We start from the raw sequence: 58,549 nt of genomic DNA on the forward strand, positions 1-58,549 counted from the left end.
CCAAGAAGTGTTGCCTGCAGTCATTTGATTGTATTTTAGGATCCCATCAGGCTAACATTTGTGTATAGGTTTCTAGCAAGACATCCAAGGAGCAGATGGTTTTGGGACAATTCTTCTACAAGTGACACACATCCTTCCACCACAACTTGATGGCCAGCACTGCCAGGAGTGTTAGAAAGGCTGCACCTTCAGGGGCTGTGAAGTGAGGTCGACAATCCTTCAGAAAGAAGGGAGTGCTTCTTGTCAGCAAGTTAAAGTAGTATGGGCTGGATGAATGCACTCTAAGGTGGGTAGAAAGTTGGCTAGATTGTCGGGCTCAACGGGTAGTGATCAATGGCTCCATATCTAGTTGGCAGCCGGTGTCAAGTGGAGTGCCCCAGGGGTCAGTCCTGGGGCCGGTTTTGTTCAATATCTTCATAAATGATCTGGAGGATGGTGTGGATTGCACTCTCAGCAAATTTGCGGATGATACTAAACTGGGAGGAGTGGTAGATACGCTGGAGGGCAGGATAGGATACAGAGGGACCTAGACAAATTGGAGGATTGGGCCAAAAGAAATCAGATGAGGTTCAATAAGGATAAGTGCAGGGTCCTGCACTTAGGACGGAAGAATCCAATGCACTGCTACAGACTAGGGACCGAATGGCTAGGCAGCAGTTCTGCGGAAAAGGACCTAGGGGTGAGAGTGGACGAGAAGCTGGATATGAGTCAGCAGTGTGCCCTTGTTGCCAAGAAGGCCAATGGCATTTTGGGATGTATAAGTAGGGGCATAGCGAGCAGATGGAGGGACGTGATCGTCCCCCTCTATTCAACTTTGGTGAGGCCTCATCTGGAGTACTGTGTCCAGTTTTGGGCCCCACACTACAAGAAGGATGTGGATAAATTGGAGAGAGTCCAGCGAAGGGCAACAAAAATTATTAGGGGTCTGGAACACGTGAGTTATATGAGGAGAGGCTGAGGGAACTGGGATTGTTTAGTCTGCAGAAGAGAAGAATGAGGGGGGATTTGATAGCTGCTTTCAACTACCTGAGAGGTGGTTCCAGAGAGGATGCTTCTAGACTATTCTCAGTGGTAGAAGAGGACAGGACAAGGAGTACTGGTCTCAAGTTGCAGTGGGGGAGGTTTAGGTTGGATATTAGGAAAAAAATTTTCACTAGGAGGGTGGTGAAACACTGGAATGCGTTACCTAGGGAGGTGGTAGAATCTCCTTCCTTAGAAGTTTTTAAGGTCAGGCTTGACAAAGCCCTGGCTGGGATGATTTAATTGGGGATTGGTCCTGCTTTGAGCAGGGGGTTGGACTAGATGACCTCCTGAGGTCCCTTCCAACCCTGATACTCTATGATGGAGTAAATTGGCACCATTGTGAAGGCATTGTAGAATTCTCATTTATCTTTGTTGTAATTTACTAGATTGTCCAACACCAACCAAAAAACCTTCAAAAGTTCTATTTGCTGTACTTTAAACTGCATCCAATCTTGTTAAATTTTGAAGAAACCACATAACCCAATATACATGCCTGTTTTAGAGTTTTTGTAGCTTGAAGGGTTGTCTCTTTCACCAACAAAAGTTGGTCCAATAAAAGATATTACCTCACATACCTTGTCTCAGTTAAACAAAGACTTTCTCCAGGCTCAAAACACCTGCTACTCCAGAAAAAAAAATAGACAAGCTACATTGATGTTCCAGGTGTTTCCCTATCTGAATTTATTGCCTATTGCATGAAACAATCATGGCAGAATTCCCTTATGCCTAGTGCATGTTATTTTTAGACTTCACTTGATTCCTTGATTTGTCTGAAAAAAAATTCTAGGAGCTTTAACCAATCAGTTTCATGCTTTTGCTACTAGGTAAGTAACTAGGGACGCAAAACAATCCACTGCGCAACTGATCATTTTCAGGTGAAACTGAAATAGTTAAGATGCTATTTAGTTACCCTTCTTAAGTTGTCTTATATATATTTGAAAACATTTTCGTTCATATCAGCTTAATACATATGGAACTGAAGGTCACAATCCATAACAAAACCAAGTTTCTGAAAAATACAATCAATGAAGTTTGGAAACTGACATGCAACTCAACAAGTGACCTAGTGTGCTTTGTGGGGTATTAATTAGGATGAGATCTTATACCACCACCACTTTTGTGTGTGTTTTTTTTAAAAAAAAAACACAAGACTTGCTAGACAAAGTGTTCTCTTTCAAAGACAGACATTCCAGCATGAAAGGGGACCAATATACTTTCAGGTTCATCTTCATTAAAAGCTGGAGCATATATTTGTGCTAAGTACAGCATGCAATTCTTGTTGTATCTTTTCAGATTAAATAGCTGGCATGATTTATGGAGTGAGTACATGTAAACACCATTTCTTAAAGAAGAAAGAGGAGTTTCATTTAATATATACACAACTTATTTTAATCATGTACTGAAAATAAATTACAGGAAATAACTTTAAAATGCAACAGAGGACAATAAGTTTCACAACCAACATTCCCATTGATTTCCCGGGGTGAGAGATCGCAGTGCTCAAGGCAGGTAAATATCACAACTATATCAAAAACGTCGAACTGTTGATGCATTCACACGTTTACATGAGCCACAAGCATTCCATCACAGGGACTGTACTTAGCCTACCGAAGAACCAGGTTTTGCCATAAACTACAAAACTTTGATACAAAATTGTATTTATATATTTATATTTCATGTACACGCCCTATCTGACTTCTTAAAAATAAAAACTCAACACGCTGTACAAACCACCCTCACTCACTGCTTCCTAGCTGTAGGCAACTTTTTTTGGATGGAATTGCCCTCCAGGAACGTCAATGGTGTATTATTATACGCACGAAGGCTAAACTGCAGAAAAAGACAGCTCAGTTTCCTGATGTGCCTCTCCGACAAAGTGTGTGAATCAAAAAGGCAAGACAAATGTACACTTGGAATCACTTCCTTAGTTACAATAGTTAGTTCTAATGTCATTTTTTGTAAGGAACCAACATGCATTCGGATAACACTGGTGTAAAAAGCAGTCAAGCAAGATCCTCTTTATACAGTGGCTCAATAATGGCTTCACTGACGTTTCAATTTGACTCTTGATACAGTGATTTTATAAATCCTCCAGAAGTTAAAAGTTCCAATGGGATACTGGGGGGCTAAACACACTGTTACATGATTTCCTTGTACACATTTGACAATTACTTCCCTGAAATATCCTTGTAGAGAGGATACGTTTCCATTGCACGCCAGACTGCACCATCTCAGGAAAGGCGGAACGTCACTCACCCTGGGACACGTGCACAACACACTAAAACTGCATGTAGAGTCCCCGCACTTACCAGTCTCCATGGCACTGGTCTGTCTTAGAAGCAGATTAAAGAGAATGCTTAATGTTGACAAACTTATTTTTCACACTTGATGGCACCAATCAGTGAAGCCAGTCACACTAAACTACTTCTATAGTTGATTGTAAACTTTGGTTTATTTTTATTGAGTTCTCATTGTACAGCATGTCTAGGATGAGAGGGCAGAGTTGAAGAGGAGATGAATGGTCAGTCTGTCTTTAATCGGGCACGATGAGACACCTGTTCGGTCAGGCCTGCTTTGATAGAGTTTGTTACAGACTGCCTCATGTTATCCTCCATCAAATTATCACTCAGGGGCTTCAATACCTGTGGTATGAGAAATGTGCAAAATAAAGAGGAGGTAAATAAATAACCCTTTAAAAATATAAAATACAAGAATTCAAGTAATGAAAAAATTAAGATCTTGGAATCTGAAAAATAAACAAGAACATGATGCACTAAAGGAAATGGTGAAAAGCTGTGCTGCTATAGTAATGAGGTGAATCATGAACAAAACCGATCTCCTCCTACACAGCAGCATTTCACGGAATTCAAACCACTTTACAGTTCCTAGAAGATGGCTGTGCAGTTCCATACCCTATATGCAGCATCAATCTGGTATGTTTACAGCATTTATGCAGACCGGCCCAGACGGTCCTGCTTATTGTCCTATATGTGTAAGTGTGAACACTTCAGATACAGAAAGAAATGTAAAAATACTGTCTAATTTTTCTTCTTGTTATTGTTGGACGAGAGTCGCTGTCGCTGCGCTGATGTAAGAACACGGCGAATCATTCGACGTCTAACAACTTCAAAGAGTTTGGAACACACCTAAAATATGAATTCAGTGGTTAGGAAAAGGACTCGCAGCAAGCAGCAGGAAAATAAAGGCAACTAATTAATAAGACTAATTGCTGCTAATTTCTCACCTTCCTGGGATTCCTCTGAAGCAAAGAGAAAAAAGAAAAGCAGAGAGATTTAGAAGTGGTCAGTAGCAACAACATGCATGAGACATGGGACAAAGGAATCCACCTTCAGTTTCAGAATGATGATGGGCACATCTACACTACAGCTGCTGCAACTGTACCCCTAGAGGGCTATAGTGTGGACGTTTCTTACATTGGGAAGAACCCATCCATCACAGATGTAGCTAATCCATCTCTCAGAGGTAGGAGCTAGGTCAACAGAAGAATTCTTCCATCAGAGGAGCCACGGCTACACTGAGGGCTAGGTTGAACTAACTACAGCTCTGAGCAACACAAATAGGTCAATCTCATTTTTAAGTAAGCCAGGCCTTAGGCTAGCAATCGGAGAGGAACTGGTTCTTATCTCACAGTATAATGCATAGTCCAATGGCAATGACAGGTGTTGTCCATGACGTTGCACTCCGTATGTTTATGGAAATATGCTTACGAGTGTGGATATGATGTAATTGGAATATGCTTCATGCAAAAGATCCCTTGTAAGGTATCATTACAAAGCTTATAATCTACTGAGTGTGTTCATCTGATTTGTATGCATGTATCAGTCTTATACTTTATATTTCTAGCTTCAGATACAACTCTGAGGTCCTATTTCAGAGTAACAGCCGTGTTAGTCTGTATTCGCAAAAAGAAAAGGAGTACTTGTGGCACCTTAGAGACTAACCAATTTATTTGAGCATGAGCTTTCGTGAGCTACAGCTCACTTCATCGGCTACATCCGATGAAGTGAGCTGTAGCTCACGAAAGCTCATGCTCAAATAAATTGGTTAGTCTCTAAGGTGCCACAAGTACTCCTTTTCTTTCTGAGGTCCTATTGTAATTATGCAAAGTGTGGGCCATTGATGATGGCTTACAATCTTGATGGCTCCCATTGACTAGGACAATTGGTTGTAAATGGCTCTGTTTACTTGCAAGCCCTCCTGTGTTCATGTAAGCCAATCCAGAGAGAATGATGGAATCCATCTTAAACCTGGTGCTTTTCCATTTAGGAGGGGTGGGGATCCAGAGACACAAAAGATTCCTGCTTTGTGCAAAGCTATAAGAGGGGGGTGGGAGAGAACAAACAGGTGGTCCCAATCATGAGAAAGCCACTGCTTTTCACTTAAGATGCCTGCTGGAACTAACAAGGAATGTACTGAGGAAAGGATTGGGCCCAGACTAGGAAGGAGTCTAGTCTGTGAAAGAAGCTTATGGGAACATCTCTAAGGGTGAGATTTACCTGTAAAGAGTTTCTTAATGTATTAGGCTTAGACTTGTGTGTTTTGCTTTATTTTGCTTGGTGACTTACTTTGTTCTCTGTGTTATTACTTGAAACCACTGAAATCCTACTTTTTATACTTCATAAACTCACTTTTGTTTATTAATGAACCAGAGTAAGTGATTAATACCTGAGGGAGCAAACAGCTGTGCATCTCTCTGATTTAGTTGGGGATTGGTCCTGCTTTGAGCAGGGGGTTGGACTAGAGGACCTCCTGAGGTCCCTTCCAACCCTGATATTCTATGATTCTATGTTCAGTGTTATAGAGGGTGGACAAGTTATGAGTTTACCCTATGTAAGCTTTATACAGAGTAAAATGGATTTATTTGGGGTTTGGATCCCATTGGGAACTGGGTTTCTGGGTGCTGGAGATAGGTGACCTGCTGAGCAGTATTTGGTTAAAGTCTGCAGCTTTGGGGGTGTGGACCAGACCTGGGTCTGTACTGCAGCAGGCTAGCATGTCTGGCTCAACAAGGCAGGGTTCTGGAGTCCCAAGCTGGCAGGGAAAACGGGCTCAGAGATAATTTCAGCCCATCAGGTGACAGTCCCAAGGGGGTCTCTGTGACGGGTTCGGTCACAGAGTCTACACTAGAAAGGGTTAGTCAGTACAGCTGTACTGGCAAACCCTCGTAGTAGGAATGGAGCTTTCACCAGCAAAAGAGTTCCCAAGCAAAGTAAGTGACACCAGGAAAAGGCTTTCATGCTAGTATAACTGCATCTATACCAGAGTCTTCGTCAGCACAGCTAGGTCAGTTAAGGGTGTGATTTTCCTTCACACATCCTGAACCAACATAGCTCTGCCAGCAAAACTGAAGTGTTGATTTACTATGACCTGGTCTCTTCCTTGGAGTAAGGACCCAACCGCATGCTTAGAAACCCTAGTTTTACATGTGAAGCTGATGAAGTCTAGACTCGAGGAAGCCACTTCAAGCTAGGACAAAACAATTCTGAAGTCGGAATTTATATCAGACTGCAGGAGGGTATGGATTTTTTCAAAGCTTCAGGAATTAGGACATAGAAAGTAAATTATGAGAATTTAACTGATTTCCTCAAGTTACAAACCTATTGTCTAGTTTTGCTTCCTGCAATTTAAGAAAAAAAAATCTGTCAAAGGTAACCTACATAGTTAAGAACAGAGATTGATCATCCTGCACATTGCCCCGTACCATCTCACATACAGTAATCCTGAACTGAGATTCAGTCTTTAAACAACCAGTTTCCATTGTAAGGCCTTAAGTATTTATTTTCTACCTCACACAACTATTTGCTTGTCACTTTTTAGCATCACCTCTCTCATCTGAGATCTCAGCACAAGTCATTGCCTATTTTTACTCAAAGCATCACATCCACTCTACTACAGGTACTAGAACTATAGAATCTCCAGTAACCTTTCCTAAAGGCATTCCCTATTCAGTCTCTGAAAAGCAGTCAAAAATCCTATGTTCTAACCTCAAAGTTGGACCCATATAGTTGGCCAATCAGATAAAGTAGTCACAAGATTGGCTTGAGGCTATAAAGGCAGAATTACATGTTCCCAGATTAAGAGTTGAATGAAAATTCATCTACCACCATTTGCTACCTTAATGTAAGGTCATATCATATGTTAGCTTTAAAAAGAAAGGCAAATTGTTCCAGCCAGTGGTTCTCCAACTATTTACCATTGTGGGCCACATATGCAGCTTTCTGAGTTATATGGACCACATCCACGCAAAATATATATTACTTGTATGGCCCTGAGAATGTCGCATGGGCCACAGCTGTGCACTGATTAGGCCACAGGTTGAGAACCACTGGTTCCGGCAAACGTTTTTACGTGGGCAACTATACTAGCCACTATGCTACTCAAAATAGTAGTAGTAATGTTTAAAACAGTCTGTCTTCCCAATATGAGAAAACACAGCCATCTCTCCTATGGAAGCTGCTGCAAGCTGGACTCCTTGCAGGTATTCATTACCTCTAATTTTCTTCCCTGCAGTCTTTAATTAGCTTTCTCTTCAGTGCCATGCATGCTGTCCAACAGCAAGGGGATGACAGATACAGAGATGATTCTGGGCAGTGTTGTGGCATCACAGTTCTTGCTCCAGTAAATCAATGGAGTCTCACATGCACCATATCAGAAATGAAGACGTTCAACAACTTCAACTTACCTCTCTAAGAATTCTTCACCGGGTTTTCAAACTTACCTTTTAGAGAAAAGTAAACAACAAGGATTTTTTTAAAAAATCCTTCCACTTTTGTGCTACTCTCAGAACTTAGTGTCAGCAAAGACCTCAGGTAATTAGACACTGGATGATATCCTGGGCTGGTTTTATAGTCTAATTTCTCCAAGGTATCCTCCTTGAAAGTTACACAATGTCTATACTTCTGAGTTCATTTTACCTTCCAGAAGAACTTGAATTCTTTAGTCTGCTCTAGAACAATTTTTGATTAACAGCATTAAACAGAAATCGTAATTGGCAAGTTCATCCAAGAAAGGACACTTTCATAGTTCAATAGATACCAACCTGTTCCCATAGTGCTTCAGCGATTTGATCAATGGCTGTTCCAACTTCTCTGAATTCCCCAGAGTACTTAACATATGCCCAAGTACAAAGGGATATCAGTGCTAGCCCCATGACGAGATTGCACAGGCTAGCGATGGAGTTCATACCAAGGAAGCCAGTCAGTCCTGAGATGATGTACATGGCAAACATAACAGCAAACAGAGTGGCAGGGGTACGAGCAGCATAAAAGATGTTTTTGCCATCATTGTGCTTCACAAAGTTTGCATAGATTTCATCCAGCTCCGCCTCAAGCTGGTCCTGGTAGCGACGGCAGAACTCCTCTCCTCCCATTTTTTTCACAGAACAGAACTGTCTGACAGCTGACTCCTTAAAATCCTGGTGCTGTCTCTCCAGGTCTGACGGAGCAATGTAAGGCTTATCTCCTCCACAAACCTGTGAGAAGAATAACCAGACGTGAGGGGTCAGGGTACAGCAGGAAGAGCTTGTGCTGTCCAACGTTGCATTCGAAACAACAAACCATTACCTGCTTGATGTTCGATCCTTAGAGGGCAGTAGCTCGAGCACCACACTTGCCTGCAGCTGACCACGGTCAGAACACTCCAAAGCTCAAGGTAAGCAGTTAAGACACTCCTGCTTCAGACTGAAGCTTAAGAATCAGAAATGGCCTCGACCATCTGGTAATGTTCACTCTAACATGACTTTATATTCTCCAGCGTCTTTTGTTGGGGGTTTTTTGGCAGGGGGCTCAGTGGCAGCAAGGAAACTGTGGACCTGCTGTAACATTCACCTTCACAGAATAAGTACACAGAAGCAAGTCTCTCCTTTTAGGTGAAACAGAATCTCAGAACCTCTTGGCTGTTAAAACAGGTGGAAAAGGGGCAACGAACTCTAGCCTTCGCCTCAGCCTCTGTTTTGGACCTAGCCGGGTTAACCTACCCACGGATGCCATCTCGGCCTCGTCTATCCCCAGTTTTCACTGGGCTGCAGCTGGGCAAAGCTATCAATAGTGGCACAGGCTGTAGCTGTGCCTGCAGACTTGGGAAGACAGCACTGCATCAAGCGACACTGTTCACTTAGGGGTGGAAAGCTAATGGCCCAGAAGGGTTAGAAACATTCCCTCCCCCAGTAAAACCAGAGATTCTGCAAAACGTGATGGCCCCAGCCTAGGAGAGCTTCCCTTTCTCCCTACAGAAGAATGGATTTTTTTAAAACCCTGCTGGCAGCTGTGACTGCATCCTGTAGATTTAAATATTCCATATCAGAAACTTGATTTCACAGGACTCTAATGGCTCAGAGTCTGAAATATCAGTCAGATCTCTGAAGGTGCCGTCTCTTCATTTCTGGACTACAGAAAGTAATCAAGTTGCTTGGGGGAGCAATTTAAAGGGATTCACCAATCTACCTCCAATTAAAGTTATGTGATTTTCTGGTCTGTTAAAAGGACACGTAAGACACCGCTTGCACGACTTCAAACTACTCAATTTCCACGCTCAGCAGCCTGGTTAACAAGAACAAATCCTAAGCTAGGATGCAAAGAGATGCTCTGGTTCTAAATGATCAGATGTGGAAAGGTAGCTAGCTTGATGGATCAGCCACTGTACCACCTCCAGCCAGACTAGGAGGCTACTGGGTTTAGCTAATGTAAGCCACTAGGACTGTACAACCAGTGTCTCATGAGCTTGGTCAAAGCCCTAGCTGTGTCCATCTCTCTGCTTGTGTTGCAGCCCCAGCCCCCTCTTGAAGGGGGCAAGTGTCCATTGCTGCCATGGGTCCTTTCCAAAAGAGCTTTTAAAGGAACAGAGGAAATGCTATAAAATCATTTAAGTGAAACCAGAAAATGGGACCCACAGCATGGAGTGCCTCTCACTAGTCAGTTGAGCAAAAGATGACCGAACCAGTTATGATGCAACAAACAAGAACCAGAGGCTGGGGAAGCGTTCTTAAATCTGCTCAGAACTTCAGCTTTGCAGTATTCTGAAAAGTGTCCAGCCCAGAAACACACATCCATAAGAACAGCTCTTTCAAAGTTGGGATGATTTCAAACACAGCAGATTTAACAGGTCTACCCAGAATCAAACACACTGGGCCATATTCTGAGTTCACAAAAACAAATGCTGTCAATTCCTTGGCTCTTGGTAAATTCAGCAGTGTGTGAAGACAGACCGCAAGGAATACGCCAGCTGCCCATCCCATAACATTACCTTTTCATGAGTGCATCAGAGACTCACTAAGGGCAAGCAGGTGATTTGAATGATAAAGGCCTCCCTCTGCCTGAGGAGGTACTTGGGCATGCTCAGTTTCCTATTCAGTGAGTTTGCTATGAGCAGCTTTACTGAACAGCTGGGCTGCTAATCACAGCACCCTGCCTTTACAATTCTGAATTTGAAGCCATGGTCTTCAGCAAGTCGACATGTCTGGTGCCATATTCTGAAGGACCATGCAGGAAAGATGGGTTTCACTCCTGCTCTCTTGCACCTGGGTAATGGGAACCAGGGATACGGGAGAGAGGACAAGTACCTTGTGCCCCAGGGACCCTTTCTGGCAGATGATGGAGCTAGTCAATGCTGCTCTAAGGAGTCCCATCCAGTTCTCTTGAGGTAAAAAGGTGATCTGGGAGAGACTTAATGCTCTCAAGGGGAGATTAAGGACAAGAGTTTATACCAGCAACATGCACCTGCCCATCCATCCTGCCCCCTTCAAGGGAGGCATAAATCAAACTATCATTCTGGATTGTTTATCCTAGTCTTCTTTCTTTACATGGCTCCTGCTAAAGATCGGTCTGTAGAAGAACTCCTCTAATCTCATCCTGACCCTCTCCAATCCGGCATCTGCCCCTTACACTCCACCGAAACTGCTCTTGCCAAAGAGCAAGATGAACTTTTCCACACCAAAGCTCAGAACCAGTACTCTATCCTCATCCTCCTTGACCCATCAGCTGCCTTCAACACCACCAACCACTCTCTTGAAGTCTTGTCCTCCTTTGGCTTCTGTAACTATCCTCTCCTGGTTCTTCTCCTACCTCTTTAATTGCTCCTTCAGTGTGACCTTCAGAGGATCCTCCTCATCCCCCCACCTGGCTCTCTGTGGTGATTCCAGAGGGCTCCGGCCTTGGTCCCCTTCTCTTCTCCCTCTACACCTTCTCTCTGGGTAATCTCATCCACAAATACAAATTCAAGTCTGCTGTTGACTCTCAGATCTCTCTCTCTATTCCAGAACAGTCGTCTTCTGTCCATACTAAAATTTTGGTCTATTTCTAATATCTTGTGGCTGTCTAGCTGTCAGCACAAGCTAGTCACAGCTAAAACAGAACTCCTTGCCTCCTCCCTCACCTTCTCAAACACTGTGGACAGCACCATCATCCTTTCAGTCACTCAGGCCCATAACCTGGGCATCACCAGACCACTCTAGGTCCTCACATCCAGGCTATGGTTAAGTCATGAAGATTCTTTCTGCATAACATCTCTAAGCTAGGGCCTTTCTTATCCATCCACAGAGCTAGAACTCTTGTCCAGTCTCAAATCATCTCAATTACTACAACATCCTTCTTTCTGGCTTGACAAATGTAACCTAGCTCCATTTACCTCCAGTCAAAATGCTGCTGCAAAGATAGTTTTCTAGCCTGTTGTTTTGACCATCTCTCCCCTCTTTGCATCCTTCACTGACTCACCCTTCTCTATCACCTCAAACATAAAAGTCGCTTGTGTTTACTGTCAAGGCCATTAATGAGCTCTCTCATTCATTATCAACGTACTGACTCCCACCTTTGATTGGCCCGTGATGTCAGCATCCATCAACCACAAGTTACATTCTCAAACAAGTCCCTTCATGCTTCTTCCCATGCTGCCCCTCATGCGCTCGCCAGCAGCCTAACTGTAGTGAGACCATTGCTCATCAAGATGACCAATATGGCCTCATTGTTTCCTTGTGCTTCCTTGTCTGTATCCACCTGTTCTTCCTTGTCATACTTAGATCGTAAACATTTTGGGACAGGGACCGTCTTCAGTATTTATACAGCACCCAGCACAGTGGGGTTCTGGTCCATGACTTGGGCTCGTAGGCACTATGGTAGCACTGATAATAAAGACTTGATTAAAACTAGTGTTAATTAAGATAAAGACCAAAACAATTATTTCTTCTCTGTTCTTAGTGTCAAAAGTTTCAGACCCATCTGTCACACCAAGACTTGGTATAAAAAATGTTCAAAGTTATCCAAAAGATGTTTATAAAGACTTGTTTTGTTTAGCCACACTTATTTTGTACATAAAATATAACACTTGGGAAGTTCCTATGGAAACAGGATCTGTAAGAAAACATCTGTTCCTGTTTATTCCTTACCTGAAGTCTAAATTCTCCAATATTTCAATCATCTCCATGGCCAGTCATGACTTCAGGTGAGAAATAATTCAGCTCTTTTATAACAATTCATCTGAAAACCTCAAAGGTCTTCACAAAATGGGAATACTCCTACTCCGTTTTATTACATAGGTATTGCCTGACTGGATCAGGCCTGGAGTCTGCCTAGTCCAGTATCCTGTCTCTGACAGGCTCCAGCACGAGATACTTCAGAGGAAGGTATAAGAACCCTGCAATGGGTAGATGTGGGGTAATCTGCCCACATTAGGCATCATCCTGATCTCTAATACAGAAAAGACAGGCTTAAACCCTGAAGCATGGGGTTTAGTATCCCTTCCAAAGATTTTATCATCTAGAATTATCATCAGTGATAATCTTGATAACCACACGTACCCAATCTTTTTGAATCACGTTAAGTTCTTCGCCTCTGACTTTCTGTGGCTGTGAGCTCTACAGTCCATTTACAAATTGTGTGAAAAAGGATTTCCTTTCATCAGTTTTGTATTTACCACCTTTTAGTTTGATTCGATGGCATCCCCTTGTTCTGGGGTCGTGAGTCAGGGAGAACAAAAATTCCTGATCTACCTTCTGGGTACCATTCATTATTTTAATAGACTCATTCCCCTTTAGTCTCCTTTCTAAGGCAAATAATTCCAATCTCTTCTCTCATAGGACAGTTTTTCCATGCCCTTCTTGTCAACCATCTCCAAGCTCTCATCATCTGCAATGTTGGGAATCATTAAGAAAGGGATAGATAATAAAGAAATATCATATTGCCTCTATATAAATCCATGGTATGCCCATACCTTGGATACTGTGTGCAGATGTGGTCGACGCAGCTCAAAAAAAGATATATTGGAATTGGAAAAGGTTCAGAAAAGAGCAACAAAAACTATTAGGGGTATGGTACAGCTTCCGTATGAGGAGAGATTAAGTATGGGGCGTTTCATCTTGGAAAAGAGATGATTAGGGGGGGGATATGATAGAGGTCTATAAAATCGTGACTGATGTGAAGTAAATAAGGACGTGTTATTTACTCTCTCATATAACACTAGAACTAGGGGTCAACAAATGAAATTAATAGGCAGCAGATTTAAAGCACACAAAAGGAAGTATTTCTTCACACAACGCACAGTCAACCTGTGGAACTCCTTGCCAGAGGATGTTGTGAAGGCCAAGACTATAACAAACTAGATAAATTCGTGGAGGATAGGTCCATCAATGGCTATTAGCCAACGTGAACAGGGATGGTGTCCCTAGCCTCTGTTTGCCAGAAGCTGGGAATGGGCAATGGGATGGATCATTCCCTCTGGCGCACCTGGTATTGGCCACTCTCCGAAGACAGGATACTGGGCTAGATGGACCACTGGTCTGACCCAGTATGGCCGTTCTTATGTCCTTATGCAATATCCTTTTTGTGGTGTAGTGGCCAGTACTGCACACAGTAATCCAGAGGTGGCCATGGCACTAATTTACAGTAGCTACAGGAGCAGATGAACTCTTAAGTTGATGCTGTTTTCATGGGCACATGCTTCACAGTAAGTGAAAGACCTTCTGATATCTATAACATAGATGTACAATTGTATTTCAGAATTTCCCACATGGTGTCAATGGTTCTGTGATAAGTGGCTTTAAACTGTTGCCCAACTTTGTGGTCTGAAGATTGCAGTGGGCCTTGGTAGTGTGTTCACTATAAAAGAGTACCTTCACAATGGAGCTTGAAGTAGCATATGGTGAATGAAATTGTTAGCTACATGTAGCTATTTGGAAGAAATGTTTTGGATTTTGCAAATACTGAATATTTAAGTACCTTTTAATCTTCACATTTTACGGCACATTTATGTTGCTCTATAGCCTTACAGAAAATCATCAGAAATCAAAGTAGTGTAATATCTCCAAAACCCAAACAATTTTTTTTATATTTTTTAGTATGAACACTGTACGGTGATACTACTACCAGATGTATCTGTTCATTCTACTAGCTGCTTCGTATCTTTTTAATCAGCGGCTGTTAACAGAATTCTCAAGTCATTTAGCATGTAGAGAATACATCTCAATCCCACCCCCCCTACCTCACCATCAATTTCCTTCTCCCTTCTTCACGAGTGATCTTGTAACTTTTGCAGCATGTGTGATCTTCACACATGGGAGTCCTGATGCTCAGCCAATTTGTCCATTAGTATGTTAACCGTGTAACTGTTTAACACCACATTACGCATAACTCTACAACAGAGGCCTTACTACATGTACCACTGCCTTAATTTCGTAATCAACATACCTGCTCCATGCCTTTGTTGTAGGTGTCTTTTGCTCCTGCTACTGCAGCAAGATTGTTGGCTTCAGCTGTTGCCTTCAGAAAATGAAAGCATACAGATATTGATCAAGCACTGCACGTGGTCGTATCTGACTTGCCAGTAACATTAGTTATACATTATGAAGCACCAACACCTTTAACCAGTTTTGTACCATTTAATTTTGAATGTTTACCCATTAACTTCAGACCTGAAGAAAACCTTCCATGTGAACAGATAAAGGATCTGCTGTAAAATAGATTAAAATAGCTCACTAGAAGCAAAGATTTCAGCCCTGGCACTCTAGAAAAGCTACATATGATACATCCATATACCTGTACATGATCTTTCCATCATGAGATAGGTATGGAAGAGACTATTTTGATGGTTACCAAATGGAAAAGGATATCCAAATTAATGTTAGAAAGCGGTCAGGAAAAAATTCCATCGCTATATAAAAGGCAGTTTCCCCCCTCCCCTGAGTGTATTACCTCTGGTCAGGTCACAGGCCTGCAGTTGCGGGCTCAGAATTTATAGTAAGCAGTGTCTTTTGGGGTCATGCATGTGTCCATGTCAGAGCCAACCAGTCTAAATAATGTTACAGGAGAGAATGTGGTCCCATCCTCCCCCTGAAAGTCACAGGAGGAAGGGAAGTGGTGATCCACTGGAGCCTATCCCTTGTCTTCGGATCTGAGGGAGCACTGGAAGTGGCTTTCTGAACCCTTACACAAGTCCAAGGAGGAGATGGTTCCTTGAAGGGGAGGGTACCCAGAACAATTTCAGATTCTAAACCAAATAACTCCTCTGGCTTCTTTCACTAGAGGGGCTTTCAGCCCTCAAGACCCAAGAGGTAAAGCCAGCATAAAGTGAGCACCTCCCTTGTTGCAAGTCCTAAACCCTAAACAACGTAAGCATTGCACACTTGAGCAAGGCATGACTGGACGGCACAAAGCTCAATCTAAATCTGATTTTCCTCTCTGGATCAGCCATGGAGGGGAATATTGGTACAGTTACCTTATCTGACACAGACCCACAGAGTGAAAAGTGGCCTGACACCATGTAATGGTGCAGACATGTAACTAACTAAGTGCACCTATCTATTAGCACTAGATACTAAGCTAATAAAAATAATACCGGAAACTGAGTCAAAATGTAGACAACATGGCAAGGTTTCGAAGGAGTGTATACGCTAATGTACAGCAGAACCCCAGTGGCTACCACTTCAGGTGGTTCTGAGCCCACACAAGTCCCCGAAGTGGGTAACTGCCTTGGCCCTTCTTGAAGAAGCACAGCTCCCTGGGTGCTAACACTTCATTCACAACCTTCAGTCTCTTGAAGAAATACAATCCTTAATGATAGCACAGAATTTAATTTTTATTTCTTCACTTCGCTTATGTTCAAAGGATAAGGAAATACCTGGAGCATTGATTTAGGATGAGGTAGCGCCTCTCCCTGATAGATTTTAATGTAAGCCTGAAAAACAAAACAATTAAATTTTGTTTTATTGATTTTTTTTTACCTGAGCATTTATGATGGGAAGAAAGCCAGGGTCCAAATCAGTCCTGCATGTTAATCCTAAATATTCAATTAAGCAAATCTCTACATGTAAGAGTAAAATAATCTACAACTGACATTTACACGTTTCCCAACACTTTAATCCCTTTACATTCCAAACCCCTTATAATAAATGCTGTCCCTACTAATCTCCATATTGAGTGAATCAAAGCAATACTGTAGTGACACATGGCAATTAATATGTGCTTTTACCAAGATTAGAGCTATATGTCTATCATGGTATTAAAACCACTTTCTACTTCAGTGGTTCTCAAACTTTTGTACTGGTGACCCCTTTCACATAGCAAGCCTCTGTGCACGACCCCCCTTATAAATTTAAAACACTTTTTAACATATTTAACACCATTATAAATGCTGGAGGCAAAGTGGGGTTTGGGGTGGAGGCTGACAGCTCGCGAGCCCCCCCATGTAATAACCTTGTGACCCCTTAAGGGGTCCCAACCCCCAGTTTGAGAACCCCTGTTCTACTTGCTTCATTTGAAGGTTCTTCTCACTGACACGTTTACAATTTACACACACACACACACGCACGAAGTGAGTTAGGGATGAATCTTGGAGTTTTATTTTATTAAAAATACATCTCTGTTCAGAGACACCGCACCCCCCTGTTCAGGTGTGTCTGTGCATCACCAGGGCTGAGGCCTGCCGCACAGAAGAGGGTTTTGAAGAGAAAAGAGGCTACTACTGTTTCAAGGAGTGGCAGCCTGGAGCTCATCAGGGAAGAGTGAGCACTTATGCCCCCCACATACACACACCCCCAAATGTATGTGGGGGGAGTCTTTGGAGGGCTGGGAAGAACCCCTCTTCTGAAAGATGGGGGGGAAGACAACCCTCCTCCCCCCCCCCGTGCCCTCCCCAGAATCTGGAGCAGCAGAGAGTTACATCCCATCTCCAGGAGGTGAACAAGTTTGGGGTGGAGGAACACTTATGTCCCCACCCCTGTAGGAATAAGGGATAATCTGGGGGAAGGTGAAGAAACTACCAACTTTGGGACATGGGAGACAACTGTTGGGGTGGCAGGGTGTGCTAGGGAAGCTAAGTGGGCTGATTACAATTGAGCTGGACCTCAGCTCCCCACCCCTAAGAGCTTCAGTTGTCCTTTGTCTGTGCCTAGGAGGAAAGGAAGAGGACAACGCACTGTGTCCAGTCTGCACACTCCTCAGAGGTTGGTGAGGAGCAACGCCCTGTATGCAGTGAGCTGGGGAAGGAACTTAGGCCTTCTGGGTCAGATTAATGGGAAACTGGGACTCTGGTCAGCAACATGGAGTTCACTGCTTTGGGCCAGTGCACTAGCTAGCACACTGAACTCTTTTGTTGTTCCTCCTGTATTCTTCTTCTCCTTCATAGTTATTCATCTCTAGGAGTGGGGGAGGGAGAGAAAGATGGGATTTCTCCTTCCTCTGCCATTAGTCCTGGTCCCTGATGCTGATGTACAGACCTCTATGCTTGGAGTGGGACTTCCACTTTCAGAAAGGAAGTCAAAGAACAGGGCACCTGAGCACCCAGAGTTTTATGTTATGAGACAAGTAAGTGGCCAATCTGCACGGAACTCTTCTGAATAACGTACAACATGAACTAAATCAGAAGAACAGCAAAGTAAAGCTCTCAACTTCACTATTTTCTGACTTAAGGCTGCCCTCCTAATCTTAGTTCTACTCCCTTGTGCCTATATGTTGGGAATCTTTATTTGCATGATCACATATTAGTCTTTTCACAGCACCCCATGTCATTCATTGCATAGGTTGGACAGTGCAACGTGAATCAGGCAGCTGTTCTTAAATATTTATATATTTTATCCTCACTTTTCAGGGTGTGGTCTCTTCCACATTCACTAAACATTCAGTCCCTGAACTAAGTGCGGTACAGGTCCTATGGAGAAAAAAATCTGCATGCAATCATGTAATTAAAGACTGTCCTACTACACTGGCTCACCAGGGCCAGGGTTTTGGTTATCAGTGCTGCCTTAACTTTGGTATTTCCTGACTCAAGTGCTTCACTTTGAAACCGTCACATTCTTTTAATGTAGATTTTGATCTGGAATTTCCAAGGGGATTTTGTTTTAAAGAGAAGTTTGATCATCAAGAACTATTTGCTAGGTAGCAATCAAACATTGCTGGGTGTGCATAGTGTGCAGAACACAAAGGAAGGGTTGCTGCAGGGCCCCTGCCTCATGCCCTACATGCCCTCACAGATCCTACTTCGCACACCCCCTCATATTACAAATTAAGTTCTTCAGAATTTACCCACACATGCACAAGTGGAGCCAACACAACATGTGAGGTTAGGAAAAACAACCCTTTTCTTCTCTGACAACAGCAGTGCGCCTGCATGATACAGACGTGTTTAAACCCTTGCAATTTTCCCCAGGTCACAACAGATTTTTCACCAGACCACCAAAAGGCACACTGGAAACTTAGGAACTACACACGGCTTACTTGCAAGTTCCTGCTGTAACCCCTGAGACACCACAAGCCTTCAAAGGTGGCAGAAGTGTTTTGCTTTGGTTAAACAGCAGCAGCATGTGCTCCCTACACATACCATTAAAAACAGCTATGCCATCTTTATTCTAATGTTTCAAAGAAGAAGAGTTCTCAGGTTGAGAGAGAACATGGACAATTTCAGCCCAAAAATTTGATTAAGTTATGAGCTTGGAAAACAGGCCTTCAAATGGAAGTGCTTAGACAACTTTAATTACAAGTGTAACTACACACAATACCTATATTTAAAGTTATATCAGGACCAAGATTGGCACTTTGCTCTAATTTGTCTCAAACTCAGTTTAAGGACACGAAGTAATAATCTCTATTCAAGAAAAATATGTCAGATTTGCCTTTTGGTCCTACACCTATCTAAAGGCACAGCCAAAACAGCAGCTCACTTAGGGCAGGTCTATACTACGGGGCCCAGTTGAACTAAGTTACGCAACTCCAGCTACGTAAACAACGTAGGTGGAGTCGACGTAGCTTAGGTCAAACTTTTGCGGTGTCTATACCGCGCTGTGTCGACAGGAGAAACTCTCCCATTGACTTACCTTATGCTTCTTGTTCTGGTGGAATACCGGAGTCTATCAGAAAGCAATCAGTGGTCGATTTAGCAGGTCTTCACGAGACTAACTAAATCGACCCCCAGTGGATTGATCACCGCATGCCCTCAAGTAAGTGGAGACAAGCCCTTAGAGCTGTACTGGTGGAAAACCATGCATACCAGTTTCAGCAGACGTGCTGAAATTAAAGTCAAAACTACCTAAAGCTCATCAGTGAGTGGCAACCTAGATACTATCATCTCTTCTTTGGGAACGTATTCTAAAATTAGGATAAATTTGGTAAGGCGTGAAAAAATAATTAGTACAAGAGTTTGCCTACCTTAAAATATTCTACAAGATCTCTACAAGTCACCTTGGATCCACTGATCTCTTTCTCTACCAAGTTTTCAGGAGCAAGTAGTAATGGAACCAGATTCCGCAGCTCTCTCTTGAAATCATCATCAATGTCTGGTGGAAATTGAATCAGCCGGAGAAAAAGGTGGTACGTCTCAATTTCAAGCAATAATGAGTTTCTCCTCTAGAAAAACACACTGACAACAAATCCCTTTAAAAAAACAATGCTTCCTGACTCAGAATAATTTGCTTATCCTGAAGAAATTTTTAGGGCTTAAAGAAACACTTTGACAATTGGAAACTATTGTAAAATTAGAGTAGGGTTTTTTCCCTTCATCTATATAGTACTGGAGTAACTAGAATAAATTCTTTGAAGACCGCTCACAGTATAACCGCTCAGGTCTCTGCTCCCAGCACATAATTGGTGGGAACTCCACAAGATGCAAGAATTTTTTTCTCCTACACCACCCTTTGGCACATTAGCAACTTCTCACCCACCAAAATGTGAGTGGAATTCCTAGGATTCTGCTTGTAAATCCTCTGATTTTAGGCACCGCATAATCCCACAGCTGGCCATCTTGGATAGTGTTAAATCTGCAAGGTTACAGCCAACAGCTACCTGAGAACTTAAAAAGCAACACAGAACCAGGAAAAAAATAATCACTTAATTCCTCCATATGTTTAACAACCCAAAAAGAGAATATGCCAATGCACACTTCTAAGTTTTACCTTTCAACCCCAAACTCTTCAATAAATTTAAGGCAAGATTTAAGGCAAGTTCTATGCTACAGCAAAACAATTCCAGTGATATATATCCAAAGCAAATTAACACAATGGAATGCTTCCTACCATTCAACCTCCCATCAAAATTTGGATTAGTCGCAACTTTAAGACCAGGGTGGGGCAATAGGAAACAGCCAAGGTTGCTGAAACATGAGCGAATATGCTTCCTTACGTTCTGTAGCTCTTCGTGCTGGTTTTGCTTTACCTGAAAAAAGCAAAGTAAGAATTCTAAATGGCTCTGTGGAGCTGACTGCAAGATTTATAATTGAATTTAATGGCGGAAAGTTTATGAATAGATTTAACATAGTCTAGCCTTTTTCTGAACTTCTATAAAAATTTAGATCGTACAAAGGCAATCACTTGATGTCACATATTTAAATATCATTTGTATTGAGAAAATAGCAAGCAGAAAATATTTAGCCAATCGTGTGTAGCTATCTCAAACACAGAACAGCACCTGAACTAAGGAACCAGTGTGGGTTTTGTAAGCTGTAACTTACCTGCAATCGCTTTTCTAGAAATTTTTTTCCTCCTTCCAAGCCATACGAGTGTTCATAAGGATAGCTCCAATCTCTGATTAAGAACATTAGTGTCTACACAGAAGAGTACAATAATAATGAATGGTTAATTTAATATTCCTTATAGCTGCAGAAAATGGCAGAGAATCAAGAATGCTACATCTGCGGCTGGTAATTCAACAAACTATAACCCCAAACCTGATTAAGCTGAATACAAGACGCTTGTTACTCCTCTCTGCTGTGAGAAAGAACAGCTGAAGGAGCACCTTCAAGCTAGCATGTACTTGTGACCTTTGATAGCGAAAAGGACACTCTCACCTGTTACTCTAGTTTTTCTGTCTCTTGCCAGCCCAGATATAGGAGTGTGATCCTCCCTTCCATCAACTGGAGACATGAAACAGATCTTATGACATCACTCCCCTACCAAGAGGGGAGCTAGCTGGATGGCACTAGCTATGTACACTTACAGTATTTTGCATATTTAGTTCCTAAGTAAAAGCTAGGACCTAGTAGAACCACAACACATGGAACAAAAAGAAGGATTTGGGAGACACCAAATTAACAGAGAGAAACTGCAAGGGAACCCTAAGATCAGGATGTTCACAGTCCCTTGGTTTAAGCCTGCCTGGAGCAAGCAGATATGAGCACCAGAGCCAGAACACCCATTCACCCTACAATTTGCTATTAAAAGATCCACTGTGCTGAAACCCTGGCTTTGTCTCTCCTCAAAGATCACTGCTTCAGCATAAGGCACAAAACAGGATTGCCAGACAGTGTAATATTGTTGACAACACAGTCTGTTTAGACTTTTAAAATCTAGCATGAACTATGTAAGGGCACCTACAAAAGAAGAAGGAACTTGAGAGGTTCCAAGTCCTCTCACCTCCACAGCCAAATGGAATGGGGTGAAGCTGGAGCTACAGCTCCTATGTAGTCCCACATTGAACATTTGGTTCTGTACATGAACACGTGAGAGTCCTAAACTGCTTTCCAGAGGACTTCAACATTGGTAACTAGTGCACACTCCCTCAAGAGTGGGGATCTATACTGCCATAACTCCAAGGAGAGTAAGACAATTTGAAGGATTTAGTGCAAGCTGTTTTGGAAATAGAGTTAAACATAAAAACCCATCACTACCTTAGGAGGGCTAAAAAGCAGAAAAAAAATTAAAAACACTTTGTATCTTTAACTCCTTGTCAGATTTCCTTCAGCCTTTTCAGAAAGATTCTATGCTAGCCTAAGTTCACCTACATGAAATTCCATCAGGCAGTTACCATGGTTTGATTTTTCACACACATTTCACCCAGACCTATAAAAAAAGACTACGAGCTTCAGCCCAGCTAATTTCTCTCCATAATGTAAATTAACTGATTTCCTACCCTTATGAACAGGTGTTGAAAAACTAGGTCAGCGGTTCTCAAACTGTGGGTCGAGACCCCAAAGTGGGTTGCAACCCTGTTCTGATGGGGTCGCCAGGGCTGGCTTAGACTTGCTGGGACCTGGGGCCAAAAGTGAAGCCTGAGTTCCACTGCCTGGGGCTGAAGCCCTGAGCACAGGACTCGGGTTACAGGCCCCTTGCCTGGGGCTGATGCCCTTGGACGGTGGGGTTCGGACTTTGGCCTCCACACCCTGGGCAGCAGGGCTCAAGCGGGCTTCGGATTCAGTCTCCTCTCCTGGGGTCGTGTAGTAATTTGTCGTCGTCAGAAGGGGGTTGCAGTGCAATGAAGTTTGAGAAGCCCTGAACTAGGTAATTATGTAAAAAGGTTAGAGTTTAGAGTATATATTACCTGAAATGGCTTTTGGTAAATTTCTTCCATAGCAAGTCTTCCATACTCTGTAAACAACTATTAAATGAAACTGTTAAGAATAATGCCACATACAGATTACAAAAAGAATTTGTGTTGCCATTAAGAATACCATTTTTTATCAATGGTAAAATTAGTGGCTTCCAATTTTTAATTGAATTATCAAGAATAGCCCTGAAGTTAACCCTCGGCACCTGGAGGATGGGAATACCAATGTTCAAGAAATTGCACTGAGGGAGGACTATCCTTTCCCTGGTCTCTCAAGGAAGTCTGCATGTCATTCCAGCAAAATACACTCCTCTTCATGAAGATCTCCCCTCCACCTTCCAATGGTCTCTGAAAAGCCCCCACCCCGCATAGGCTTCCAGCTTCATTATCCAGATCATCTGCTCTCACATAGCTGTTACCTTCCCACCCTGTGGTTTCTTAAGCTAAAGGAGTACCCCTGCCCAACCTCTCCATCCAGGCCTCCCTGGGCAGCCACCATCTGACATAGCACGCACCCAACTCCCCCAAGGAGTGCCCCTCCAAAGTGCTGCACGTTGATTTGGGTTTCTACAAAACATTCCTCATCAGAGGCTCTAGATGCCTGACATCTCTTACAAATAAAAGCCAATTTAGAATTGCAGCAGCTTCACCAAATCAGAAAGGACAGACCAACCCTCACACCAGCCAATGATTCCTACCCACCAGATACCCTTCCCAGCCTGCAACTCCTCCCTCCCTTTTCAAGAGCATAGGAAACAGACACAGCAAGCTCTGGAGATCAGCACATTTCTATTTTAGCCTGGGAAAAGAAGGGGATCCAGTTTGCACTCTTCACCATACAGCTGGACAGAGATATGGTCACTTCGAATCATAGGACTGGAAGGGACCTCGAGAGGTCTTCTAGTCCGGTCCTCTGCACTCAAGGCAGAACTAGGTATTATCTAGACCATCCCTGACAGGTGTTTGTCTAACCTGCTCTTAAAAATCTCCAATGACAGAGACCTCAACCTCCAGAGTCAACATACAGACAACTAAAGCCGATCCTTGAACACGTATTATATCACAGCAAGAAACTCAAACAAGCCACTGCCTTTTGCGCAAGCTTCAGTAACAGAACTGATTAAAGGCGTAGCCCCAGGCAGTGCAGTAGTCTACATGAGACTACAAAGGCTTAGATTGTGGTTGCGAAGTGTGCATTCAAGAAAATGATTGCAGTCTCTTGGCCAGGTGCAGATGGAAGAGAATCATCCTACTCACTGCTGCTATGTGATCTACCAGGAGCAACAAGGTATTAGACTGCAAACTCTAGTAACAAATAGTAGCACACACCCTTAATTTCATCTTCTCTTCTAGCTGCTTCCACCATCTTACCAACATCACTCATCTTGTATAGCTTGAGCTTTCAGCCAGCTTGTTGGTTCAATGCAAGTAAGACAGCTGGATGTCATCAACATAGTGAAGATACACAGTAGCCTTACATCTCCTTACTAGCCCTTCTAGTGGACCCATGTCCATGTGGGACGACTAGGGAAAAGAGATGGAACCCTGTGAAACCCAATTCAAGAGCACCTTTGACAGAGAAGAGCAGTTATACAAAACTAGCCTCTGGAGCCTCTCAAAGACAGGAATGAAACCACATTTGGGAGGCCCCCAGCCTACTTCCATTGATCATAAGGTGGCATTGATTTGGCTGTAAACTCTAGCAGTATCTAATATAAACATGGATTTACCCGGGGCCTATTCCAGCCACCATGTCACTCTGGAAGGGGACAGGGCCCATAAAGTGGACACTAGAGGGACACAGCTGGTGCTGCCAAGTACGCAAACAAGGACCTTCAAGGACAAGCCACAGATTCCATTTCCCTAATACAAGTATCTTCCTGCCCCCACCTCAAGGCCACTGGAGAGAAGAGCTGACACGGCTCATATCCTATCAACCCCAAACTACTTCCTCCAACCTGTGATTGCATGCGTCTCCTATCCCCCTTTCCAACTTCATCCACCAGGCAGTTTCCCCTCCCCAATCATGAATCTCACCCTCAAGGTTGACAACTGGAATCCAATCAAAGTACCAAAGCCACCTGGGAAATCAGTTTCCCTTTAACCTCTAAGAAACTGCTCAGTTCTTTTGCTCAGCTTGTACTCTGAAAGGTCAAACAGTAAGAAGCACTTATGTATTAGTTGTGAAATGCATTTAAAAAATGTTTAATTATAAGTTGGCTCCTACTGTTGGCAGCTGTCACCTTTTGCGAAGCTGAATGTGTCGGGGAGCCTGGTATCAGGTGACGTGTTAACCAGTTTCAAGCTGTGGCAGGGGCCATGGTCTGAGCAGCTGGAGATGGGAGACAGAGGTTTGGCTAACACAAAAGCTAGTCTCTTCGGGACTTCATATTTATTTGAAAGAGACCAGGCTCGTGTTCCATGCACAAAACCAAAACCCAGCAACCTCTGGCCACTCTCTCCTCACGTGACTTAGAAAGAAGAAAACGCAGGTTACAAACAAGACAATTCTTCCATCACTTGGACAGCTTCTTGTCGGTCTATAGTCTTGCCCACACTAAAAAGGTGTGCCACTTTAACTAGATAGGGGTAGTTAAAGCAATACAGCCCCCACAATGTGAATACACTTATCGGTGAAAATGCATCCACACTAGGGCTTGCACTGATAGAACTATTTCAGTAAAACAAAGCAATCACACTATCTAAACACAATTACACTGGTGCAAATATCAAGTGCAGGCTAACCCGAAAGTTCCGAACCTTAATCAGACACAGCTGTGCCTAATAGTATCCCAAACTGGCAGTGCCTCCCTGAGCCAACTGTGACTCCTGCTGGAATTCATCTAAAATAAATCCATCAGTCCCCTCGGTCTGATTTGGCAGACCCTCTGCTTAGCAGCATCGCTGGGTAGATGTGCCTCTTAGCCAGGGAGCCCCCTCCAAGGGAGACAAAAAGACTTTCACACCCCATCACACTAACTGCCTTTGCTTTACCAATACCTTAATTGCTTTTTAAAAGATCGTGCTTACAACCAGTTGAAAAAAAAATACATTTAACCTGATCCAAAAGTTGTTTACAATCCCTTAAACAGGGTTCCAAGAGTTTCAGATTGCCAAATCAAGCAAAATAGGAAACTGAAAAAATTCTATGAGGACAGCACTTCAATAAAAGCCATATTAAGTAAACTCAGTTTATATGTACCTGCAAATGTTGGAGATCATCTTCTTGAATGTTCTGGGACAAGTTGTAAACCTGTAAGAGATATTGCAGTTCCAAGACTTTTAGCAGAAGAAAGGTTTATTCTTTATCTTTCCGTAACACAGATTTAGTCTATAGTGGAGAACTTGAGTATTCACACCACCTCTGCTGAGGTCGAAACAGCCAACGGTCACTCTTTAGTCAAAGTGGTATCACGTACTGCATTTTCAAAAGCGCCACCTGGGCATACCAATGACTTTGGACATAACTGCTGTTAAGGGTGATTAGTTTCCTAATCCTAGCTCGTAAGAGTTCTTCCAAGAGTGAATGAGCTGCAAACTTTTTTTTTATTTTATTTGCTGAACACCCCCCACCCCAGTTGAATAAGAGGGGCACACGTTTAACATTAGCAGCTTGAAACTCAACTCACCTCCCTCTCTATCCCCAACTCAGATTGCTTGGGGCAGGAATAGGAGATGCCCCAGCACATGCTACTGTGGTAATGTTGCATCAGACAGAACCCCACTGGTGTTGGCCCACATAGAGCTGGATAGCTCTTTGCTATATATTGCTTGATTTTGCAAAGTTCTGTTTCCTTTACTTTTAAATATCCCAGCTGACATAGAACTTTGCCAACATGGCAAATAAATCATTACCTCTCCTGAGCCCCCAGGATTGATGAGACAGTACGAATACTGAATGTTGAGGCATAACTCAAAGCAGAGTTAGTGATCTATGGCTAGATTTGGAGTCATACAAGCCAAGGGTTCAGGAGAAAAGGATAAGAATGTATTAAATGCCTGATATTGTGGAAGGTCAGCACAGTATTTCAAGGTTGTTAGAATGCTCTGAAATGTACCTCTAATTAAAAAAGTGAAACCCACAAACCAATCTTCTGAAAGACTGATATACTATTGTTATTTGCAACAAGCAAGATTTCCCTTTCTGTTGAAGTAAAGTATCATTCCCACCCCACAAAAAAGTTTACTTTGTGAAACTGACTATACACAGATTTCAGAGTAGCAGCCGCGTTAGTCTGTATCCACAAAAAGAAAAGGAGTACTTGTGGCACCCTAGAGACTAACAAATTTAAACTTATGTTCTAATAAATTGATTAGTCGCTAAGGTGCCACAAGTACTCCTTTTCTTTTTGACTATACACAAAGTATCGAATGCACAGATTCCTGTTTGTATGGGTCTTTGGACAGCAGCAATGAAGGGAAAAGCCAGTTAAAAACAGACAAGACTGTAAAGTCATAAAAGGTGACGGGGGACTCCAGGGCAAACATATAGTATCTCGTTTTTTAAAAGTGGACTAGATTTCAAGTTGACAGTGTCTCTGTAAACATAGCTACAAGAACTCATTTTTTATTCTTAAATGTTAAAAGTGGGTAATAAAAATGATAGTGTGTTTTTTCCCCTCATGACTTAAAATTTATACCGATAGATTTAGAAGATGCCTTTGAAGGGTACTGTCACCTCCTGAGAGGCGGGATTCTGTATATGTAGGTATTTGTTAACAGATATATACAGAGGCCTACATTTTCAAGAGTTACAAATGAATGAGTGTCCAATTTAATACTCCTTAAAAACACCTGGTCATTTTTGAAAATTTAGACAAGCCTCAAAACCGTATTCAAGAGACATACTGCAAGAAGTTTGACAGAAGTTTAACTGTCGCAGCAGTAGTCCATTTAGAGCTTCTTGTGCTGGGTCAGCCCTCCCTTTGGATAAGCTGGGCTGCTCAGTGATTTTTGCCATGCATCTTTGTGGAGGTGTCACTACATACATACATACATATATATATATAAATAAATCAATTTGGGATTCCCCTAGTAGAATCTGCAGTGCAACAGAACTAGGGACCTGAAATGGGGGTAGTGTTTGGGTAATCTCCGCTCCAAAGAGAGATTCATCTGCGATACTCTAAATGAGCGATGGAAATCTAAAAGGTCTGCCTATCCCTTTAAGGCAGGACTACAGATATATTTTTAAGATGTCTTCTAAGCCGAAGAGGTTTAAAAGCTGCCATTTATCAGCACAGCTATTCTCACCTGGACAGAACTCGTCATGGTGCTCAGAGCAAACACCGTCGCACAGTCTTTGATAGTGGATTGGCTATCGAAGGCACCTTGGGTATCCATAAGTAGTACAGCCACCTAAAGATTTTTAAAAAGCAGCAATAATTAACCAAGATGTTATGGTTTCACCTCTAGGCTGCTGGGTCAGATCCAGTTCAGGTAGTGGAAGTCATTGCCCCTCTGTTGACTCATTAAAACTGCGTTGACAGTCTTTCTTCAGCTCCCAGTGGACAGGTGTCCACAACTCAAACCACTACCCAAGAGTGACACCCTTACTGGCATTCTGCAGAGAGGCCAAGGATACACAGATACAGAGTTAGCCTCTCCCCCCAAAGTATCCTCAACCTTGACCAATGAGGCACTCTTACAGGGCACTGTAGCAAAGCCGACCCTTACTGTTGACTGTGACACACCAGAGGACTTCAGTCTCTGGGGCTAACACTCCAGCATTTTTCATGAACACTAGATGTGTGACAAAGCTTACTTCAAGAACATATGAAACAATTAAACATTTTCTGAAGGAAAACTAGCTGTTTCCTGCTAAGTAAGTTGACAATTAATTAAGTGATGAAACAGTGAAACAGTCTTGACTCCAAAATGCATCTACTGTCTGATCCCCTAGATCTTTGAAATAGATTCATATTTCCTTTTCTTTCAGTTATAAAAGACAGAAAAAAAAGAACAAATGGGTAACATTACACAAGCTGCTAGAGACAAGATCCCACACTTTGACCATTCTACAATCACAGAACCAGTCAGCTAGCCCTGAGTTAAAAATCATGGAAGTTACAGAGGCAACTCTATACCACTCAGGATGCAAGGTTCTTTCTAACATTCACTGAGGCCACCATCTACTTAAAACTTGTAACATTATCCAGCCAATGAAGCTGCCAACTCTCCCTTTGGGCTCTAGCAGTGCCATGCCTATGAAAAATATCAGTCAAGAGCTCTGGGAGGCGGGGGGGGACAGGCTTAAGAAGATTTAATCCTTGTTGTCAGCAGTCACTGCATATTTCACTACACACAATGCAACACGTGAACCCTTTGCTTCACTGTGAAGAGGTTATACATAAAACTTAAATCTCAAGAACCGCACATCCAGAACCATACAGAGAGGGATCAACAACTTCCACACACACTTAAAGCCTGGCCTCCAGGGATTTTGTGGCCATGTGTACATTCCACTGGAGCCTAATTGCAGGCTACGACTGCGTCTCACTTTTGCAGAATTCACTAGCTTTTTCTGCAGAATACTTCCAGTTGCCAGAACATTTGGCTATACACGACGGTCAACAGCAGTCACTTCTAGAAAGCCTTCCACAATAGCCACAAAGTATCTGAACAGCAACAGGGTGGAAAATATAAATATATATATATTCTGGCAAAAGGCTTTGGATCAAAGCTAGAATTTCTCCCTTTCCTCCCTCCTGTACACCACCCCATCTCATAAATAAATTGAAATTTTATTCTTAGAAACTATTAGGATTAATACAAAGAGGGTGACTGAGAAACCTGGGGTATCTGACCACTTAAAAAAAATTAATCATAACCAAATTCATGAAGGCAACAAAAGCTTAAGAGGTCATAAAGAAGAATGAGTCCATTTAGTCATAGAAATGCTTACCTTTGTCCCATCAGACTTGTCAATTACAAACACTTCGCTCCAAATCTGAATGCCAGTTGTTTCTCTTTCACATCCACCTCTCCATGTAAATCCAGTCAATGGCTCGTTGTTCCCACCTATCCAACATGAGGAATTCTGTTAAGAGAAAGACACACACTTACTCAACAGCAAGAGGATCACTTGTAGGATTGTATTTTAGCACACTTCCATATACTTCTCTGGTTTCTTAGAACAGGCTTTCAAGTTACAAAAAGTATTAGAAAAAGAGGTTGCTCAGCTGTACTTGGAGTCTGAGATAACTACCTGCAGGTCCTGTGGTGCTCCAACTCCCCTGTGTCTTGACTGCTTCCCTCGAGAAAACTTTGGCCTTTAGGGTTGTCCACATACCTCCACCCCATAAGGGGCTGCGACCAACAGTTATTTCATAGAATGATAGAATTGTAGGACTGCAAGGGACCTCAAGGGATCATCTAGTCCAGTCCCCTGCACTCATGGCAGGACAAATATTATCTAGACTATCCCTGACAGGTATTTGTCTAACCTGCTTTTAACTTTCAACTTTATACCTTTGACTTCAGAGTAGGGATGGAGAGTGGGTCATATGGATATGCACAGAACACCTCAAAAGAACTACAGAAAGACTCATTACCTGTACCATTTTGAGTGCATCCACGGCTGCAGTATTTAAAACACCTACTTCACTCTAGAAGGGGCTGAATAAGGGAACTTCAGCCTCATGTCCCTAAACACATTTGTCCCTACATCCACTCATCAGGAAAATAGATTTTAGCCCCCTCGCCCCCACCCACGCCTCACTAAAGCTCACGAAGTGCTCAGGCCCCACAGCGAGAGGGGAAATACAAGACCCTCAAAGGGCAGACAGACTACTAGAACCACCCAAGAAGAAAAGAACAATGGTAGTGACCAGCAAGTGCTCCACAAACCAGTTTGGGAGTTGCTGTCTAGGTTTCAACCTGCCCCGGTAATACTTAAGAGCTCCCTTTATAATGAATTTATGAGCTAGCGTCTCCCAGTAGTGGTCAGGATTCAGGGAAGTAAACTGTCAAGAGAGTGGTAGGTAGAAGTCAGAAGCTACCTTAGAAAAAAATTTAAGGCGGGGACAGCCTCTCTGTCCCTGCAGAAAGAAGAATCAGCCAGCAGAGCCCATACTTCAAACTGTTCTAGCTGATGCTCCTGAGAAGAGGAAATCAGTCTTCAAAAACTGGCAGCATAAAGAGCAGTGGCTCATAGGGGAGAGTCCAACAGTTTCATAAGCACCAGATTTAATCCACAAATGCATCTGTTTACATAGAGGTGGGAAAGAGCAGGAAGAGATTATTGATGAATCTTTTCACTGTGGTGTGTCTACATACAAAGAGGTAGATGGTAGGCATATACAGGAGTCAAGTCAAATCTTAATAAAGGGACGGCTTGATTTTAAAGGTTAGGAAATGGCCCATTGGCAGAAGACTAGATGCAGATGTTGAATCAATTTATTTTCCCTGCCTGTGTCCCAAGAACCCCTTACTGGCAGCTAGCCAGGGGGTTATAGGAATATCTTCTGGTATGTACATCCTGGTTCACCAAAAAGCATCATGTGAGGTCATAAACAAAAGCCGTGGTCACACTGGTCATTAATATTATTCTGACATGTATGTACAGATATTAGTGTGTGTGTGTATATAAAAAATATGATTTTGAAGTCTTTATCAAGGCATTCATCACCCGCAGAGGTGAAAGACAGGTTTTCCTTCAGACAAGAGGTAAGGAATGTCTCTCTCTTTTGGGATGTAAATTATAGGTGCCGACTTTCCAATCTGCTGGGGGTGCTTGAACCCTGGCTCTGCCCCAGGCCCTGCCCCCAACTCCACCCCTTTCCCCAAGTCCCCATCCCCACTCTGCCTCTTCCTGCCCCCCCTCCACCAAGTGTGCCATGTCCATGCTCCTCCGCCCCACAGCCTCTTGCACACCACGAAACAGCTGATCCCAGTGAGCAGGAGGCACTGGGGGGGAGGAAAGGGGAGGTGCTGATCGCAGGGCCGCTGGGGGAGGGGCTTCCAGTGGGTGCTTAGCACTCACCATTTCCCTGCGGATGCTCCAGCCCTGAGCACCCATGGAGTCGGCACCTAGGATATAAATTAAGCCTATTTACAGAGGAAGGTAAATTTTAACAAAGAGATGTTAAGTCAACAAAGAAGCACCACACAGCAAAACACAAGCCCTGTCTGAGGACAGACAATGCACTTTGAGGGCACATGCACGAGGCAAAGATGACACCTTGTCATCCTGCACCTAAGAAATAAGTGGACAGCACATTTACATTCATGGAAACAGGACCTCAGCCAATCTGGTTGCAAATGCTGCAATGGACTTTGTGTGCGAAGCTTCTTTAGACAGGATGTTAACCTGTTAGTAAGTAAATATATTGGAAACAAACCATTACATGTAAAACAAATCATAACGTGCTTTCTAGAGGTTAAACTTAACTATCACTTGAATCTGGAATGTTTGATAAATACCTTTATAGTGAAAACAAGAATAAGTTTAAGTGCTGTGATATTAAGCAATGCGCTGATCCTAAATTGAATCCATACAAGCAGGAGCGCACTGTTCCTTTGGGAACAGCAGACTTGATAATTCTGTAAGTAGCCAGCGTCAGGAACTGGTAGCACAAGGGAATGCTTCAAAGGGACTGGGGTGCACCAATTATTAAACTGCAAGGCAAAGTCAGGGCTGACATAGCCCAGAGGAGAGTGCTTGAGTGACTAACAGGCTGGTGCTGTTAGAGAGCTGATACCCAGCTAAGCAAAGGCAAGACTCCCTCATGCTGTAGGCAGGGGTAACATAACTCATTACATATCTTTCTGTAACTGTTGTTCTTGGAGATGTGTGTTGCACACGTCCATTCTGCTGCAAGCGTGTGTGCGCCTCAGGCATAGCTGCTGGAGATTTTTCCCTTAGCAGTAAATGCTGGTGGAGCGAAAGCACCCTCTGGTGCCTCATGCCACTGAACACAGTACAAAGGGCCATGCTGCCCACAGCCCGCCCCTCCCCCCCAGTTACCTCCTACCAGAAAGACTGATAAAGAAGGGACAGAAAGGGAGGGGTCATGTGCAACACATCTCAAAGAACAAGAGTTATAGAAAGATACGTAACCATTTCTTTGGGTGATTGCCTCCCACTGTGCCATCTTTCATCAATCTAGAGACTCTGCCGGATTTGGACAGGTGGTCCAACAATCCCTGTTCATGTAGGCTCCGAGCCCACTTCCACTTCAAACATCGTGTGAGCCACCTACAGTGGAATAGATGTGCAAACATGTGACAGGCAATCAGGTTTCTCCGTTCCAAATGTCCAGTATGGGAACACAAGCCAAAAAGGCCATGGAAATTGCCCAAGACCTGGTTGAGTGAGCACCCATTTTACTTGGAGGTGCAGAATCAGCCAAATCGGGGTCTCTCTCTGAGACACACACAAATCCAGGAAGAGATCCTCTGGGTGGATAGTAGGCGGCCCTTTACTCTGTCTGAAACTGCAACAAACAGCTGAGACAAAGACCTGAAAGGCCTAGTCTGATCCAGGTAAAAAGCCAAACCTCTTCTAACATCTGGAGTATGGAACTTTTCTTACCCATTACTTGAATGAGGCTTTATTTTCTGACTTTCTTCCATCATACTGCCTAAAGTCAATCTCTTCCATTTTGCAATATACATTTGTCTGGTAGATCGCTCTGGTTCAAGATCTGCAGCACTGGTCTGAAGAGGGTGAAGGAGAGGTCATTCTGGACTTTGAAGTTGTGGTGTCAACTCTGTTAGCTCTGAAGTAGCAATTGTCTAAACAATGGAACACGGGGCTCTCTCTCAGGGCAAACCCAGTTAACATACTAAACAACAGCTGCAGAACTTGAAGGCCTATGGAACACAGGCTGCTATTCCAAATGAAGTAAGTTTCCTTGTTTGAATCAAGCAAAGATGATTAGTTGCCTTGCTCCAATGTTCTGCATGTTCCTCATTTGGTACCAAGAAGTGATACAGGCAGTCCTTGGACTTGTGACAATTGGTTCCTGAAAATCACGTCTTAAGTCAAAATGTCGTAACTCAATTTTCCCATAGGAACGTCGGATCGACGTTCTTCAGAGGAATGTAAAAAAACACCATCTCCCACCCCCATGGTGCATTTAACTAGTTGCACAAGGGTGTATAGGTGGGATCAGTTATCCATCTCTTTTGTAAAATCCAGATACAGTTTTGGTCTGACCACTACAGAATAAAACAAGACAAGCGGGGTGGAAAGCCTCCATATTAGATCTAATCACAGAGGAAAATACCCAAACCAAATTCAGGTTTTACTTACATGGCGCTATTGGCCATACAGATGAATACAAGATAATGAGGTCATGGGTATGGAAAAGCTTACACTCCAAATTTACAAGAGAGTTATTTCACCTAACTCTTAGTAAGGCCTTAAACTGTGGCAATATCTTGCTCTCTTCCCCAAAATGCTCATTAATCAGCACATCTGCCATTATTTTAAAGCAGCAAATAGTTTGACAGCAGCAATTTGAAGTGGTCTAGGATTGAGTGTCAAGATTTAGGATGAAATCTGGTTCCCTTGAAGTCAATGTCAAAACACCTCATCAACTTTCGTAGGGTCAGCATTTCACCCTTAGATTACTTTTTAAAAAGGCAACAATTTACCCTGGTTCTCACTGTCAAGGACTGATGAGCACATACCAGAATGCCTTTGAGGCCCCCTAGCATGGCAGTTAATTTTGTATTACATATTGTTTCTACTGTCCATGGGAGATGGCTGTTCAAGGTCACTGTTCAGTGAGCAGATGAAAGATACTTGAACACATGTGCACTGTTGTTAGCTTATATAAGTACTGATATGTAGATTACAAGTTTATTTTCTGTAACTGAGAAATCTAGAACACATTTAATTGCTCTTAACTGCCGTTAAAACTTTGCCACTCTTCCCCTTACTTAATTCAATGTCTGAATTGAAGCCATTTATCTTCTTTTTAAAGGCCACAAACTGAAACAGTAAACAGTCAAAAATTACAAGTATTATGCAATCATGCTTTTTTAAAGTCTGAAATATTGTTGCTATAGTGAATTAGTCCACCTTCTCCACAAATCCATCTTCTTCCATGCTGCACCTTATACATATAGCATTCTCCCTCATCTCATCTGGAAGCCACTACCCTCTCTCAAATCCTTCCTCCATGCCAATTTCTGCTGTGACACCAACAATAAGTTAAGCTAACCACTGTAGGAAACAAAAATACTTACAAAGAATATCTGAACATTCTTCAGAACTGAATATCAGTATTACTAATGCATCACACGTCATAGCTTCTGTCAGCTGTGCTCACTGCACCCAGCAGGGGCTCCATGCATTCTTCCATTCCTCCCCATAAGATCCCTGTGGGCCATCCCGCCACCCCCTCATATTTCAGGGCCTGAAATGCTATGTGCCCCTTTTCCTTCTTCCTCCCTCACATGGCAGAGGTCTGTGTGCACCCCTATTCTTCCCATGCCTCCCCCTATATTAGGATACCCTAATTCCCTTCCCTGCTATCCGCTGCCATTATTCTCTTTCTGGGAGATAAGTGATTCAGGATGTTCAGAGCAGAGATGAGATAGAGGCATTGTTATGTTGCAAGGAATTAACAGGCATCATCAACCAATTCTTTGAGACAATTGCAGAGGTGCTTGCAGATGTGCTAATCTGATGGTCATGCTCCATTTTTCCTCTTTAGGTTCCCCCAAAATCAATAGGGCTCTGGTTATTGATGCCCAGACTATTCCCTGAAATACTTGAATTGAATGGATGCTATATTCAAATGTTATCACATTACAGACAGAGAAATGGCATCATGATGAGTGTAAGGCCTTCACAAGCTCCACCAACTTGACACCATGTCAATATTTCTGGAGTCAAAAGGGCAGGGTTTTGGGTTTTTTTTGATGGTTTACTGTTTTTTTGTTTTTTGTTTTAAAAAAAGAGTATGGTATATAAACAAGGTCGCCAAAGCAGAGAGCTAGCAAATTAGGTGGTATCTTATTTATTCCTGCAGGAACAGCCTTCAACTACTCACCTTGTTGTACATATATCTAAGCATGAAGTCCAGTAGAAATGATTTCCCTTTGCGGAAAGCCCCTGCTACAGAGACAACTACTATATTGAGATCTTTTATGTGTTCCTGAAGCAAAATGTTCTCCAACGCCTCTTCATCAAGTTCAAAGTTATGGTCATCTTCATGCGCAAGAACAATTTGTATAGGGCAAGGCGTCTTCAAATCTGCTTCATCTTCCAAGTCGACCAGGGCATCAGAGTCTACCAGGGGATCCTCCTCAAAACTCTTATCTAGAGATTAACATTTGAAAAGACAATTAGTGAATCAAGCTAAACATATAACACTTTTCTGAATTCTGATAATGAAATTACAGGTCACATACTTTTGCCAGACCTGACGAACTCTGTAGCTCAAAAGCTTGTCTCTCACTAAGAGAAGTTAGTCCAATAAAGGATATTTCCCCACCCACCTTGTCTCTCTAATACCCTGGAACCAACATGGCTACAACACTGCACATATACTTTTGCCATGACTAATCTGATGACTCCTATGTGGATATTTATAAGGGAAAGACTGATACAGGAGAATCTGGAAGGGAGTACACAAAATGCTATCACATGCACAGTCAACTGAAAAAACTGGGGAATTTTGTCTCGATAACTTTCCAGTCATAGCGGGAACAAGTCCTGTGGCACCTTATAGACTAACAGACTTATTGGAGCCTAGTCTATGAAGGTGCCACAGGACTTTTTGATGCTTTTACAGATCCAGACTAGCACGGCTACCCTTCTGACACTTTCCAGTCATAGTAATCATGGGTTTTGCTTGTAAGCACACTAGGTACCAAAATTTCAGACAAGTCTGTTTTAAAGTTTATAGTGGCCCCTTTTAAAGGGAAGTTTATTATGATCAGAAAGTTTATTATTTGAGCTTTTGGATGTAAAGTTTGAGCTAAGATTCCAAGCTAGTTCTTGTTGAGTCTTGTACAGTGTGAAGAAGCATAATTTAATTTTTAAGGCTCCTGTCAGACCTTTTCACCCCGCTAAAGGACCGGCATTTTTTAGTCTCTCCCCTTTCTCTAGCGAGAGAGGCCTGAGTGTGGTTAGTGTTTTGGGGTAGTGAACTGAATAGAGAAAGTGTAGGCATGTGTGAAATTTTAATAGAGAGTTACAAGTTCCCTTAAGGGTCAGATGCAAATAAAATTTACTTTCCTTTAGTTAATTTATAAGCACATTTACAATATCTAGACAAATAATTCATAGTTCAGTTATGAGACAGTGCTGCTACCCTAAGTGATAAAATATTTTTTTTAAAAAACAATTGCTATCTGCCCTTTTTTCCAGTGGCCTCATTTTGTAAATTCACAGCAAGAGTCGCACGAAAGCCATGGCGCCGCTGCCTTCCTACTGCCGACTCGCAAATGCTGCCAAGCAGCTCATTTTAAGGCCAGAAATAATTAAGTGTTTTGAATATTTCTGCTATAAATAGGGCGGATGAGTTAAGTTCCAAAGACTTGTTTGGATATCCAACAGGAATGAGGGGGAAATGAATATTTAATGCTGCGCCTCCCTCCCCCCCCATCCCTTTCTAATTACAGAATTTCTGTTTCTTATGTTTGTTAATTCTGGATTGGTTATATGAAACCATAAAAAGGCAAAGGACCTGAAGCTGCATGGCTACAAGGGAATGGGGAGAGAGAAGATATTCTGGTGACCAAGAAACCCAAGAAGTGTCACAGCTAATTAGACCATAGGTCTATCTAATCTTAGATAGCCAAAAGAAATCAAAGGTCTGTTTATGGAAAGGTTTATATAAAAGGGCAAAGGAAGAGTCTTTCCCATTAAATGGAAATATTGGAAAGCTAGTGTTTTGTTGTGTGTTTAATTGAAGAGGAAATGCAGAAGACTTTTCTGCAGGCAGTACATTACTGCAGGATAGGTGGCAAAAAGTTTACACTCCTCCCCACCCCAATATATTCAGCAGTTTGCTTCCACACAAGTTGGGCCTTGGAAAAATGCTGCAGTAAGTAACTGCAAAGACTGTAGTGGCATGAAATGTGACACAAACCCAGTCATATTTCACTATGCACTTCCTGTTTTGGGGACACACTATGGATCAAGCCCCTGAGACAATTATGTTCATCTACTACACTGAAGAGGAAAGTTTGGTTTGGTTTTTTTTAGGGTTGGGGGTGGGAAAGGAGGAGACAGAGACAAACTTAAAGTTTCTCTTCCTTCTCACCTAGAGGACTTTTATTAGCACAGGACTTCCACACATAGCAAGACCCCAGCAGCAACAGCAAAATGAGATCTACCAGGACAGTGCCAAGCTGCATGATGCTGTTCTGGGAAATATTATGGTAAGTTAAGACATGTGAATGAGGAAGAAAAAATGCAGCATCTCAAGTTCCCCTGTCCCCAAAGGAGTCTTGTTTACTGCCTCCAGAAATGGTCAGATCCCATAAAGCACATACACATTGGGAAGGCAAGCAGAACTTGTCCAAACCTCAGGCAACCAACTTCTTGTATGCTGAAGTAGATTTAATAGCATGCATTATCAAACTGGGATTGTATTGAAATTTGTTACTTCTCCAAGGCCAACTTGGGTTCTGTATTTGATTGTCCAACAGGAAAAGCTGATCATCCTGATTTTTCCTAGACAAAGATGAATGTTAAATTTTAACTGGTTGTGGGAAACAATGTTAGTGAAACTACCAGGTTAACTTTTGCTAGACGAGGGGGAGAAAGCTATGTGTAGGAAGGAACAGCACAAGTTCTTCCAGTAACAGCAGAGGACAGGGTGAATACAAGTTAATGATTTTTATTTAAATTAGATATTTTGATTTATTAAATTTTTTTCTTGAATCCCTGAGTCTCATCAAAAAATGAGGTAAAGGCTGCTTTCTATCTAATGAAAGAATGGGGGAAAACATCTAACTTTTGAGGTCAAGCTTTATAAATATGGCACAGTAGGTCAGCCTAAGTCACTTGGGAGACTGTCTCATTTTCAAAAGACTTAGATGAGTAGGAACGTAAGTTCCAGTCATTTTACTCAGGTGTATTCGAAAAATTTCCTTGGCTAAGCTGAAATAATCAGTTTAATTAATGGAATACAGTTAATCCTCCTGTTTAATAAATCATTTAGTTGTACATGTGGAACACTTTGATAAGAGAAGTTTCTATATCCATAACATTTAAGGTTGTTTTGTTAAATAAAAATAAGTTTTATATGCTGTTTGGAATTTAATTACACAGTTACCATCTTAACACAGCTTGACAATTCATGGCAAAAAGTTAAATATCTAGTAAGTGAGCAATATCTCATTCACCACTTTCTACCATACTAAAAATGTACATTTAAGAATCTGAAAATGTTAAATTATATAACTGCTTAAATGAATGTATATCGTTATAGAGTATCCTCCTAGGTAGTAAAAAGAAGTACCAAATCTAGCATAAAGGCTATTTAGTTGTAAATCAGTGTTTTAATAGTTATATCATCCAATGAGAATGCACCTTTCTTTAGAAGAGAACTGAAGTACAAATGGAAAAGCTGATTAAAGTTTATTTAAATCGAGGCTTTCCACTTGGTGATTTAAATCAATCTGGCCTCCCAGAGGACTACTCAAGATAGAGAGAATTGCAGCCAAACAAGCAAATTTCCTTTCCCTGGGTCCCCTACACCTTCCCCACATGAGAACAAAGAAAAATTCTTATGCTGCTCCTGCATGAAGCATTTCTTCATCATAAAGGTATTGAAGTTCTCCAGGATCATGTCAGTTTCACTCCATTAGGTCCTGTTTACACTACAATTTAAATGAACTTTGTAACCAGTTGGTGGCATGGATGGCACTAATACAATTTATGTCTACATACAATGTGTATTTCTGTTAGGCTTGGTCTACACTAGTAACTTATGTCAGTATAACTACGTCACTCAGGTGTGTGGAAAAATCTACACAGTTATACAGACCTAACTCCCAGTGTACATAGCGCTATGTCAACAGGAGGACTTCTCCTGTCGACACAGCTAGTGCTTCTTGTGGAGGTGGATTAACACGACACCAACGGGAGAAGTTTTCCCATTGGCGTAGTAGCATCTTCACTGAAACGCTACAAAATTGCAGCTGGACAAGTGCAGCTGCGCTGCTGCAGCATTTTAAGTGTAGACTTGCCTTCTAACACCCTTTTTAAAGGATGAATAATGTGGAAGAGAATGACAAGATGGCAAGGATTATGAAAGGAAGACAGGAGGGAGCTGACTGTTTCCCTCTTTCATCAACCAGGTGAGTCTGAAATACTAATCCAATATTGCTATAATTATTACTGACCTTCACTTTTCTACACAGTGATCATATACACACAGCAACCCTTTATCATTGCCCTTTATAGTCTTTAAAACCTTGTTTTCATTTGAAGGGACAGTCGCCTTAATCATGCTTCTGTCTGAAGATTTACTAACCTATTATTATAGGACCTTAATATCACTATAACCAATACATGGAAGCTTCCCCCCCAGTTTATTTTGGGCACCTAAGAAAGTGTATTCTCAGTTTCCTCAGTTTGTGTGGGTCTTTTTTTAGACATTTCTTCCCTGTTGCTGTGTAAAACACAAACATTACAGTCACAGAGCTGACACAAAGACCCCAAGCAAGTACAATAATGGATTACTTTTTACTTTTTGAACTCCACATCTAGCCAGTTCTAATGCTCTATAAAATGGGAAGCTAGTCCTGTATTTTGTACTACAGAATAGTCTAGTAGGATATTTGGTTAACAAAAAGGACCAAAAGAATGTTATGCCTGCAATGCAAAGTACTTAAATGGCATGTTATTCTTGCTTATTCACATTCTATTAGATGAGCCAAGTTAAATCCTCTTCACACTCCATACATCATTTTTTCATAAAATCAAGATTCCTGTGTAGTGTCTGAATGCTCCACAGATGTCTCCATTTCCATTCTCTAAGTTTTGTCCATGAAGTACTGTTTGCCCGTTTTTATAGTTGATCTTGAAATACTGCTATTAAGATTAGTTCAACTTCCATGTATAATACCATTAACCTCAGTTTATACTAGAAGATTCTTTTCTTCACTGTTAAACCTTTAGGAATGTGCCATGTGATAAGGATTCAGCAGCTGACCCACACAATTACTACTTATTTCTACAGTACTTTTAGTACTAGCAGATTTCTTGCATGAAGCTCTAGGAACTTTGCACTTTTACAAAAATGTACATCTTAGAAGTAAAGCTATAAATTTGTAATAAGATTACGTAACACATGTAAGGAAGCTCTACCTTTCTAGAATTAAGGTTTAAAAGCCTGTTAGCATTTAGAGACAATACTTGCTTTTAAATATTTTGTATTTTACTTGAACCCAATAGATTTCATTAACTGCACAGGTTTCCCAAACAGAACCACTTCCAGGGTGGTCTTTTTAATGTAGATGAGACACCCAAGTCTTACAAACCCCACAACGGACTATAAGAACATAGGGCACATAACACAGCCAACATGAAATAAGGTCCCAACTTGATAAATTTTAATTGAAGTTCCACTTCCAACCAACAGAATAGTAACAGTGATAAGACGAAGTACCTCGTTAAAGCTAATGGCATGGAAATATAATATTTAGCATTAAGTGTTACTTTATACATGAACAATTAACAAGAACTCTTCTTAATAGCTCAGTAAAGTAATATAAGTGTATTTTGTATGCTTACATTTTAAGGAAAATGTTGAGGAAAAGTTCTCTCTCTTTTAAATAGAAGATATTTGATCACAACAGCCACCAACACTACATGGCAGGCTTTGCAGCTGAAATTCTCAGTGCCATTCTGTGTATTTGCAGGAAGTCAGGATATATGCATTTAAACAGGATCTTAGCTGTTTAGAAATTCACCTGCTTCCACTGCCTGCTCCTCACCTGAAACGGATACTGTGAGTTTCCACAAGTTGTCAGTCCTCTGTGCTGTGGCCAGTATGCTTCTGTTCCTAATTAACTCCTAAACCAAAGGGATCTCAAATCAAACCACATTCAGGCCTTGTCTACCCTGGCAAGTTTCTGCGCAGTAAAGCAGTCTGCTGCATTGTAACTCCCGAGTTGAGCACACGGCCACGCCACTGAGTGCACAGAAACTGTGCAGTTGCAGTGCTGTAAAAAACCCACCCCGACGAGAGGCGTAGAGCTTTCTGCGCCGGGAGTACAGCACCACAGTGCCAGTGTAGACACCCTGGTCGATTACAGAGCTGCTATCAGCCTCCAGGAGGTGTCCCCCACTGCCTTTTCTTGCCTCTCTCTGGTCATCAGTTTGAATTCTACTGCACTGCCCTCAATAATCCCCACCCCGTATATTCCTTGGGAATTTTGAAAGTCCCCTTCTTGTTTGCTTGGTGACTTGTGCAGTGGTTTCAGTGCATCTTTACAGCAGACCATGCCTGCTCCATGCACCAGGTGATCCCCATGTTGGGGTAATGCTGGGCTGCTGGACATCAGCAGCATTTGGGGAGAGGAAGCTGTCCAGTCCCAGCTATGCTCCACCCATAGGAATTATGATACCTACAGACAGATTTCACAATGCATGACAAAGGGGCCATGACCAGGACACACTGCAGTGCAGGGTCAAAGTAAAGGAGCTGCAGAACACCTACCACAAAGCGCAGGAGGCAAACCGCCGCTCTGGTGCTGTGCCCATGAGCTGCGAGTTCTACAAAGAGCTGGACGCAATACCTGGTGGCAAGCCCACTTCCACTGCGAAGGCCCCTGTGGATACTCCATTGGCTCACATGCCCAGCCGAGAATGGACTGAGCCAGGAGGAGGAAATCTTGGACAAGGTTGTGGACGGGGACACAGAGGCAGAAGATGACTTGGAGGTCAGAGATGCATGCAGCCACTTAGTGCTCTTTTCTACCCCAGAGGAGCCTAGCCAGTCACAGCTGTTGGATCTTGGTGAAGTGCAAACGGAGGCCCCCTGGTAAGTGGGTTTGATTTTGGGAATTGCTGAAGCGAGTTGTTGGGGGCCGCAGGGTTGCAGAAAGCAGGCTTGTGTCTGTATGATGTGCGTACCACCACATGCCTAGTCTGAGCAGCGGAACAGGGTGTTGACTGACTCCCTTACTTCACGGGAATCTGCATGACACCATTGCTGCACAGAGGCAAGACACATAAGGAAGCTGCAGTCTTGGAGAAGAACCTCCCTTGATTCCCTCGCTCACCCTCAGCAGCGAGATATCTTCCATAATGAACACAGCCTGTGGAAAATGTGGGGACAGGGATGATTATAAGCCACCCCCTACAGTGCTGGCTCTCCCCAAGAGCCACTCCTGCCCCCATCACAGTCCAGTCCTGCAGACTCCCAGTACCCACTGCAATCAACACCCATCCCTCTGCAGTTTAGCCCTGCTGAAGTATAGTACCCGCTGCACTGTACTCCAAAGGACAAGGTTTGATAGGATACCTGGACATACACGAATCTTTAACCATCCCAGGACCTCACCTCCTCTTGCGACCCTCCCTTCCCCCTCAGTGCAGATATGTTTTATTGTTTCTCTCCCCAATCCAGTAGTTTAATAAAGTTGTTTTGGTTTGAAAGCAATCGTTATTCCCTTACTGAAAGCAAACAGGTAATTTTCTTACACCTTCATAGTGCATTGTCTGCACCAATCACTATCACCTCCGAGCATTACAAGCACTGCACTCCCGAGCATAGCAACAAATATTAGTTCAAATCACTGACTCAAGGCATCCCTGATCCTTATGGTACCACACTGTGCCCCTCTAATAACTCTGGTCTCTGGCTGTCCAAATTCAGCCTCCAGGTGCTGAGCAAAGCTTTCACCTTTCCCTTCACAAATATTATGGAGCATATAGCACACGGCTATAAGCATATGAATACTGTAATCAGCCAGGTCCAGCCTCCCATACAGACAGTGCCAGCAGGCCTTTAAATGGCCAAAAGCCCACTCAACAGCCATTCTGCACTTGCTCAGCCTGTTGAGGAACCGCTCCTTGTTGCTGTCAAGGTGCCCCATGTATGGCTTCATAAGCCATGGCACTAGGGGGTAGGCAGGGTCTCCCAGGATCACAATGGGCATTTTGACTGCCACTACAGTGACCTTCTCGTCCAGGAAGAAAGTCCCTGCTTGCAGCTTCTTGAACAGGACAGTGTTCCGAAAGATGCATAAGTCATGCGCCTTTCCGGACTAGCCTGCGTCAATGTCCGTGAAATGCCCACAGTGATCCACAAGCACCTAGAGAACCATTGAGAAATACCTCTTGCAATTAATGTACTCTGTGGCTAGGTGGCCTGGTGCCAGAATTGGAATATGCATACCGTCTATTGCCCCTCCACAGTTAGGGAAGCCTATTTGTGCAAAGCCATCCACAATGTCACGCATGTTGTCCAGAGTCATAGTCTTTCAGAGCAGGATGCAATTAATGGCCCTGCACACTTCCGTCAACATGAGTCCAATGGTTGACTTTCCCACTCCGAACTGGTTAGCGATCTATTGGAAGCAGTCTGGAGTAGCCAGTTTCCACAGTGCAATCGCCACGTGCTTTTCCAACAACAGGGTAGCTCTCATTCTCATGTCCTTGCACTGCAGGGCTGGGGCAAGCTTATCCCACAGTCCCATGAATGTGGCTTTCCTCATCTGAAAGTTTCTGCAGCCACTGCTTGTCATCCCAGAGGTGCATGACGATGTGATCTCCTCTCAGTGCTTGTTTCCCGAGACCAAAAGTGGCGTTACACTGCGGTTAGCACCTCCGTGAATGCCACAAGCAATCTCATGTCGTACCTTCCATGTGTGGCGAGATCAATATTGCACTCCGCTTGCCTTTGTAGTTAAAAGAATAACTCCACTGCTACTCGTGACGTGTTACAGTGAGCAGCATATTGGTCAACAGTGCAGGATCCATTCCTGCAGACCGAAGACACAGAGTGCACAGTACACAAACCACTGAAAGATGGCACCAAATGTATACAGAAACACAAGGATTGCTGGGATGCAAAGCAATGCATCATAGGCCATTGGGATGGGACAGGACCCAGGACGCCCCGTGACTCCTTCTGCCTTCCCACAGCTCCTAGCAGCAGCAGAAGAGATGCTCTGTGGGATAGCTGCCCAGAGTGCACCGTTCCGAATACTGCTGCAAGTGTGAACATGCTATTGTGCAGGCAGCTGACAGTGTGAACACACAACAGCGGTTTCCTTTCAGCACTCTCTGAGCGGCGCTGTAACTGCCGGCACTAACTCTGCCAGCGTAGACATACCCTAAAAAGATTCAGGAAAGCAACAGCCAAAAGCAAGAAGTAGAGAAAGAAAAGGGGCTCCTCCTCCTATCTTTTTACCTACTCTCAAGAAAGAAGTTACGAGACGTAAGTGGTACAAGCCAGCCCCTCAGGAGTTTGGAGGGGGCACTAACAAGATTTGGCTTATGTACTAGGTTAAAATAACTGCACTTCACGCCACACCTTCTTTATCCCAAACTGAACTGTATCACTGAGTGAGAACAACTTTCCTGGGAGCGTGCAATGTAAAAATATAGACCCTGTATCGCAGAACAGGCAGTCAACATTATTTCTACAATAGGATTTTCCACACACTTTTTACAGTTTGACTGAAAATGAGGTTTCATTTTACTGGTAGTCATGCAGTACAAACTGCACCAACATACATGTTAAATATTTTCCTGATATCAATAAGAAGTTGTTTATACAATGTGGATTGTTATAATATAGACAAGGTTATGTTAATCTACTTTTTCCTTCCATCTTAGTGTGTGACTGCAGCTTTATTGAAGATGTTTTGGGGCCTGATTCTGATTTCACTTACAGTTTTGCACGAGTAAGACTTAACATAAGAACAACCATATTGGTCAGAGCAGTGGTCCATCTAGTTCAGTATCCTATCTTCTGACAGTGCCCAATGCTTCAGAGGGAATGAACAGAACAGGGCAATTTCGAATGATCCATCCCTTCATCCAGTCGCAGCTTCTGGCAGTTGGAAGCTTAGGGACACCTGGAGCATGGAGTCATGTCCCTGACCATCTTGGTGACTAGTCACTTCATTAAGCATAGATCATCACTTATCTAGTTCTTTTTTTAACCCAGTTATGCTTGAATAATTATGTGCTAGTTCTGATTTATATCTGTGTCTATGCCCACACTTTGAAACCTATTTCGTAGATCTGTGGATTTTTATTTGTGCAAACATGCAAGAAAAAAAAGTTGCATGCTCAGGCTGAATTTCAGAGTCTGGTTTTCATTCCAGTTCTTGAAGAGCAATCCATGGAGATCAGTGGTAATGTGCATGTTCCATCTTGCCATACAGTAGTGCTACATTCCAGGTCAGTTGTGCAACAGCAATTAAAGCAACCATGTGCTCACTCTCTGGTCAGAAGATAAAATATGAAACTGAAGTTGTTAAAGAGAGAACAGCTAGAGAAAAGGAAAGATATCAAGAGATTGGGAGGGAAGAAGCCTGCATCCAACAAGGAGAAAACAGCAAAATATTCCTCTTTCAGAGAGCAAGCCATGAGCAAGACATGCCAAAAAATGCAAAAGTTACAATTTAAGTCCCTTCCTATGACTCCATGTGTAGCCTGGAATAAGTCACCAAAACCATCTCCAATCCCCAATCTAAATACCCTGAACTATAATATGGAGATCGTATTTACATTCCCCACAGGATTAGTTTTTGTGAGGCATTTTGCAGATGCAAATAATGCACTTACATAGCACTTTACATGTTCAGTTTTCTAGTGTCTGCTCATGACTACCAAATTACTTACTGCTAGCGAGTGAGCTGCAGAAAGAAAATACTCTTTCCCCCAACTACTCTTTGTAGGACCGCCCCTTAGCTTCTGAATAGCTTAACAGTCTTGATTGTTTAATTTTTACCCATCCCTAAATAGCAGCTAACCACTAGCCAATACTGAGAGAGGATACAGGGATACACAAGCACTTCAGAATATTTGATCTGAGATTGATTAGTGGGAGGGTCAACTGCATTTTTAATGTATTTTCGGAGAGAATCTTGTTTTAGTCCAGTTTCAAAGGTATAACTACACATTCCCATGAGCACTGACAAATTTCAGACAGACAACCCATACAAAAACTTTGGGCATTAACAGGAAATGTTGACTTTGAAGTTGAGGAGGCTAGCTTTCTGTTTGGAGAACTTTCAGGCAGTTTGTTGTCTCTAACACTGCACCTCTGGGTGGGTCATCGGCAGCATGTATCAAACCTGGGACCTCCAGTTCTAAAAGAATATGCCTCTACTGAGTGAGCTAGACGACCCAGCTATACTAAAACTGTGGCATGTTCATCAATCTCCCTATGTGTGGCCCACTGAGTGGTGTGTTACATCCAGCTCAAATTAACTTGACTACCTGCATCTACCCACTATTTGAAAGAGTTTCCGTTTCCCAGATGTCAGTTTAATAAACAGATATATATTACAGCTAGTCTTATGAAATACTTGCTTTTGAATTGACTTTTTTGCCAATCCAGGATTTCACAGGAAATTAGTACTAAAATGTGATCGGTCCACTGAAAAAAACTGATAACTATATGCTACACAAACCTGGCTGTACGCAGTGGTAAAATAATGATAGTCTAAATTTCTCTGCTAGGCACATGACAGCTATCATGGTTTGCACTTGAACTTGAAAAGTTCCTCAAGACAATGGTTAAAGAACATAAGAATGGCCATACTGGGTCAGACCAAAGGTCCATCCAGCCCAGTATCCTGTCTGCCGACAGTGGCCAATGCCAGGTGCCCCAGAGGGAGTGAACCTAACAGGTAATGATCAAGTGATCTCTCTCCTGCCATCCCTCTCCACCCTCTGACAAACAGAGGCTAGGGACACCATTCCTTACCCATCCTGGCTAATAGCCATTAATGGACTTAACCTCCATGAGTTTATCTAGTTCTCTTTTAAATCCTGTTATAGTCCTAGCCTTCACAACCTCCTCAGGCAAGGAGTTCCACAGGTTGACTGTGCACTGAGTAAAGAAGAAATCCCTTTTATTTGTTTTAAACCTGCTGCCCATTCATTTCATTTGGTGGCCCCTAGTTCTTATATTATGGGAACAAGTCAATAACTTTTCATTATTCACTTTCGCCACACCACTCATGATTTTATAGACCTCTATCATATCCCCCCTTGGTCTCCTCTTTTTCAAGCTGAAATCTTGGTCTCCTCTTTTCCAAGCTTGCCTCTAATCTCCCCTCATATGGGGCCCGTTCCAAACCCCTAATCATTTTAGTTGCCCTTTTCGGAACCTTTTCTAATGCCAGTATATCCTTTTTGAGATGAGGGGACCACATCCGTATGCAGTATTCAAGATGTGGACTACCATGAATTTATATAAGGGCAATAAGATATTCTCCGTCTTATTCTCTATCCCTTTTTTTAAATGATTCCTAACATCCCGTTTGCTTTTTTGACTGCCGCTGCACACTGTGTGGACGTCTTCAGAGAACTATCCACGATGACTCCAAGATCTTTCTCCTGATTAGTTGTAGCTAAATTAGCCCCCATCATATTGTATGTATAGTTGGGGTTATTTTTTCCAATGTGCATTACTTGACATTTATCCACATTAAATTTCATTTGCCATTTTGTTGCCCAATCACTTAATTTTGTTAGATCTTTTTGAAGTTCTTCACAGTCTGCTTTGGTCCTAACTATCTTGAGCAGCTTAGTATCATCTGCAAACTTTGCCACCTCACCGTTTACCTCTTTCTCCAGATCATTTATGAACAAGTTGTGGTCTCTGGCACTTTCTGGTGGTCCACAGAATGAAAGCAAGGATCACACAGTGGGAGTGCTGCATGGACCACTTCATATAAGCATTTATAGGACCAATGCCAAAGGAATACCAATTGAAAATAATGGGGTTTGTTTTTACTGACTAGTAGGATTTAATAGCCAAGATTACGGTAATTGAAAGCAAAAAAACCAGCCTATTTACTTTGTGCACAAAAGCACTGTATGAAGTCAGTTTCCCTGTGCCCCTTGCAGTCAGTTTCCTCCCTTGTTGCCCGAATTTTTTTTTAAACTTATGTAAATAGTGCCCTTTAAACAGTATGCCTCAAATCTATCAGACATGGGAAACTTTTTAAAGTTAGTATATTTCAAGAAGTTTGAGTTGCAGGTCCCTTTAAGATACTGCAGATAGCTACCAGATATTAGAAATGTGACTGGCCCAATCTGCATGCCATTGCATGAGGCAAACTTCCAGTTTACACAGTGCAAACACAACTTTCTGATTTTATTTTGAACATCTTTTTAAAAAATCAATATAGTTAAACATATTGGGGGCTTTCTGAAAACCCCCAAGATCTTCCATAGCTTTAAACTCACAGACCTGTGTAGTGTTAATCATTTAGCTTTACAGGAAATTATTATTAAAGAAGAGTAATATTAGGGAAGTCTTACAGCTGAAGCATGATATGATCACCTACTGATTCCCTAGATAAGTACTCAAAAACATTTCCTGTGAAATTAGTTGCCAAGTACTATAGCTGAGTTATTTCTATTTGTACAGATACCCGTACTCCTTTCAGAGTACCACATGACAAATGAACTGAAAGACTGTTCTTCAATATCATTAACCTGCTTTTATCCATAAAAGACGACCATTCCTTAGAACAGATTAGTTTGCTCTAGTATTCATGTGACTAGCATAAGTTCCAATACTGCAATTGGATTCACATGGGCAAACCCATGCAGAGTTCCAGTGACTTCAACACTCAACTGCAGGACTATGGCAAAGCTCTGAACACATGAGGGAAACGATCCATTAATGCTCAGGGTAAAATATTTTCATTTTAACAGGAAAGAGGCACCACTGCCAGACAGCTTGAACTCAGATGCTGGTTTATAAAAGTGTTTTTTGTTTTCACAAAAAACTAAATAGACTTCTTCACTGCAATGTTTAGAAGTCATGTTAAGTTTAAGATTTTAGTACAAGTGTAGGTATTTCAAAATTCCTCTACAGTATTTGGATTGCAAGAATTGCAGCATGGTGTAAACAAGAACTATATTTCTGGGATTTTACTCAGCTTGGACAATAAGAATGAGAAATAGAAAAGATTAAGACGTGATCTTTAATAACTTAAACTGTTAGTAAATCAAGTTTAAAATGTTGGTCCAGGATGGACTTAATGAAATGCATGCAAGTTGGAGAACTGCAAGTGCACAGTGCAACACTGTGTACACACACACACACCCCGAGTGTCGCATGCAAGCAAGAATGCAAACCACTTCAAACTCTGAATTTTAAACTTGATACTGCCCCTTTGAACTTTTGCAGATCATTCTAAGTAGTTCAGGTTGTTAAATGGACACAGCAAATCTGCATGTTTATTGTTACAATGCAATCTTTTAAGTGACTGGAAATCTTAACTTGGGACCTAAAGTATAAGACATCTGTCATCTTGCCTGATCTATAGATTATGCATTAGGCCTCAAGTCTTCAGCTAACTGTAGGTTCTTTGCTTTACTGCTGAATATAATAAAGGCAAGCTAGCCCGAGGGGCTACAGTCAAGAGCAGTCAAAGCTGGAACAGCTTTGGTGGTATCCTTTAAGTACGGAGTTTGTCCTATGTCCGTGACTCCTCAGAACTGAGCAATCAGATTTTGACATGGTATAGTGTGTTTTGACAAAGGATATGAACAGTCATAACTTTTTATTTCCTCTTATCCTAACCCTGGTGAAAGGGTTGCAATTTGTGATTGTCATATAAGACTGAATATTCAGTTATGTTTTACGCTAAGTGAGAAGAACATGCATTTAGTTTGGTTCCAATTCTAGTCTGTACTTCAGAAGTTCACTGCCACCATTTTTATTGTACTTGGCAGTATGATCAAGCAAGCTTCATGATTGGAACAGCTCAGATGTTGCCATTAAGAACATTAGCAATGTGAGGGAGAAGACCTAGCAGCACTTACCCCTGCTATGGCCAACTTACATCAGTAGTACTAGTCTCCTATTCTAAAAGTGTTATTTTAACTTGCTCAAGTGTGAGGTAGCAAGAGAGGATCAATAGCATTTCACTAGTCTATTTAAGTATTCAGCAACAGTATCTTATTGTAGAAACAATGAAGAGGTAACATTTTCACTAACTTTACTGAAACATTTGTGCCAAAGTTTTCAGAAGTTGCCTTTGATTATGGGTTCCTAACTGGAGAGGTCTTGGGCCTGAGTCTTAGGAGTGCCAAGTCAGTGGAAGCTGTAGGTGCTCAATACCCCTGAACTTTAGGCCCAAGATGTCTTCTGAAATTCTGTATCTTCTTATCTGTATTTGAAGGACTGGTGGCTTTCAGACATGGATATTGGCCACAGTGCAAATGTTTTACTTCTAGTTTGAAATAATTTCATCTAAGAGCTTTTAGGCCTGTATTCCCTTAAGTCAGTATGACTTTTTAGTGGAGTTAATCATGTTTGAGTTTGTCTAGTATTTCCTTAGACCACCACCTCCCTATTTTCTTGAACGCAGCACACTTTACCCTGAAGGACAGAATTACTGCTGAACAAATATAGATTTTTGATGAGGAAGAACATCATTAAAAGCTGTAAATTAAGGGAAGTGTTCAGGTTATTTCCCCCTTTCAACAGGTTTGCAGAGTACCTGATCTGTAAGTTCCAGTTTCTACTTCTGCCAAGATGTCTCCATATCCAGTGGACTAGCAAGTGTATCACCGCTAACCAATGGCAGCATATGGTATCTACCAATCAGCTTTTGGTTAACAATGCTGAATTCAACCACCTGGTTTTCAAACTAAGTGTTCCAATCATGCAACAGTGTAATTAACAAAATGTTGTAAGTATGCCCAACATGCACTGAGACTTCAACATTTGACTGAAGATATTACATTGTATTTTAACTCCAAGAGCCTATGACTTAGCAAAACATTGCCTGTCTTTCTAGCTCTAAAATCAGACAGTCACATTCTCAAATGTTTGGTTTGTTCTTGAGCCATACCGTACGACCTTAGACTCAAATATATAGGAGTCTAAGTAGCAAACCCTTGAAGACAGTAGGTCCCATTATTAAGAGAGGACTTGCTACAAGAACATTGATGCTCCAGTGTACAAGTCTGCTTCCATGACAAACAGTATATTAGTACAAGCATATTCTTGTAAAGGGGCAAGGAAAGTCTAGTTTATCTTCATCGGATCTCTTCTCAGTTGGTCAGTAAAATTTCACAACCAGACCCCACTTTAAGTGCTGTAACCAGAACCAGTAAGCACATTACATATTACTAGGGCTGTTTTGATTTTATTTGAATGAGAAAATAAGTTGCTCCCATCATTTAGAATTTGAGTCATTAAGGTTTTACACGACTTAACATTTTTATCTATATTACGTTTTCTGCATTTCCCATCATGATAGTGTCCAAATGCTATCCTTTGCCTTGGCTTATTTACAGAGTTGTAGAGTATTACAAATGTATTCTCCCTGAGAGATTTGGCAACAATTATGCACATAACTTATGACCTACACAAAGGCAAGGTCCCCAGGTCACCTGCCAGCTAGAACCACGTTGCAGCATAGGGTAAGGTCACTAAAACGTTATCAGTTCAATTCAGTGTTTCCACCCAACTCCCTCTATGCACACACTGAAGGGGTTGTTTCAGACTCACTACAGGAACCATCTGCGCGGGGCAAAGCTCAAAGAGCCTTTCCCTACGGAGGGCCAGGAGCTGAGAAGCAACAAATGAGGGAGTTGGAAGGGATAAAACTGGCACTTCAGGATTTCTGTTCTACTTAAAAGTAGGTCACAGCATAAATGAACCGCCAGGACCGCGCTCCAACGCGAGCGGATTCCTCCCTGCAGCCGGCTGCCGCCACCACGGGCAGGGCGACCAGGGGGGACGGGGGCAGGGGAACAGGCGCCTCTGCAAGACACAGCCCCGAAAACAGGGACTGCCCCCATCGCACCGGGACACCGGCTCCCTAGCTACAGGCCTCGGCTCCCAACGCCCGCCCGCCCGCGGCAGCTTTCCTGCCCACCCGCCGACACGGGACACAACAGGACCCACAAGTGTACGGGCCACCCCCTGCCGGCCACCCCCCAAAACGTGCCGGGCAGGCCCTGCGACCTGCAGCCGCGCCCCCAAAACACTCATGAGAACCTGTCACCCCCCGCCGCGCCGAGCCCCCCCGGCCAGCGCGCCCCCCCGCGCCGAGCCCCCCCCGCCGTGCCCCGGCCAGAGCCCCCCCCCGTCACCCCGCGCCGAACCCCCCCCGCCGCCCCGCCCCGCGCCGAGCCCCCCCCGCCGTGCCCCGGCCAGCGCGCCCCCCCCCCGCCGTGCCCCGGCCAGCGCGCCCCCCCGTCACCCCGCGCCGAGCCCCCCCCGCCGCCGCCCCGGCCAGCGCGCCCCCCCCCCGCCGCGCCCCCCCCCGCCGAGCCCCGGCCAGAGCGGACCCCCCCCCCGCCGAGCCCCGGCCAGAGCGGACCCCCCCCCCCGCCGAGCCCCGGCCAGAGCGGACCCCCCCCCCCCGCCGAGCCCCGGCCAGAGCGGACCCCCCCGTCACCCCGCGCCGAGCCCCCCCGGCCAGCGCGCCCCCCACCGCCGCCGCCCCGCGCCGAGCCGTCCACCCCCGCCGTGCCCCGGCCAGCGCCCCCCCCGTCACCCCGCGCCGAGTCGCCCCCCCAGTGGGCCCCCACTCGTGCCCCGGCCAGAGCGCCCCCCCGCCGCCGAGCCCCACCCCGCCGAGCCCAGGCCAGCGTCCCCCCCCGCCGCCCCGCGCCCCGGCCAGCGCGCCCCCCCCCCCCGCCAAGCCCCCCCCGCCGTGCCCCGGCCAGCGCCCCCCCCGTCACCCCGCGCCGAGCCCCCCCCGAGCGCCCCCCCGTCACCCCGCGCCGAGCCCCCCCCCGTCACCCCGCGCCGAGCCCCCCCCCGTCACCCCGCGCCGAGTCGCCCCCCCGTCACCCCGCGCCGAGTCGCCCCCCCGTCACCCCGCGCCGAGTCGCCCCCCCCCGTGCCCCAGCCAGCGCCCCCCCCGTCACCCCGCGCCGAGCCCCCCCCGCCGCGCCCCGGCCAGAGCGCCCCCCCCAGTGGGCCCCCACTCGTGCCCCGGCCAGAGCCCGCCCCGCCCGACGCGCGCCAGAGCCCGCCACACCCGGCCCCGCCACCGCCGGCGCTTGGGGCAGAGCCCGGAGCCCCGGCCCGGCCGCTCGTTACCTGGCGGCCCCGCGCGCTGGCCGCCCCGCGCCGCGTCCCCTTCCGCCATCTTGTCCGGGTTTAAAATTAACTCCGCGTGACGTCAAACGCCGCCGCGAGACCTTTATCGGCCGGCAGCGCGCGGCGCCGCCAATCCCGCTGCGGCGCGTGCCCGGCAACTGCGCCGCCGGCTCCGCCCCATCCGGGCGGGCGGTCCGGAGCCCGCGGGGTCCGAGCGCCGCCGGGTTCCCTGCCCGCCGGGCGCCTGGCTGCCGGCGCTGCCGGGTCCTAGCGCCCGCTGGGGCGGCCCTCCCCCGAGCTAGGGGTGCCAACCCTCCAGGATTGGCCTGGAGTGTCCAGGACTTAAAGATTAATCTTTAATGAAAGATTATGACATGTGATGAAATTTCCAGAAATACATCCAACTAAAATTGGCGTCCCTACCCCCAGCTCCAGGATCCCGAGCGGCCAGGGCCTGGAGCCCTCACGGAGTCACCGCGCCCGTCCCCCAACTCACCCCCACCCACCTCCCCTGGAGTCATCCCACCAGAACCCCTGAGTCACTCCACACATCTCCGCTAACTCACCCCACCCATCCCCACACCCCCGGAGTCACCCACCCATCCCCCCCGACTCACCCCTGCCCACCCCCGAGGCCTCCCCTGCAGAATTACCCTTGCCCAACCCTGAAGTCATCCCCCTGAAGTCACCCCTGCTTCCCCCTCCCCAGAGTCACCCCTGTATAAACAGAGTGAAATGGGAGTGGGTGGGACCCCAGCAAACATGAGGTATCAGGGCCCAAATCTTTCTTGTTGGGCATGCTGAATCAGCACCTGGTGTGGCTGCAGTCACTCATCCCAGCTGACATGTCCTACCCAAGTCGGGCTGCAGGCCGTGCTGGTTCCTGGCGACACTAATTTCCTATGTGGCCTTGGGCAAAGTCAACTGATCACTCTCTGTGCCTCAGTTCCCCATCTGTTGAATGGGGAGAATAATTCTGACCTACTGCACAGTGAAGATCCTGGGAGGGAAGGTGCTCTGGAGATACCAAAGAGCATCCTCAGGATGGGTGGAATCAAAATAACGCCTCTCACTTTCTTATCTGTGACACATCATCCAGGAAGCAGCCCAGAACCTGGCTTTAATGCCGCTGGATTCACACACCACTGCTGCAGCTGGCAGGCATTGGTGGAGATGGGTCTTTGCTACCTTAGGGAGCATGGAAAGGATGTTCAATGTTGCAGTCGTGGTTGTCACCAGTGGGGGAAAAGGTTGCGGCTCTTTAGTGTCATTTAGAGTCGCTGTTGAGACTGAAGCTGGCATTAGCTACACCAGCCCCCAAGGAATGGCTTGCATGACTGCTTCACAATCTTAAAAATATTGCCCCATAATTGTTACAGATCTGGATTTTAAAAACATGGGCACCATAGCAACTCTTGTATCGCCTTGATAAATCTTGCCCTTTCAGATTTCAGCAATCAATAGGGGTTGCTAATGGCATCAGGAGTGCTAAGTTCTGCCTCCAGTGCAATGTGATTGGGTTGGATTTGCCCATGATCATAACGAGTTGTTTTCCACATCTTTTTCTTTCTTTTGCACGAGTTTATGGCTGCTTTATGTCACCGGACTGTACTGGTGAGTCTGGCCAAAATGTCCTAATCTGTGTTCGCAAAAAGAAAAGGAGGACTTGTGGCACCTTAGAGACTAACCCATTTGTTTGAGCATGAGCTTTCGTGAGCTACTGTAGCTTATGCTCAAATAAATGGGTTAGTCTCTAAGGTGCCACAAGTACTCCTTTTCTTTTTGCGAATACAGACTAACACGGCTGCTACTCTGAAACCTAATCTGTGTTGTGACTCCAGGCACCTTTTTGCATTTCTGTCTTCTCAGACAATTCAGACTGTCAATTTCTCTTTATGGTTCTCATGCAGTATTGCAATGCTACAGTGTTTGGTTTGGAAACACATAAGGGGAACATTTAACTGCAAACAAAAACCACACAATTTTCAGTGAAACTAAAAATAATTAAGGAAAGTTGGTGTTGGTCCTGCTTTGAGCAGAGGATTGGACTAGATCAGCGGTCTCCAAAGTGGGGTGCGCGCGAGACGATCCATTGGGGGGGGCAGCAGGAGGAGCACAGCTGGAGCAAAAGGGCGGCGTGGCAGGAGGAGCGCTGCCCTAAGATTGGCCGGAATGCCGCCCCTTACAGCGTGCCGCCCCAGGCACGTGCTTCCTACGCTGGTGCCTGGAGCCGGCCCTGAGAGGTATCCTGAGGGAAGAGTGGGGGTTCCACAACGCGGAGCGGTTGACAGTGGCGCCCTCACTCGTTCGTTTGCTTTCAGCGTATTGCGACGTATTGCAGTTTACATGTGCCCGGTTACGGGGATTTACGGATTATATTATCTAGTTTTAACTCACCTAACCCTCACAAAATGGACAAGTGGCTTAAAAAGATTCCTGCAAAGAATCCGCGGATTGAAGATAATACTAATAATGCGAGCACAAGCGAACAACAAGAAAATGGCAGAGCTGACACTTCCCCTACTCCTCGTACCAGCTCTTAGTCAGCCACATTACGAGGTAAAAACGACGATGACCTAATCAGATCTGACAAGAAGTCGGCCAAAAAAATTCGAAATTATCAAGACAACTATTTGAAATATCGATTTACATCCACTATCGTTAATGATGAACCTCGCCCTAAGTGTATATTGTGCCTTGAGATATTCGCTGGTGAGAGTATGAAGCCATCACGATTAGCAAGACATTTAAAAACTAAGCATTCAGAACATGAAGACAAACCTCAACAATTTTTTCAGCGATGATTAAAGTCATGCGATACTCAATCCAGGACTTTACAAAATTTCACTAAACTTAATGATAAATGTTTAGAAGCCTCTTTTGAGGTTTCTTACTTAATAGCAAAAGACAAAAAGCCACATACCATTGGGGAAACACTTCTTCTTCTTGCCGTGGTAAAAATGGATGAAATAATACACGGAAAACAATATGGCGACAAACTAAAATGCATTCTTTTGTCAGCAAATACTGTTGGAAGATGCATAGAAACCATTGCTGAAGATTTGAAGAAGCAAGTTTTAGAACAAATTACGCAGCATGGGAGGTTTGCTATACAGTTGGATGAAAATACAGATGTTTCTAACATGTCTCAGCTTATGGTATTTGCCAGATTCCAAACTACCTTTTTGCGAGCCACTAAAGGAAAGATGTACGGAGAAGACATATTCTCAACAGTAAATGACTTCTTTAATAAAAACAATGTTTTATGGAAAAACTGTGTAAGTGTAACCAGTGATGGGGTGGCTGCTTTGACTGGAATAAAGAAAGGATTCCGGGGTAAGGTTACAGAGATAGCACCACACGTGAAATTCATTCACCGAATCATTCATAGGCAGGCTATTGCAGCAAAGAAGTTGGAGCCAGAAGTGCACAAAGTGCTACAGGACGTCATCGATGTGGTTAATTTTATAAAAACAAGACCTTTAAATAGTAGAATCTTTATAATACTTTGTAATGAGACGGGGAGTGACCATGAAAATCTTTTGTACCACACAGATTATCACTGGTTATCTTGTGGAAACGTGTGTAAGCAGTGTCAGGATGAGCTCCACCCTGACATCTGGTGGTGAGGTGTGGCAAGTTGTGGAAAAGAACTTCAGGGGCCGATCTCATTTGCATAGGCACACCCACCACGCCTAGAATGAGACCATAGCTGCCCAAATGGTCACTTTGGCTGCTGTGGGATCCCCAGTGTCTCTGTTATTGGGGCAGGAAGAATAAATTGTTATTACCCTGATTATGGGAACTGTGCTTGGAACTGTACGTGGCCTTTTGTTACGATGGAGGGATTCACCATCATCTAAGTAGCACTCGCTAGGCAAGGGTCATGGGTTCCAAAACTGTGTGAATGGAGAGAGGCTGGGGACAAGTATTAATACTTGGTGGCATGGGCCCCTTGGTGAGGGCCTTACATGCTAATTGCACTTCCTCCTCTCTCCACTGTGGAATATCAGAGCTAATTTTAATTTCATTAGAAGTCTAGTTATAGGCTGCTGAGCTCACTTTGGGCTGACAGTGCACCAGCACTGGGGCTCCCCTACTATAAGCTGAATTCACCTAAGCGCTGAAATCACTGAGTGTTGTGTTAAGTAGTGGGGGAGCCTGAAGATATATTGTGGAGCAGTTTGCGGGACGGCTGGTGAAGCAGTTCGACACGGAGCAGTGTGTGGATGGCAGGAGCTGCTTGTGGGCCGTGGAGCTGAGTGAAGGAGTTCGTGGGGCGGCTGGCGGAGCGGAGCGCAGCTGAGCGAAGGAGTTCGTGGGGCGGCTGGTGGAGCGGAGCGCAGCTGAGCGAAGGAGTTCGTGGGGCGGCTGGTGGAGCGGAGTGCAGCTGCGCGAAGGAGTTTTGTGGGGCGGCTGGCGGAGCGGAGCGGAGCGCCGCTATGGAGCTATGGGGCGGTCAGCTTCAGATCACGTAAGGTGCCTCTTACCCCCGTCCCATTTCCACCCAGGTTGGGAGGTAAAGCTCCGCCGATAAACTTTCGAACTCTGGGGCTGCCCTGACCAGGGACAGAGACTTTTGGGGCA

At 43.9% G+C, this 58,549-nt stretch overlaps 1 protein-coding gene across 3 annotated transcripts; it reads right to left on the reverse strand.

The window, feature by feature from the left end:
• Positions 1–3,456: 3,456 nt before the first annotated feature.
• ATL2 (atlastin GTPase 2) lies at positions 3,457–54,100 on the reverse strand. Of its 3 annotated transcripts, none has more exons than XM_073339967.1 (14): positions 53,963–54,100; positions 35,780–36,048; positions 29,677–29,811; positions 28,026–28,130; positions 25,975–26,025; positions 22,767–22,823; positions 20,962–21,054; positions 20,528–20,666; positions 19,665–19,792; positions 16,144–16,200; positions 14,715–14,786; positions 8,084–8,515; positions 4,268–4,282; positions 3,457–3,665 (listed from the first exon to the last, which is right to left on the reverse strand). In XM_073339967.1, the coding sequence occupies exons 1-14, from the start codon at positions 54,009–54,011 to the stop codon at positions 3,546–3,548; spliced, it is 1,722 nt and encodes a 573-aa protein (XP_073196068.1). In that variant the 5' UTR covers positions 54,012–54,100; the 3' UTR covers positions 3,457–3,545. The 3 variants fall into 3 exon arrangements, with proteins under 3 accessions (XP_073196068.1, XP_073196069.1, XP_078708516.1); XM_073339968.1 differs by lacking the exon at positions 53,963–54,100 and adding an exon at positions 38,232–38,323; XM_078852390.1 differs by lacking the exons at positions 4,268–4,282; positions 53,963–54,100 and adding an exon at positions 38,000–38,218.
• Between the last annotated feature and the right edge of the window lie 4,449 nt (positions 54,101–58,549).

Source organism: Lepidochelys kempii, chromosome 3, assembly GCF_965140285.1.
Source record: "Lepidochelys kempii isolate rLepKem1 chromosome 3, rLepKem1.hap1, whole genome shotgun sequence".
NCBI lineage: Eukaryota > Metazoa > Chordata > Testudines > Cheloniidae > Lepidochelys > Lepidochelys kempii.

Excerpts from the sequence above, each read along its gene's own strand:
- ATL2 (XM_078852390.1), bottom strand. The coding sequence starts at position 38,093 with ATGCAGCTTGGCACTGTCCTGGTAGATCTCATTTTGCTGTTGCTGCTG. Across the intron at positions 36,049-37,999 it reads TGCTAATAAAAGTCCTCTAG|ATAAGAGTTTTGAGGAGGAT; the intron begins GTGAGAAGGAAG and ends GTTAATCTCTAG. Across the intron at positions 16,201-19,664 it reads ATCTTGTAGAATATTTTAAG|GCTTACATTAAAATCTATCA; the intron begins GTAGGCAAACTC and ends TTTGTTTTTCAG.